The sequence below is a fragment of the Canis aureus genome, chromosome 31, assembly GCF_053574225.1.
Source record: "Canis aureus isolate CA01 chromosome 31, VMU_Caureus_v.1.0, whole genome shotgun sequence".
NCBI classification, from domain to species: Eukaryota; Metazoa; Chordata; class Mammalia; order Carnivora; family Canidae; genus Canis; species Canis aureus.
The window spans coordinates 14,183,987-14,256,075 of NC_135641.1; the positions used below are offsets into that span (position 1 = coordinate 14,183,987).

Consider the following 72,089-nt stretch of genomic DNA (forward strand, 5'->3'; position numbering starts at 1 on the left):
GGCAGAGGCAGAGGGAGAAGCAGGCTCCCTGCTGGGGAGCTAGATGTAGGACTCAATCCCGGGACCCCAGGATCGTGACCTGAGCCAGAAGCAGACACTCGACCATGGAGCCACCCCGGTGTCTCACAATTTTTCAGTCCCTTATCATCTTCACTGTGCATTCACCACCTAAGCCAGTAACTCCATTCCTGGGTCTTTATCCAAGAAATGACAATCTGTGGTCACACAAAACCCAAACACACAAATATATATGTATATAGTAGTTTTATTTCTAATAGCCAAACAATGGCAGCCAGCTGAGTGTCCTTCACCAGGTAAATGGATTAACAAGCTCCAGGAGGGCCACACCGGGGAATACTAACGACTCAGTAGTAACAAGGAATGTGCTGCTCAGACACGCAACGATTTGAGGGTCTCAAAGACATCGCACTGAGTGAGAGGAGCCAGTTTCAAGGCTATGTACTGTAGAGCCCCATTTATATTCATATGACATTCTCAGGCAGGCAAAACCATAATGATGGAGAATAGATCAGGGTTGCTAGGGGTCAGAGTGAAGAGGAAGAGCCAACTATAAAGGGAGAGGGAGCAGAGGGAGTTTCTGATGTGATGGGGCTGTTCTATATCATGATTGTGACTGTGTTGGCACAAGTCGGCACAGACGCACACCACCACACACCAAGGAAAGGCCATCTTACGGTGTGAGAACTTAAAGATCATCATCAAGGGAAAAACCCCAATGGCCTGTAATAGCGGATAACTAGGTAAGTTATGGTAATGTCACTTACTAAACTATTAAGAGGGGGATTGTAGAGATTGAAGCAATATGAAAAAGCAGATTTGGAATAATGTTAAGTGCAGCAGGTTATACTGCAAAATTGTGAATTATATTTAATCTCAAATAAAATCTTGGCATGGAGAAAATAAAAGGGAATAGACAAAGTGATGAAAAACATCTGCTTTGCAGGATTATTGGTGGTTTTTCTCTCGTGTTCTTTTTTCCAGAATTGGTAGAATGATGGTCTATCATTTTTAGCATGTTAAAAATAATTTGGCAACTTTAAATGATTCGATTTTTTAATAACTATTAGAACACTTGCTATACCTCAGAAGGAAATGAGTATATAAAGATATAAAGTGTATCCTATATTTAATTAATCATCAGCAGTATATAGGCTGGCATGAATGTCTTCATTTTTCTTTCCGGGATGTGGTTTTATAACACTTTTCACATCACAGTGATGAAATTAAGCTTTTACCAATGAAGTACCATGGTCTATAGAAACTTGAGACAAAAATGAAGAAATACATGTATGGTGAGATTGCATACAAATTAATCTACAATGGATACTTTTAACACTGTGACAATCACAGGAAGGCAACTGAAACCTTATTTTCAGAGCTAAGGATTACTCAACGTAAGTAAACTTGATTTCTTCTCATTCAAGAGGAGTGGAATAAAATTCCTACTTTATTGCATTGGATATTTATTCCTTCTGGTAAAAGACAAAGAAGCCTGGGTAGTGGAGGGTCAGGTTTCCATCATTTACTTCTCCGTTCTGCCTCTACAGCATCTCCCAACGTCGATTGTCCTAGAACGTCCTGCTCTCAGGCTCCAGGAGACGATGCAGCTCGTGGTCGCCAAGCGGCACTTGGAGACCTCAGGGGCAGACCTCTGATTGAGGTCTAAGCCACCAGACCGGGGGTGGGGGGCACGGGGCTTTATCTCTTATTAGAAGAATAAATAACCCCGGCCAGCACTGCTGCTGTTGTGCTAGGAGAGGTGTGCTGGCGCACGAGTGTGGCCTCACGTGTGCACACGCATGTGTACGCACCCATGAACCCTGTGTGTTGACGATGAACAACTGCACAGACCCTTCTGGTGCCCAGTGGTCACTGACCAAAGCTGGGGCCGAAGCTGCTGAAATAGAAATAACTTGAACCAGTGGAATCAAAGAAAGAAGAAGAAGCACCTGTTTGGGCCAGAGGCTGAGTGTCTAGAAACAAGACAAACCAACCCCACAACACAAACCATCACATACACACACACACACACACACACACACCCCAAGCCTGATGTGAGCGCCCCAGGAGCTCTGGGCAGAGCGGACACGGGGGCTGGCCATCCCCTCCCTGCTCCCGGCCCTCGTTGAGCTGCGTGTGACAGAGCCGTGTTGTGACCCATAATTGTGGCGGATCTGCAGCAGGTTTTGAGTGGCTTTTTGAGCCGCGGCGCCCAAGCCGCCTCCATCTGCTGCAGCCTCCTGGGCCTCCCACGGGGGGACCTGGCTAATTTTTCAGTCAATTAGCAGAGGGCTGCTTTTGTTCTGCTGGCGCACCCCCTGGGCTCTGCTTACACTGGGAGCTGGTGTTCAGATGGGGTGGGTTTGGAGAAGCATATTGTGTTGGTTTTTTCCATGACCTTGTGACACTGGTGGGCAAACGTTATCTCAGTAATCTCGGCGATTTGCTAAAAAGCCAGGCCAAGCTGCAGTTCCATTGTTGTTGTATCTGCGCGTGTGTGCAGGCCGGGGCCAGAAGCAGGCCCGGGAATGAGTTGTTTGAAATAAACTGCATATTTGTATTTTGTGACCCTCGCTGCTTTGCTTCAAGTGTACGTATTTATTCAGTTTTTAATCCAGTTACCTTAACGAGGACAAAGCGGGGGTTGAATGACATAGAAACGGATTTATTGGGTAGAAGTGGCTTATTTGCCGAAGGCAGCTTGGTTCCCATCCGTCTTGGAGGGAGAACTGCTCCAGCCTTGCAAAGTTCTGGGCAAGAGGTATCTCTGTCTATAAAATCCACAGACCTGAGGCAGCTCCTGACTCAGTTTCCCTGGGCAGGATGGGAGAAGCCATGATGTGGGAGAAAGCAGGGTTGCCCGAAGAAGTCCCTGGGTCCAGACCTCAGCTGACAGGGGCCCTCTCCCTCCTGCAGCCCCAAGCGGGGGACCCCAGCAAGCACCCCTTGCCTCTCCCCCTGCCTAAGGGGGGCAGGCTGCCCCACTGGTCTCTCTCCTGACACATTCTCTCCACCGTCCTTTCTCCCCGACGAGCTGGGAAAGCACACCCAGGTCCCCAGTGTGATGTGTTTAACTGAGCCAAACCACCGGATGGATAAGGGATCCACAGTTTATTGGGGGATGCTCGTGATGACCATGCATTTCAAGGTCCCTTTTGTGGCTATCATGCACAGTCGGCAGCAGGCTCTTCCTCCTAGGGTCTATGACCCTAAATTGTGCTTTGTTTCCCATTTCCCTCCAAAATAAAAACTATCTTTCCTTGCTGTTATGATGAAAGATGGTGTAAGTCCAACATATAGCATGATTTCCTACGTTTGAAAGAAAACATTTATGAAGAGAGTCTGGCCCCACAAAGCTTCTCCCTCCATCTCTGGGAGTCCTTGGCTGCTCCCCACCGGCCCCGTGTCCTGGTGATTGCTCTCAGCATCTTCCGTGGTAGGGCTGGGAGACGTGGGCCCCTCTTGGGAAGACCCTGACCCCCCTGTGCTCACCCCCTGCCTTTTTCAGCCTGGGTGTGGTGTGTGCCCACCTGCAGGGCAGCAAGCAGGCAGCTTCCCTCCCCGCTCGTCAGCTGGCCTGGAGACTGGATCTCTCTATAGTTAATAAATATACTTTTTCCTCAGTGTTACACTTGATCTTAGCCAAAAGGCTGCGAAGTGATTTTTTTCCTCAGTGTTAAGCAATAAAATATTCACTGGGTCTGAGCTGGGGTTAACAGATTTCTGAAAATTTCATTGCGTGACAGCCAGTCCTGCATAATCCCCTCCGCTGTCTCGTGTTCCGGGGCAGAAATGATCTTGTGTGTCACTATAATAGTCTAGAATTACACTTGTATCGCTGTCTCTGGCATATGGGGCTGTGTATACCCCTAGGCCCAGCCCCTCTCTTTCACGGCTTTTCAAATGATAACATTTGGCAAGACCAGCTCCGAGGAAAAGTGCACTCTCCTTCCTCAAAAGGGTGGTGACAAAAGGGCCATGAGAGGCCTGACCGATGACCAATCCTGGTGCTCTTTGCTGGTAATGAGAGGGGCTCCTTCCTAATACCGCCCAGTGCCCTGGGGGGCCGGGAGCAAGCCTCCACTTAATTATACAGTCTTCCTCTTAAGTGCCCAGTTGGCGGAGGGCTTCAGCTGTGCAGGTCTTCTCGGGGGGCTCCCTCCCTGCTGGCCAAGCATATTGATTGCTGGACAGTCGTCGCTGGACACGGGACGTGGACGGATCCCGTCTGGGAAGCAGCCTGGGCCTGGGAGGAGCGCCGAGGACAGCAGTGGGGCGCCAGGGCGGCTCTCTGGGCCACAAGCCCTTTGGACTGTAGGGGCAGTGAGAGTGTGACCATGAAAGGGAGGGCAGGGACAAGTGGCACACTCACCTAAGGACAGAGAAGGAACCAGACTCAGGCTAGATCTGACGGTGTCAGACTCTGCAAGAGATAAAGGACAGGTAAGGGCCCAGCCTCTGCTTCTTGCAAGTGCAGTGGCAATCATTTCAAGATGGGAAGCCAGCTGTTGGAAGTCATGGGGCCTTGGCAGCTGGCTCTTCCCTCCCCGGCCCTCACCTGCACCCCACTGACTCCTCTCTGGAGGGGTCGCCTCTGTGACCCGGGAAGCCTGGGTGGGCCCTGCGAAGCCCCAACTCTAGGTGTGCTCTGTGGTCCTGCGGGTCATGACTCAGAGCCCCCAAGTGGCCCAGCACCAAGGGTGTCACTCTGGGGTTAAGCCAGGCCAGCCCCTGGCAGGGACCACTCGCAGAGTCCAGAAAAGTCTCAGCAATCCCTCAGTGTCAGCGTGACCTCTCTTTTCGGGAAGGAGTCCCGTTTGGGATGTTTGCTCATCAGGCTGCTTCTGGCTGGTGACATCTTTGAAGTGGCAGGTCAGTGCATCCTTGTGGAGTCTCTGGCTCTGTCTTGTCCTGCTGGTGGTGGTTTCTGCAGGTCCACAAATAACATCCGCCTGGGTACGTGGCTGCCGTCCTCTGCTTCTCTCCACGGAGGGGGCCGTGTCCTCTAGAAGGTAGCTCTCAGGCCCACCTCACGCTGCTGGGAAGCGTAGCCCAGGCCTTTGCCGGGGCCCGTGTTGGGTGCTGTCCCAGGGATCATGTGTAGGTCGTAGCAGCCACGGACGGGCTGTGACATGTGCAGCTTCTGTGCCAGTGTTTTGTGGTAAGGGTCAGGAGCTGTCCTCTTTGCAGCGTGGGGCTTCTACACGTGAAATATGTTCCTTTTTCTCCTCAATGGAAGTAAAATGCTCTTAGAACCAACCACTTAAAAGTGCACAAACCCATGGCCTTTCCAAATTCACGATGTTGTGTAGTCACCACCTTAATCAAGTTCCATCCCTAAACAAAAGCCTTCTGTCCAAGAAACAGTTTCTCCTCATCTTCCCCTCCATCAGCTTCTGGCACCTTCTCATCTGCTCTGTTTCTATGGACATGTCTGTCCTGGGCAGCTCATAGGAATGGGGGCATTGATACATGCCCTCTGTGCCTGGCCACTTTCACGGAGCGTTATGTTCGCAATGTTCATCCTCCCTCTGGCCTGTATCAGGACCTTATTCCTTTCTATGGCTGCATGATGTTCCCCGGTATGGATAGGTCCAGATTTGTTTATCACCCTGTCATCAATGGGCATGTGGGCTGGTTCCAGATTTGGGCCACTGTGAATAATGCTGCTGTGAATATTTCTTTCTTTTTTTTTTTTTTGGTAATGTTTTATTTATTTATTCATGAGAGACACAGAGAGATGCAGAGACACAGGCAGAGGGAGAAGCAGGTGGGGAGACTGATGTGGGACTTGAACCCAGGACCCCAGGGTTACGACATGAGCCAAAGACAAACGCTCAACCACTGAGCCACCCAGATGCCCCTGCTGTGAACTTTTGTGTGCATTTATCTGACTCTGTGTGCAATCCTTGTTGGTGTATGCCCAGAAGTGGAAGTCCTAGATCACGTGGTCATTCTGTTTGTAACATTTCCAAGAACCTGGTTCAGGATAGCAAAATCTTACACTGCGTCAGCCCTCATTAACGGCAGACTTGCCATGCGATCCTCCTGATGCTCCTGGGCCAACGGAGATCCGGTCCCTTGGCATCACCCAGGCACAGCTGGACCACAGACTACCTGTCTCTAAGTGTCGGCAGTGGTATGGCTGCACAATCTCTGGTCTACCCCAGGATTAAATCCCATCTCTGTGTAGTCCTGGGAAACTAGTCACTCTTGCAGCTGCATATTTGCCACCTGCCTCGTGAGAGTGTTATTGGAGCTGTGGATGTGGGTGTGGCATGTGTGGGTTATTTATGGCCTGTATGCCATTAGGAGATTGAATGGGCAAGGCAGAGAACCCGAAGGAATAGAACCCACAGAAACAATATCTTATGTATAAGATATTTAATCTTAAATATATGATGGTTTAAATTCACCCTAGATCTGGGGCCCCCGGGTGGCTCAGTCAGTTGAGTGTCTGACTTTGGATTTGGCTCAGGTCATGATGTCAGGGTCCTGGGATCCAGTCCCATCTTGGGCTCTGCACTCAGCAGGGGGTCTACTTGAAGATTTCCCTCCCTCCCTTCCTGCCCCCCTCAAATAAATAAACCAATCTTTAAAAAAAGTAAAAAAAAAAACATATTTGAATATTCCCATGTTTCAAACATTGGCACTTAAAGGGTCATTGTTCATATCTTTGATGGAAAACTGAGATTTGTAATTAATACCTTGTATTATGTTCTAAGTTATGATGTAGCCTGGAAATCATGTTAAATTTCAAGGTTTCGGGTGATAGATGGTCAATCTGAATTCAGGGTTAAATTAGCATCCAAAATCATGTACTTTCCAGTTGAGAAGGAATAATGACTTAGCAGTTACCTGCACAGTGAAATCCCAAGTCTCCGGGATGGCTGTCTCTCTCTCCCAGGCTGACAGACGTTATTTGCACTATGATACTTATGTCATTTAAAGATTTCTCACATTCTGGAGCAGTTTAGTAGGTTATTTCACTGATTTTTCCCCTCCCTATAGATGAAATTATACCATGATTTATCATAAAAATTGCAACTCTAGTCAGTGTAATTTCTCATGCTGTGATTAGATTTTAACAGGTGTTTGTAAAATTAAAGCTTTCATACTGGAGATCCAACCATGGTGCTTAGTTGTCCTATCAAATGAGACCTTGTCCTCGCAGCCAGCAGAGTGAGTGTGGTGTTCTAGGCTGTCTTTCTGCGACCAAGGCCAGGATTTTAATGCATAAAAAGAAAGTGATGGGTAACATACGAGATATGACAATTCTGTCGAGAGGGTAATCTGTAACCAGTAAGATAAAACCCCACTTCCAAACTCATGCCGACCCCTCTAGGGCATCTCCTATGGCAGTTTCCACCTCACATCACTGCTGGGTTGCTGAGCTGAGAAGCATTTCTTCTTCTTTTTTTTTAAGATTTTATGTATGTATGTATGTATGTATGTATGTATGTATGTATGTATTTATTTATTTATTTATTTATTTATGAGAGAGAGAGAGAGAGAGAGAGAGAGAGGCAGAGACACAGGCAGAGGGAGAAGCAGGCTCCGTGCCGGGAGTCCGACCTGGGACTTGATCCAGGGTCTCCAGGATCACGCCCCGGGCTGAAGGCGGTACTAAACCGCTGGGCCACTGGGGCTGCCCCGAGAAGCATTTCCAATTATCTTCTTGGACCTGCCTTACATTCCATAGCACATCATTCGGACATTTCTGTCCTTTGAGGATATTTTTGACTGGGAACAAGAAAACTTTCTGACTTAAGATGGATAAATGGGAAGTCTGAGCAACAGGATAGAAGGGTATATGTCTCTATTTGTCTGTGTGTGTATTTCTGTGTGTGTCTGTGTTTGTATAGTTGTGTATACCTGTGTGTGTGTACGTGTGTCAGTATGTTTGCCCATGTGTCTGAGAGATGAAAGAATGATGTATGAAATCATGGTGCTTGCCCTTACATAACTTACCCATGGATAGAGTGATCCCAAACTGTTCCTAGCACATTGTCATCAGGATGTGGGTGCCAGGGTGAGTGGAAGCACCCCAGGATACTATGTCCTCAGGTCCTGTAATGGGGGGCCTGGCACAAAATGAGCAATCAACAAATGCCTGCTAAATGATTAAATGAACTCAAATTAAACATTTGAAAATAACCAAATAAGTGTTTTTAAATAACATCAGGATGCTATTTCTTTAAGATGGTCTCTATCATCAAAGCCAAATTACACACAATGATTCAAATACCATTATGTATAAAAACGGGCCAGCTCATCAGGGAAATACAAAACAAACCCACAGTGAGATACCACCTCACACCATGAGAATGGTGAAAATTAACAAGACAAGAAACAACAAATGTTGGCGAAGATGTGGAGAAAGGGGAACCCTCTTGCACTGTGGTGGGAATGTAAGCTGGTACAGCCACTCTAGAAAACAGTGTGGAGGTTCCTCAAAAAGTTGAAAATAGAGCTACCCCATTATCCAGCAACTGCACCACTAGGTATGGTATTTACCCCAAAGACACAGACATGGTGATCTGAAGGGGCACCTGCACCCCAGTGTTCAAAGGAGCAAATGTCCACAATAGTCAACCTGTGGAAAGAGCCCAGATGTCCGTAGAAAAATGAATGGATAAAGATGTAGTGTATATATACAATGGAATATTACTCAGCCATCAGAAAGGAGGAAATCTTACCATTTACTTTGATGTGGATGGAACTGGAGGGTATTATGCTGAGTGAAGTAAGTCAATCAGAGAAAGACAATTACCATCTGATCTCACTCATGTGGAATTTAAGAAACAAAACAGAAGAGCATAGGGGAAGAGAGGAAAAAATTTAAAAAAATTGAAATCAGAGAGGGAGACAAACCATGAGAGACTCTGAACTCTGGGAAACAAACTGAGAGTCACCGGAGGGGAGGTGGGTGAGGGGATGATGTCACTGGGTGACGGGCATGAAGGAAGGCATGTGACATGATGAGCACTGGGTGTTATCTGCAACTGATGAATCACTGAACTCTACCTCTGAAACTAATACTACACTATATATGAATTAATTGAATTTAAATAAAAAATAATAAATAATTTTTAAAAAACTGGCCAGCTCAGCCAACTCAATAACTACAGTAGACTCAGTGATGAGCAGAATAATGGTAGGAAGATTAATTGGTGACTTTATCCAAATTTTCAATTCAGTTTTATGAGGTAAGAAAATTAAAATGAAATATAATGTTAGCTTGCATTTTTCCTCTATTTGTAGAGAAATCAAGAGAACAAAATCTAAAGTTCCTCCTTGGAGCAGCATTCATTAACCTCTTCGTGCACATGAACACACAGAGTGAGGGTAAAGGATTGAAATGGTGTATAGAAACGAACCATCTAAAAGTGAAGACAACATGGAGGCAGGGAAATTTCCAGAATGGATGGCATCAATCTGAGTAAAACTGCCAGAATTACCATGATCTTCTGGAAAAAATATTCTTTATTTATAATTATTTACCATCAGCAACCATGGAATGATGACATGAAGGCTCCATGAAAGTGGAAAGAGGTGGAACTATACAGATATTCTCTATTTTAGCTCCTCCTTTCCCGTTGGTTTTACTAATGATGGCTTCAGTGTTTTATGGAGGTTATTTGCCTCAAAATGCTGGGCAGAGACATGGGCCTGCCTTGGGGATTTTTCTATTTCAACATCTATCATTCTTAGGTTCAGCGTTCCTGCTGCAACTGCAGAGTGGAAAACTCAAGACACCAAGGGCAGCACAGGCAAGCACTCTGTGAAAAGAGGTGTAGTACACGCATCTGTGAGTATATGTGTATGAGTGTGTGTATGCACATGAGTGTAGCACTGTGCAGTCCAAAGTAACTCCTGACCTGTAAGACTGGCAGGAAAGCAAATCCAGCATTTGCCTGCAGAGGATTACTTGGGGAGATTCATCACTTCGTTGGAATCCCAATGGAGGGCATTGCTATGGGCTGAACTGTGCTCTCCGGGAATTCAGGTTGAAGCCCTAGCCCCCCACGCAGGTGGGTCTTTAAGGAGGTGACTATGATTACATGAAGTCATTCCTGGTCCTTTAGGACTAGGACCCTTACAAAGGAGGGAGAGACACCAGAGCTTTCACTCTTCACTGGGGAGGAAGCCCTGAGAGGATGGCCACCCGCAAATCAGGAGGAGAGGCCTCACCGAAACCAAGCCCTGCCGGCCTCCTGTATGTCCAGCCTCCCAGTCTGGTGCTGTGCTACAGCAGCCCCAACAGACCAAGACTCTCAGCCTTGGGGAAGACATGATGGCCGCGGCAGCTGCTGTAGGTGGACTGTGCGTGTTCCACGTAGATTCAGCCACACTCACACTTCAGGAGCCACCAGCTTCATTCACATTTACCCGAGGACAACTAATTTTATAAATACACATTTTAGGTAGCCCTCTGGTTTCCTTGACCTCATTTGACAAGCAGATCCAATATTTTGGCCTTTGCATCTAGTGGTGTCAGCACAGGACTATGTGTTCCTGGGGTCATTCTTGTCTTTGTTGTATTTTGAGCACAGAGTTGCAGTGTATGCACCATTTATGGGAAGGCAAGGGACAGTCTCTGGTGGTTATGTGAGCAGCCATCATGGTGGTACTATTGTATGTATAAAATGACTCCATTATTTTAATGTTGAGTGAATATATTTAATCAAAATAGGAATGAAGTATCATTGCACATGTCTCCTGAGGTCAAGGAGGTGGAATTACAGACCCCAAATATTTGATTCATAATAAGTCAATGGAAAATTCCTCAGAGATTAATTCTAGCCCGGAATCTTTATTTTAATAGATGAAAAATCTTAGCATAGCTAAGTGTCTTGCCTCCTGTCCTGGTGAGTCAGTGAAGAAGACAGACTTCAGATATCCAGTGGGATCTTACCATCTTATAGGACTGTGCAAACCTAGACTCCTTCAAGCTCTACCCTACAAATAGGCAGTAGCCCTTTCTTAACTAAATATCTATTTCATGGCTCATCAACATTAGCTCTCTGAAATTGAAGGTTGTGACCTTGTAGACATTTTGTTTTTAATTCACTGAATTTATTCATATTCTGATCAGACTTATTCTTTTAGCTGCATGATGGTCAACTGATACCCAGAACTGGACGCTGATGCCTAGCAACAGCGTTGAAATATGAGGACTGGTTTAAACAACGCTATGCGGGGGAAGGCAGGATGCAAAAGTCCTGTGGGAAGCAGAAAGGGGTCTGCCGGGTGGAACATGCTTGTGTGGGGAGAAGGGGTGTGGCTGTGAGCCTGTGACCTTAGAAGTGAGGAGTATGTCCAAGCTAATAACAGGGTCCATCTGGGTCCTTGCCCAGGGCAGTGCCTAGTGACATTACTGCTCATCAAGCAGAGGCACATTGCACAATCCATTGAAGCTTTTGAGAGGAGTGAGACTGAGGACAGAAGACTAGACAGGAAAGTGTTGCTGGGTGTCCAGGTAAGCTTGAAGAATGCCTCGGGCAAAGATGTGTCCTACAGATGGGAACACAGGGAACCTTTTGAGTAAGTAACTAACAGACCCAAGAAGTCTGGATTTAGGGAACAAGATGGCACCAGTGGTAGACAGTATCCAAAATTTGCATAGACACCCCCATTGACTGAATGGAGAAGTGAGGAGGATGAGCCCCCAGAAGGTTCTGATGTCAATCTGGTTTTATTCATCTTGAGTATATGAGGATGGGGGACATTGAGTGAAAGGAAGGAAGACAGGACACTCGCCATGCTTAGATAGATGAAAGACAAGTAGGAGGTTGGATCTGCCATGTGACCACCTCACAAGGATAGCTGAAATTCTAAGAATAAATAAGAAGAAGTAGTGTTGTAGGGATAAGTTATTTCCCACCAAAAGCATAAATTTCATCTCTTTTTCCAGGACACTGAGGCGTTGCCAAGCAGGGATTTGTTAAACTCTGATTTAGTGCCCACTTTGGGACACGGCTCCTGCCCCAGCAGAATTAGTCACAAGAGAGGTAGCCCCAGCTTCAGTTGGCACATAATCACTTTGGCTAGCGTTCACAGCATCCCCTTTACATGTAACAGCCATCTGTAATTTAAAGCAAACATGCCATTTGTATAATTATTTCCATTTTACAGATGAGGAATCTGAGGCTCACAGAGGCAAAGTAACAGTTTTCAACACCAGGTAGTAAGAGAAGGAAATAATAGTTTCTAAATTAATCTTTTCCCCCAAATTTCCCCCAAACAAATCCTATAAGAATCAGACCCTGGGACAATAGGCTAATTTAAACTTCTCATGCCTGGCTTTTCATAAAGCTCCATCTGCAGGAAACCTTACATGTTTTAAGAAAAGATGAGGTGCACGGGTAACGAGGAGGTGCCTCTGAAAAGCTGCAGACCCATCATCCGGTTTGCGAGAGTAACACACATGGGAAGGATGAGGCCAGCCCAGCAGACAGCGATCTGGGGGTGAGAACATAGTGAACTGACTCTACTCAGAGTCATAGCCAACTGTTCTCTCAACACATGTACATACAAGCACACACACGATTACTAACAGTGATTCCCAGGGGTGTGACCCAATACAATGGCTGGTTATTACACATCTGATAAACAGAAAACACCCCACACATTTTTGTCCAGAAATATTAAAGACAAAAGTTGACCATCTGACTTCACACAAAACAGTATGTGTGACCATAATCAATAATCAGGAAAAGAAGTAAGAGGAGGTCGCCTCGGGCCGAGAGCACTAAGAACCAGATGTGAAATTCTGTTGGTACATTTTCTATCTGTCATACGGGAAAGTAAGTTGGAAATGCACTTTCCCAACCACAAACATTTATATTTAACTCAACTTGGGCAATAATATTTGAAAGCCAAGCGTGCGACTTGGATCTTAGGATCATAAGGACACATTGAGTACATCTCACCCTGTTATCTTGCTGATGTGAGCTTTCCGAGGAACAAGTAGAAGTCATAACAAAACAAGTTTTTGTGTGAAATAAGCAGAAGTGATGACAGCATTAGATGTTCTAAATGAAATGCCCACTTACCATTTTTATGTCTACTGCTTATTAAAAACATTTCTAAATCAAGGAAGTCATTATTAGTGGCTGTGCCTTGCTATATACTCAAACCTGAGGTCTGAAGAGGCCTCAAATGCGTGTAATGTTTTCTAGGAATCCTATCAAATTATTGTGGGTTTTAAAAACTGTATCAGTAGCCACATGAGACAAAATGTAATGAGTGCCTGTGACAACTGACATTGACTTCTCATTTTTCTTTTTTTCAAAGAGGGCATAACATTCCCAAACATGCTTATGATTAATCAATTATTGGGAATTGCTAGTTAAATTCATTGTTGATTACATGAACATTGCAGAAGAATTGCATAAAATATCTAACTGCTGGGGTTTTCACACAGTTAAGATGACAACGAAATAAGGATAAAGAAGAAAAAGGCAACCTTCTGTGGCACACACATGACGGATATAGAGATTCGTCCCAAGTGTTCAAATAAACTGCCATTTCAGATATATGCAAATAAGGGGAAAACTTCATTTGTATTATATTTCCAGGTATGTAAATCTGGATTTTCTTTGTTCAGTCGTCCTATGAAGTAAAAGGACTGATATCTACTTGTTGGGAAAAAAATGAGGATTATTAAATAATAAAATGATTTTATAGAAAGGTTTTCTAATGTCAACAAGTCTACACTCCAAAATATACTGAAAAATCTTAATAAATAGACCAGATCTAAATTTCCACCCACAGCCAACTAACAATGCCCTTTGTTCACACCTTTGCGAGACTGAGTCATGAGTTTTTGTGCCATGATGGATTGTAGGAGTGCTCTGTTTCCACTTTGATGGTGCTGGAATAAAGCACCAGGCAGGAGGAAACAATGGGAACGTGGGTGGACCTTTCAGAGAGGTGGGACGTGTCGATAGCAAGTAGAAATTAGGAGCCAACATTCAGAGTGCTTAGATTCTCAGTGAATGCTTTTTCATGGTATGTGCCCTCCAGCCACCTCGTGTGCTGTGGATACATCAGGTGTGCCATTCAGGCATTGCTGAAGGTCTGTGATGACATGCTCCCAAATCTCTGCACCCCCAGGGTCCGATGGCAACAGAAGCAGATTCAATGAATAGCAGGTTCTCAAAGACTGGAAAGAAGGTTATGGATAGATACATTGAAAGGATAGCTAGGAATCCCAAAATGGTGTTTTGTTGTCATTTTCCCCCCTCTGACTGAAAGAAAAAATAAGGCAGTTAGCTTTTGCATTTCTTTGTACCTACCATTTGAATTTAATGTTGGAAGTGGAAGGTTCCTTAAGGTACCTTCAGCTTTTGTTTTCTGGCTCTAAAATTCATCGAGGTGGGTGGATGGAGGGCGGGGACTGAGGGTGTACTGGGGTGGTGGTGTGGTGGGCTGTGGGACAACTCCAACCTGCAAGTGAGCAAAGTCTGAGATGTCCCCAAAGCTGGTGGGAGGACAGTGGGTTGTCGTTCCTAGGGCAGCGAGGAGCTGGTTTTCTGTTCCGTGGTTGGACCTCAGAGGTGAGCAGCTTCTAAAGGTCCAGGAGAGTGGAAGCCCTTGTCACTGGAATTCAAGCTCTGGCAAAAGAATTCACGCAGCACAATTTAGGTGAAGACAAACCGGGCCAGCTGTCCTCAAGGGAGAGACCACGTGGGCTGAGCAAATGCCAGCTCCCTGTGACAGCCCAAGGACCACAAACTGAGAAGGCTACCTGTTCCCTCAGGTCCTAGCTGGAGTGAAGCCCTTGAAGCTTTCCCAGGAATCTGGGAGGAAGAGGTATTCTCAAGAATGCCCGGATGGAATTTCCTGCCATGTGGATAACATAAGGTCAGAAACTGGTTCTATATTTGCGAAAGATAATGAGCTAAAAAAATTTAAGTGTATGCATATGTATATTTGTAGATGTACATATACACATATGTGTACATACCATATCTATTCACACGGACACATGCACACATATGTGTATACATGTAAACAACTGTGAGTGCAGTACAATGCACACATCTTAACTGTACAATTCAGTGGGTCTTACACAACATCCCAATCAAGAAAAACAACTTTTCTAAAAACTCAGGAGAATTTCTAATTACTAAAAATGCTGTTAACCTCATCCCCCAAGTACCCTATTTTGACTTTATCATCCTTTTGAAGGCCGTATAAATGGACTCATTCAATGAGTTCTCCTTTGTGTTTGTCTTTTGCTTGACGTCTGTTGTTCCTGGTGTACTAGTTCTTTCCTTTTGTATTTATTGTATAAATATGTCAACATTTATTTATTCTACTGTTGATGAACATCTGGGGTTTTTTCCATGTTGGGTTGCTATAAATACACTGGGGTTCCTATGAATACAGCTATATCAGACTTTGGTATACATATGTACTAACTTCTCCTGGGTACATATGTAGGAGTGGGTTCTGTGGTAGGCATATGTTTATCTTTGCTAGATGCAGCCAAAACAAGATGTTGTGCCAACTTAGATTTCAACCAAGAATTCACAAGAGTTCCAGATGCTCATCATTCCCATCAACACTTGGCCCTCTTGGTCTTAATTTTATTTTAACCACCTTGGTTGGTGTGTATCTGTTAGTATCACATTTTGGCTTAATTTGCATATCCCTGATATGTAATGACATTGACTTTTTTATGGCTTATTTGACATTTGGATGTCCTTTTTGGATATGATATTCGTATCATAAAGTTTAGGTCTTTTGCTGACTGAAAAAATTGGTAGTTTTTTTGCTGATTTGTAGATATTTTTTATATATTCTGGATAATGATTTTTGCTGTATTGTAAATACCTTATCCTGGTCTGTGTCTTGCCTTTTCATTCTCTTTAATGGAGTATACCATGAACAGAAATTCTTCATTTTAATGAAATACAAATTATTACTATTTTCTTCTGTTTGTGTGTGTGTGTGTGTGTGTCTTATTTAAGAAGTCCTGTCCTACCCCAGACTTGAAGATAATCTACTATGTGTTCATTCATTAGATTTTATAATGAGAGCCTTCATAATTAGTTTTGTGATTTTTTTAAAGATTTTATTTATTTATTCATGAGACACACACACACACAGAAAGAGAGAGAGAGAGAGAGAGAGGAGAGAGAGGCAGAGACAGGCAGAGGGAGAAGCAGTCTTCATGCAGGAAGCCAGATGTGGGACTTGATCCTGGGATCATGTCCTGAGCCGAAGGCAGACGCTCAACTACTGAGCCACCCAGGGATCCCAGTTTTGTGATTTTTTTGAAAAACATAATGTTTCTATATTGTGTGAGGGACCACACAACATTCTTTTCCATCCCATGGATATATAATGGTTCTAGTGCTATTGACTCAGAAGAGCATCTCTTTTCCCAGTGATTTGCATTGATGTCTTATTTTATTATTATCATGATCATCATCATCATCATTATTAATAATAAATTAGGCAATTTATATGTGTGTGTCTGTTTCTGGTCTTGCCTTCCTGTGCTAATAATCTATTTGTCTGTCTCTGGACAATATCTCCCTGTCTTGGTTTCTATAGCTTTAAGTGAACCTTAATCTCTGCTAGCATAAATCCATTATCATTTTTGTTCATTCAGTTGTATTGCATTCCAGATCCTTTACATTTCTACATAAACTTTAGAATCAGCTTGTCATGTGTACTTAAGAAGAATATTTCCCCTGTAGTTGTTAGGGCTTACAGTGTAGAAGGGACAAGCCCAGTTGTTTTTTTGTGATATTCAGATCTCATTTTTTGTTGTTTCCTTGTTGTATCAATTAATGTAGGAAGAGGAGGGTTACAATCCCAGTCAGGGTACTGTGTTTGTCTTTTTCTCCTTTAGTCCTGTTGCTTTTTGTGTTAAAAAAGAATTGGAAAGTATGCTTTCAGGAAAGTAGGAATTTATGATTGCCATGTCTTCCTGTTGGCCTAACTACTGTCATTTCGAAACGTGTCTATTTGTCTCCAGCAGCACAGGTTTTATGACATCTCCTCCATCCATTCTTGTGGCACTGGTCACTTTATTTTGCTCAGTGTGTGTGATATGTCTTCTTCCATCATTCAATTGTCAACCCAACTGCATTCTTATATTTAGAGTGCATTTGATATATTTGCATTTTACTTCTCTTTTTTTCTATGATTTTATCTATTTATTTGAGAGAGAGAGAGAGAGAGCGTGCACAAGTGGGGGCAGGAGCAGAGGGAGAGGGACAAGCAGACTCTGTGCTGAGCACAGAACCCAATCTGGGGCTCAATCCCATGATCTGAGATAATGACCTGAGCTGAAATCAAGAGTCGGATGCTGAACTGACTGAGCCACCCAGGCCCTCTCTCCTTTTTTTTATTTTTATTTTTTTAAGATTTTAGCATCTAGTTTCTCTTTTTTTAAGCTAACATTTTTTCCTTCTTTTTTAAAATAAAATTTAGGGGATGCCTAGGTGGCTCCCTTTGCCTGTGTCTCTGCCTCTCTAAGTGTCTCTCATGAATAAATAAATAAAATCTTTTAAAAAATATGATTTAGTTCATTTGTATTAAAAGTAATTATAATGAAACAAAAATTAAATAAAAATAATCATTGTGTAGTTTTCTCAAGAAGTTGAAAATAGAACTATTTTTAGTGATCCAGCAATTGCACTACTAGATATTTACTCAAAGGATACAAAATCACTAATTGAAAGAGATACATGCACCCTGATGGTTATAGCAGCATTATACAATAGCAAATTATGCAAACAGCCCCAATGTCCATTGACTGATGAAAGGATAAAGAAGATTTATACAGGGCAGCCCAGGTGGCTCAGTGGTTTAGCGCCGCCTTCAGCCAGGGCATGATCCTAGAGACCTGGGATCGAGTCCCACATCAGGCTCCCTGCATGGAGCCTGCTTCTCCCTCTGCCTGTGTCTCTGCCACTCTCTCTCTCTCTCTCTCTCTGTATCTCTCATGAATAAATAAATAAAATCTTTAAAAAAAAGATGTATACATATATACAATGGAATATTACTCATAAAAAATGAGATTTTGCCATTTGTAATCACATGGATGGAGCTAGACAGTATTATCCTAAGCAAAATGAGTCAGAGAAAGACAAGTTCTATATGATTTCAGTCATAGGTGGAAACAAAGTAAATGGACAAAGGGAGGGAAAAAGAGAGAGAGAGAGAGCCAAACTGAGAAACAGACTCTTAACTAGAGAACAAATTGGTGGTTTCCAGAGGAGACAGAGTGGGGGGTGGGGGGGTTAGTTAAAGAGGTGATAGTGATTAAGGAGGGCACTTGTGATGAGCACAAGTGATGTATGGAAGTGTTGAATCACCATATTGTATACCTGAAACTAACATTATGCTGTGTGTTAAATTTAAATAAAAGGTTTAAAAAATAATTGTTATAGTTGGGGATGTGTCTACCATCTCATTGTTTTCTAATTCAATAATCTATTTATCCCTTTATTGGTTTTTTAGTTATTTTGGATTAATCAAATATATTTGTTTCATTTTTTCTCCTCTATTTTCTGTAAATCACACAGTCTTACATTTCTTTTCTAAGGGGTTGCCCTAGAGATTTCAGAATGCATCCCTGAGTTATTCCAGCCTAATCAGGTTTTTGCTGCTGTAACATCTTGAACAGTATGAAGATTTTCAAGGGTTTAACATGACTTATCCATGCCTTCTTTTCTCTGCTCTTATCGTATTTTTACACATATATCAGCTACCTACAATACATGATTACTTTTGTATAAAATGTTCAGTATTATTTTACATTTATACACATATTTGTCCCTTCTAGTCCCCTGTATTCCTTCTGATGTTCTAGAATCATCTAGAATTATTTTTCTTCATCAAGAAGAACTTTTTCTTTCTTAGCAGTTATTATAATTTAGGTCTGCTTGGGATTAATTCACTCTATGTTTAACTAAAAACATATTATTTTGCCTTTTTAAAATCTATTTTATTTAAAATTTATTGAGTAATAATATAAAGTCAATGAAATTTACCAATTTTAAGGAAAATAATGATACAGAATTTTCCCATCACCCCACTGCCACTGTTGTAGCATTTTGTCAGTGGACTTCCTTTTACTCCTCCCAGCCATTGACCACTACTGATTGACTTTTTGTCAGCATAATTTTGTCTGAAATTTCATACATTCCCTCTTTTTGAGCATGAAGCATGTGAGACCTATCCATGTTGTGGTAACAATATTCTGTTTATTGCTGACTAGTATTTTGATGTATGAGCATACCACAATTGTTCATCTATTCCCCAGTTAAGTAACATTTGAGTTGTTTTCAACTTGGGGACATTATGAATAAAGTTTCTATGAATATTCATGAATAGATTTAGATTTTTTTGTGGACATTTGCTTTTGTTCCTCTTGGATAAATGCTTTGAAGTGGATGTTAATTTTACATTTTAGAAAGAGAGAGCGTTTAACAGTGCTCTGCCACTGGGTAGATGTTAATTTTACATTTTATAAAGAGAGAGAGAGAGAGAGAGAAAGAGAGAGAGAGAGAAGAGATTGTTTTCCTAAGGGATTGTACTATTTTATATCTCTACCAGAAATTTATGAGAATTATAGCAGCTTTTTATCCTTACCAACACTTGACATAGTCGTTTTTTTTTTTTTTTCCCCCAATTTACTGATTCTAAAGAATAAGAGCAGTATCCAATTGTGGTTTTAGTTGGCATTTATTTAATAACTAATGACACTGAACATTTTTTCAGGTGATAATTTTCAATTCTTTATCTTTTTTGATGTCATATCTATTCAAAATGTTTGCCTTCTTAAAAATTAGTTTATCTTATTATTTTAATGTATTTTAAGTATATTCTGAATATGTCCTTATCAGATATAAATGTTGAAAAATTATTCTAGTATGCGGCTTCCCTTTTGATTTTCTTAGAGGTGCCTTTCTGCAAACAAACAAACAAATAAAAAACAGCGTTAATTTCAATGAGTTTTTTTTCCTTTATGTCTTATGTTTGCCCAATCCAAAGTCATAAAGATTTTTTCCTATGTTTTCTTCTAAAGGTTTCATAGTTTATTTCTTATACTTAGGTACATCATTCATTTTTTATTAGTTTTGTGGATGTTTTAAGGAGATGATACTTATTTTACCCACATGTTTACTAAGTTTTTTAAAGACGATCTGTTGAAGAGAATGTCATTTCTCTGATGAATTACCTTGGCATCTTTGTCAAAGTCTGATTGACCAGATAGATGTAAATTATTTCTGGACTTTTTATTAAGTTCCATTACTTTATGTATCCCTATGTCAATATTGTATTTCCTCAATTACTAACTTTATAATAACACTTGAAATCATGTATTTTAAGTTCTCCAAATTTGTTCTTAATTTTTAATATTGATTGACTTATCTTAGATACTTTGCTTTCTACATAAATTTTAAAATCTGTGTGTTGATTTCTACAAAAAGAGTTTGCTGAGATTTGGGGGAAATTACATTAAAATATAGACTAACTTCTCAAGGATAAAAATGTTAACAGTATTGAGTCTTGCAGTTATTTTGTTAAATTCTTAAGAATTTCATGTTTTTATGTTATTGTAAATGGCACTTTCAAAACTTTAAGTTTCTAAATGTTTACTGCCTGTGTATAAAAATATAATTGATTTTTAAACACTGACCTTTATCTTAAGACTTTGATAAACTCATATATTAATTCTAATAGGTATTTTTTTGTAGTTTCCTTAGGAATATTACAGAAATCTTATAGTGCCTGTGAAGACAGGTTTATTTCTTACTTTCTGATCTGTATGCTTTTATTTCTTTTTCTTGCCTTATTGACTGACTAGCATCTCCAGTATAATACTGAATAAGATATGGTAAGAGCAAAGAGTTTTGTCTTATTCCATCAAAGGGTGAAAAATTCTCTTTCACCAACAAATATGATTTTTGTTATAGGTTTTCAAAGATTCCCTTTTTGGGAGGCTGAGGAAATTCCTATCTATTCCTAGTTTTCTGAGACTTTTTTCAGTACGAGGAAAATCTCTTCTGTTTTTGTTTTGCTGTGAGCTTCTTTAAAAAAAACACAAAATAAATGTTGAATTTTGAATTCTCTTCTGCATTTATCGAGGTGATCATTGTATACTATTTTCAAAAAATATTTTTTTAGTCTGTTAATATAATTAATTACATTAACTGATGTCCAAATGTTAAAACAGCATGGTCTTCCTGAGGTAAGCCCCACTTGGCTATAAAGTATTATCTTTTTTATAAGTTTCTGGAATCAGTCAGCTAAAAGTTTTGGTAGAATTTTAGTACATGGTTTTATTTTCTTATAAAATCTTTGCTTGATTTTGGTGTCCTGGGTCATGCTAGCTTCATAAAATCAGCTGGGAAGAATTTTTATCTATTTTATTTTCTGAAAGAATTTGTGTAGGATTGGTATTATTTTTTCCCATTAATATTTGATGTAATTCACACTACTCCAACCATCTGAACGTGGATTTTTTCCTATGGAAATATTTCAAAATATACATTCAATTTCTTTAATTATTATAGGACTATTCATGTACTCTATTATTTTTTGAGGAGATTTGTTTTCTTTTTGATAAATTTCTTCATTTCTTCTTAGTTGTCATATTAACAGACATAAATTTGTTATCAATATTCCCTAACACCCTTTTCTTTTTCTGTAACATCTATAATGATATCCTCTCTTTCATTTCTGATATTGGTGATTTGTATCCTCTCTATTGTTTTTCTTTTCAGTTGGGCCAAAGGTTTACCAAGTTTTTATTGATATTTTCAAATAATTAAATTTTATTCCAGTAAGTTGTTGCCAATTATTTGTTTTCTATTCATTGATTTATGCTGTCCTCTTTATTTTCTTTCTTCTGCTTACTTTGGGTATAACTTGCTTTTTGTTGTTGTTGTTTCCAAGAAATTTAGGGTAGAACCTGAAGTCACTAATTTTAGGCATTTCCTATTTTTTAATATAAGCATTTGAAGCTATGTGTTCCACAAATTTGATACATTGCTTTTTCTTTTTCTTTTTCTTTTTTTTTTAGAGAGAGAGAGAGAGCACATGAGAGGAGAGGAGAGGGGTAGAGGGTGAAAGAGAGAGAGAGAGAGAATCTTAAGCAGGTTCCATGCTCAACTCAGAGCCTGGGGGTCTCAAACCCATGACCCTGAGATCATGACCTCAGTAGAAATTGAGTCGGACACTCAACTGACTGAGCCATCCAGACACTTCTGCTTTTTCATTTTTATTCAATTTAAAGTGTTTTTTAATTTCTCCTGTGATCTCTCCTTTGACCCACATTCATATTGCTGTGTGCTATTTTATTTTCAATATTTATGGACTTTTCCAGATATCTTTCTCTTATTTATTTCCAGTTTGATTTCACTGTGCTCAGAGGATATACTTTGTTTCATTTCTGCCTTCTTAAATTGTGTTTTGTTTTGATTTCTGAGAATATGCTCTTAGTGAATGAAATATGAGCATTTGAAAAGAATGTATATTCCACTGTTGCTTGCTGAGGAATGCTATAAATATCAAGTTGTTCAAGTTGGTTGACCTCATAGTAGGATACTTGTATCCTCCATCCTTCATGCGGTTTTCATCCCATATTTTAATTCTACATGTGGTATAAAATCCATAAACAAAAAAGAATCCATAAACACTTTTATTTTTTATGAACACTTAATTATCTCTTAAATCTATTAAAACATAAGAGTGTCTTATATATTTGTAGATATGTTTGTCATTTCTAGTATCCCTTATTACTTTATATATATTGAAATTTCTACCTGAAATCCTTTTCCTTCTGCCTGAGTAAATTCTTTCAATACTTCTCTTGTGCATGTCTGCAGCAATTAAGATCACCCAGCTTCTCCTTATCTAATCAGTCCTTATTTCTCTTTTATTCATGAAAGATATTTTTACTGGGTAAAGAATTTTCAGTTGACAGGTATTTTTTTTTTCCTTTTGGTATAAAAAGATATTTTAATTGTGTTCTGGCATGTACTGGGTCTGGAGAAATTCTTCTGTTTCCTTTATGTTTGCCTCTCTTTATGCAATGTAATATTTTCCCTCCTGTGGCTGCTTTTACCATTTTCTCCCTACTACTCTTTCCAGAATTTTGATTATGATATTCTGTGGTGTGGTTTTCTTTAGGTTGATTTTTTTTTTTTTTTTGGATTTCTAAAGCTTGTTGGATCAGTGGGTTCATGGTTCTCATCAAATTAAGAAACTTTTCACCACCATGTTTTCAAGTACTTTTCTCTATTTGTTTCTTATTTCTGCAATTATATATATCACTATAATGTATAATTAATATATAATCATATAAAATAATATGATATATTATATTATTATGTATTATATACATACATACACCCAACCCTGGGTATTTTTCTTTCAGATATTTTTCCATCTATGACAGTTCCATGTATCTTTTATGGACATTTTATTGCTATCATATACACACATACACACAGAGAAAAAGACACACACACATATATAATTTTTAAACTTTTATGATCATATTTTTCACATCTATTTCAAAGTCCTCTGTCTTCTAGTTCTATCTAGAAGATATCTATCATTCTGATTTTTTATTGGTTAATTATTCTCCTACTTAGCAGTCATATTTTCCTATTTCTTTGTATATCTGACAATTATCTGTTGACTGTCAGATACTGTGATATCTTTTATTTTCAATTGCTGGATATTTTGTATTCCTTTAAATGGTATTGGGTTTGCTTCTGGTTCACAGTTAAGGTGTGTCCAGAGGAGCTTTTGCTCTAAAGCTAAGTTAATGCCACTCCCAAGTTGGTACTCTCTGAGTATTCTATCCAATGATCTGCCCATTTTGAGATCTGCTGGTGGGAAAATGAAGAATTCTCAGCCTTATGTAAACTCCAAAACTTGTTTCATCTATTGCTTTCCAGTGATTTCTCTTTACCCCAGCATAGTCCTTTGCAGTGGCCTGGGCTTCATTTCTCCTAGAGAAAAAGAAATAGTCTATACCAAATCATTGAGGACAGTTCCTTCACTCTCTGGGAGTAGTTCATCTCATCTTTAGTGGGCTCACAGTTCTCAAATATCTTTAAAATATGAATTTTCACATTTATCTTGTTATTTTTAATTGTCATAGTGACATATTGGTTTTTATGACTCACTACATTCTACTTAGAAAGATGGGAGATTTCTTTCAGCCCCAAGTCTATAGGAAAAAATATATATACTCAATAGAAAGATGTATCCTCACAAAATATGATAATTCTTTTTTGTTTAAAGATTTATTTTTATTTATTTATGATAGACATAGAGAGAGAGAGAGGCAGAGACACAGGCAGAGGGAGAAGTAGGCTCCATGCCAGGAGCCCGATGTGGGAGTCAATCCCGGGACTCCAGGATTGCGCCCTGGGCCAAAGGCAGGCACAAAACCGCTGAGCCACCCAGGGATCCCCTATGATAATTCTTCAACAATGTGGAATCAATCTATCAATTCTTGGAAAATATGTATCACTACATTCACTACATATTTATACCTGAAGCAGTTTTCACCCTTCCAAATCTTATAGGCTTTTGAAACATTAAGAAAAAAAGGAAGATTTTCCCACTTTGACTGTGCCTATAGAGCAGGATAACCCACTCATGTTCCACAATGTCAGAAACAAATTAAAAAATCACATGGCCAACCTTAAGAAATGGTCTCAGAAGATTTTTTTTTTTTTTTGGCTTTCTATCCTTCCTGGTCTCCATCCTATTCCTGGGCTCAGCCAACTCTGTATCTTATCGGTTATTTCCTGTTTCTGTGTCTGTGCTTCCTTTGGATTTCATGGCTGGGTGTCTATTTTAGTACTTCTGCCTCCCTTAAGCCAACTTCTATGGTTAACATCCATTCAATCAATCCTCCTGCTCCATGTCTCACCTAGCAATCATTCACCCCACCATCCTCTTCATAGGCTAGTTTTAGCTCACGAAGATGTAGAGATTGAATAAAAATGCTCCTAATGAGAGCAGAATTCGATAATCTGGAGAAATACGGATTTTATACATATTCAAACAAAAGAAAAGAGAAAACAAAGGCTTTATGGTTCAGAAAGTATTGTAGACATTTGGGCTAAATGAGTTACCTTTGTGAGGACCGGGCAGGTAAGAGAAGAACATTCTAGATGGAAGGAACAGAATGAGCAAAGTTATGGAGTCATATGGTAATGAAACAAAGTTTAAGCAGAGAAGTAGAGGGAAATTAACACTTTTGAAGAGGCAGGTTGTAAGAGCTGTTCTCTGCTGGCATATGTGAATGCTCTGAGGCAGGAAAGCTCATCCAAGTATGTGCTTTACTGAGTTCACAATGGGGTATTTGTCTCCACAGGTGACTCAGGTTCTAATTTCAGTGTGTCAAGTAAAGTTGTGCACTGCTCAGGTTATCCTTTGAAAAGCTCTTCATGCTCCAGTAAAGTACAACATACAAGAATGCCATCTCTTGGAGAGCCCAGCATGACTGGTTTTCTTCCAGTGCTCTAACAGATTTCTTGAGTACAAGATGAAGTAGTTGGCTTATGGGAAGAAGCTGTATTGTATAAAAAGTTTGTATCTACAGGAGCCAGACCAAGGCACTCTCAGCTCCAGGGAATATCACGGAACTCACACATATTACTTGCATATAAGTCCTGGACCATCAGGACTGCTTAGGATGGATTGTGATTTAACTTAGCATGATTGGTGAGATCACTGAAGAGGCTCTCTGGACTCCCAGGTGAGAAGCACTTAAATTTAACTGTGGCACAGACATTTTGGAAGACTCAACAAGTAAATTGGTTTGAATGCCAAGATTTCAACAAATGAAATGACTTACATGCCTGGAAGGATGACGAAGCGTCAGTTGGAAACATGGCTATTCTCTGGGAAGTGGAGGGAGAGGTGTTGTGTTGGAGGTGTTGATGGGCACTCAGGTAGAAACGCTTTGTGGATGAGGGTGAATGCAGCAAAAGCACTTATACCTGCAGATTGAAAGCTGCCTGCACTTGTCACATTTGAAACTTTATAGGCTTGAGGAAGACATTATGGATGTAGATAGAGATTAATCAATGAGTTTATGTTCAGAGAAGACTTGGGAGACTGGCCAGCTTTATCTTGGCCATGGTAAGCCACCTCAATTATATTACTGAGATCATGACAGGTATGAGCCAAGCCATCACTTCCTCTCATCCTATTATAGTTCTTGATATCTTGGTTCTCAGTGGGTATTCTTGTTGGGGTTGGTTGTGACCTTGCTGATTCTGCCCTAGTATGCTCTTCATTACCTCAAGCGCTCTAGTGTGTTCCTGGAATGAATATGTCAGCAGAAGGCCAAGGCCAAGGCCTCCTGATCACCTTCCAAACCTTCAGCCATGCGCTGAAGTGCAGATCTGGGAAACCAACCAGCTCTCAACTTCAGCAGGTGTTGAAGTTTGGCTGTTCTGGAGGATAAGTCATAATTCCAATTTTATTTAACTGGAATGGTAAAGAGAATAATGTAATCATGCTTTATTTACACAATAGTACTTTTAAATACCCTCTTATGTATGTATAATTCACTAAGATCCCTGCCATGCTTTACCTATTCTTTCTCCCCCCCACCCCTGGAAATTTATACAATTTATTTTTACAATGTTTAAATTTAAAACTAACCCCATATTGTGAGCAAGATTTCATAGTTTACATAATTTCCTTGGATTTATTGCTTGTGGTTTCATGTATAAATCATAGCAATATCACAAATTAGAAATTGCTTCTCTGCCTTGTCCATTATATTTATAGATAGGGCCATAATTACTAAAGTATTTATTCTCAAAGTCTCTTGGTTTGACTCCAATCTCATTTATTATGGTTGCATTATTTCTGTAATGCTGTTTATTAGTTGGTGCCAGTCAATATTATAACACATCTGCTATGCTGCAGCCAAGTCACATGATAGATACAAAGTTCTGAATCACATCCTTTACTAACCTGTCAGTTGTCTGTTAATGAAACTAACTGAAACATTTTTTTCATACGTATTTATAAGATGCACATGTTTACTAAAGCATGGGCAGAGAAGCAGCTCAGAGACTTATTAGATGTATAGACAATGTTGTTGATATATAGTGGTCCTTATTTTCCCGTTTGTAAAATAAGACTGGCCTAGGTGGGGGTAATTCACAGTTTGGAGAGCCCTGATTTTCTTTGGAGGTGATGTAGGGGAGGTATCCAACAACTTGGGACCAACCCTCTCTTCATATAATGACAATAGCAGCTGCTTTTTTATTGTGTATGTTGGGTATCCATGCATAATGATTTTGATAAACATTTCCCTATGTCTAATGGCATGTGATTTCATGAGGCAACTACTTAGATTGCTGTGGATGTGGTTAAAAAAAAAAGTAGTTAGATCAGGAGTACATGAAGTTTTTTGCCTGTGGACACTTGGATGTGTGGCAGAGCCTGACAGCGAGAGGGAAGGGAAGGGAGCTTTTAGAAAAAGAAGCAAGTGTTAGCATGATCACAAAGCCATACCTGCTGGGGAAACAGAAGGGTCATGTTCCCATCTCAATAATCTCCCACTTTTGAGGACAGATGTACAGAAACCAACACTCTGAGGTGGTTGGGTGGGAGGAAGCACAGGTGGTGAGGGAGCACAGAGGAAGGCTCCTGAGTTAGTGGGTCCTGAGTACTGGAGTACTCCCAGTCTGACCCGGGTTAGAAGTTAACCATGGACAGTCACAACTGCCACTGCCATCCGGCTCACCTTCTTGGGGACACACTGTGGTTGGCTTGCATGCACAGTGGATGCTACCCAAAGGAGCCTTAATAACATTTTTGTAGAGAAGTTTCAATCAATGCTTCTTGAAAGATATTGGAGAGAAGCCCAGGGAGACACATGAAAGGAACAGAGGAGGGTGATGGGAATGGGCTGATGGGAGCAAATGTACTGGAGAAGAATTTCCCTAAAAGGCTTGCTTGCGTTCCCATAGGTGAGCTCACCGAAGCCCTGCCAACTACCTGGGCAGGTATTGGAATGGGAAGCTCTCCTAGCTGTGAGGTCAGCGTGTGTCCTAACAGGCCAGGAATGCCCACCTCAGTCATGAGGTTAATTATGTGACTGTGTGTGTGTTCAGCTAATGTAAAGTGAAAGATGGGAATGGTAGTGCAGACAATCCTGGTGAAGACTGGAGGTTTGTAGGTGAGTCACCATACTCATCTCCATCTGTCAAGCAAAAGCGAGACGGGGGGATATTTTTGAATGTGAGTAGCTGCTTTGCACTGATTTGCAACCTCATTGAAATTGCTGGTAGAGTCTTTCCTGGGCCCTACAATGCTGAGGAAAGTCGTATCCACAGAATATATGAGCACTGGGGACTCCTGGAGCCAGGTGGTGTGGCAGCTCTGTGCTCTGCTAATATCAAGGTGCCATCGTCCAGTGGACTGCGGGCCTCTTCCCCTTACGCCTGGAGCCTGCGGCAATCCACCATCCAGACTTTCCACACCAAGCACATCTTCCCCACCTTGACCACCTGCCCCTCCTATATTCCTTCTCCTGATCACCAGGGGTTGCCATCACCTCTGTCACCTTTTTTATATTTGACTTCCTCAGCATCGAGACACAGACTTTACACCTCCAGTTGGTTAATCTTGTTGCTTGATTTTAAAGCTTCTGGTATTGGCATCCTTGACACGCAGGATCTCTGGGCTCCTCACAGTGAGAAACTCTGGGACTGCTTTCCCATACCCAGTGCACTCCCTTCCTTCAGATAGACAAGACCATCAAAGCCCACTTCTTAGAGCTCAGATTTGGTTGTGGATTTTGATTCTCTTATTTCCCAGTGTGTCCAGGAGAAAATAAAGCCTTCTCAACCTGGTAAGCAAAATATTTCATTCTAAGATCCCAAAAGACCACAAACTTACCTCCTTACCATTTCTGTCTAAGGACTCCATGTTTTAGGAGCTCAAGACCATGCCTGGTGCCCAGCATTCCTGAATGCTTATCCCTCCACAATTTTGCAATCATTTTCTGCCCCATCCTGAAATGCCCATCCTCCCATCTCTGCTAATCTAAGTCTACCATCAGTCCTACCCTCTCATCTCTTCTCATCCTACGTCCCCTCTACATATCTGCCACTCGCACAACTTGACCACCACATACAGACATATATTACCCTTACTCATTCTGAAAACACAAGAATAATCATGTTTTTCTTTTTCAGAGCTGATAACATGAACAGATGGACTTTGTCACCGTATGTCGAAAGTGAAATCCAGCCAAAGCTCTTCCAGCTTTTTCTGGAGAGTCCTGAATTACCTTTTTTGGGAAAATAGAAAAACGAAGATAAAGAATATCCACAGTTTATGGTTCCAGCAGCAGAAATGAGAAAATGCACTGTTAAGGGGCTGTGTTTATGTTGTGTCTCTTCAGGGTCTGTCTTTTGTTATAGAGCTGGAGAAGAAACTAGAAGCTTCCAAAGGTCCTCAGTTGCTAACCGCTAGAAACTTCTGCCTCAAGCATGTGATGACCACAGTGCTTGGAAAACACTTGCGTTTATTTCATACAATCTGTGTGTTTGTAAGAAATGGAATTTGTTTGCTTATGTTGTAGATGAACTCACCAGCCCTGTGTTAACTGACCCATTTCTACATACTAGATATATAGATAGAGTTCTACATTGTATAGATTGTAGATCCCTTTGTTCATCTGGAGACGTGACTATGATTTACTGTTCCTTCTGTAGGTGTGCTTTACACAAAGGTATCTTGCCAGAGGGTTCAAATCAAACTGAAGCCCGTCTTTCTTCCTAACGCTTCATCTAGACTGAAAAGCAAAACTTAATTGTTATTCTTTTTTTTCTAGCTCATTAACCATAACAATAATCCAAATCCTTTTAGGGTACATTTTCCTTTTTCTTTTCGCACCATTCATTGATTTTTTTTTTTTTTCTAATCAGTCTCTTTCTATTTGGATCATTCACAGTGAAATACTTCCTTCCTTCCTTCCTTCCTTCCTTCCTTCCTTCCTTCCTTCCTTCCTTCCTTCCTTCCTTCCTTCCTTCCTTTTTTCTTTTTCTTTTCAGGACCACCCTCTCCACCTCATGGTCTTTGTTCTGAAGAGCAGTTTGGTGATAATCTTTTGTCATCGCTGCATGCATATGTTGGAACTTCCAGCCTTCTGTTCTCTAATTGGGTTCCCCGTCTCCCCTCTATTTTTAATTTGGAACTTCCTATGGATATTCTTCAGGCTATGACCTCCATTCTCCTCTCTGGAGATCATCCATGATATATCTACTACGTTAAATGTTGTTGAGTGTACTTGTCTTAACCTACTCCTCTCAGGGTCATGTCTCACGAAGGGACACTGCGTACTCACCATTTTTATGAATAAATTGGGAAATACGGTATGTAGTATGCAGACACTTGGCATTTATCATGTATTCCAAAATTACATGTATTAACTAGAAACTGTAAGTTGTAGCAGATGCAACATTTTGGTAAGCTGTTTGATGAACTGTCCTTATCAACTAAAGCGGAACTTCTCATCCTGGCCCTCTGGACATTTGGAGCTGGATGATTCATTGTTTTAGCTGACTGGCTTGTGCATTGTAGGATGTGGGGCAGCATCTTTAGCTTCTATCCTCTACTTGCCAGTAGCACGTCCTGCTCAAGGAATGAACCAAAATGTCTCCAGACATTGCCGCATGTCCCCATGGTGGAGGTGGTTGGCAAAGTCAGCCCTGGTAGAGAACCACAGATCTGAGGTTAGGTACTAATTAAAGACAGGAGTCCAAAGCCAATATATAGGAAGAACAACACATAGAAATGAAAGGAATGTGCAGTCCAGCATGTTGATGACTGTCAGAGTACATTAAATACATCACATTATTCCCATGCAAAATACTCCTTTTGAGTGATTTTGGTATGTGTCTGCATAACAGCAGTTTCAAAGGAAAATAGCTTTGCTTGAAGTGGGAATTTATCCAAAAGGTGAAATAAGAGGATCACATCCAACATTTGCCCTGGAAAGATTCAGAATTATTTTTCTCTTGACAGTAGAGGGAGAGTTTTTTCTTTATTTCTTTTTAATTTTTTTTCACTTTTGGTCCACCAGGGATATCTCAGATTCAGAATAAAGTATTGATATTCCACAAAAGACGAGTAAAAAGGACTAATGCTCAAGCTCTTGGTTGCAAATGTTGTGCGGAAAGATTTCCCAGAGTGCCAAGAAGAGGAATTTTTTTTTCTTTTCAGCAAAAAGTGCAGAAACCTTGGTTAACTTGCACTTTTTGCCTGTCACTCAAAAAGAATTGCAGAGAAATCAGGGATCTATCACCAAGAATGGTTTTAAATAACTCACCGTGCTCCATTTTGCTTGGACACATTCACCTGAAAGTAGAAGCCACAGCACGTCTTTTGTGAAAGTCAGACAAGGATCGCGCTCTGCTCAGCCCTGTTGAGGCATCCGAAGGTCCTGGCACAGAGCCAGGGATGGCAAATGTCGTGGGGACATTGCCGAAATGCACTCAGGCCCCAGTAGCACCTTCAATCTTCCTGCTCGTTGAAGTCCGCCTTTCTTTTAATCTGATACGAGTGGCAGAAGCCACTGCTGTTCTCAGAGCCACACTTGTTCAGATCCTGGGGTGAGAGGAAGATCATTGCCTATGTTAAGGCTGAGTGAAGTGGGATGAAATTATCTGGATTTTGAAAGCTGGCAGAGCTTCATCCTCAGCGAGGGCCCTAGAGCAGCCGCCGGATCCTTCCATCTGTGAATGGCAATTCCCAGCAGCTCCGTCCCCAAACCACTGCTTTTGGCTGCCCTCCTAATTGATAACGTGAAGCTTCCCCTGCTTAAAGAAATCTGTGTTCATCGCTTGGAAAGGAGAACAAGGCAGAGCTAGGGGAACATCTCTCAGTGTAATCGAATGCTTTGGATTTCATGTCCCCACTTTAGAACTCGGATTACAGGGTCCTAGGCATAGAGAGGATTTCTGATTCATGGCTCCTCGCTTGATTATAAACCCCAGCGTAAAGCCTCACCTACCTGAGATGGGACCTGTGCACAAGCCCCAGCTGTGCCGTTTATTCTAGAACCTCCCCTGATAGAGGCATGTTGACTTTCTTCTTGATATTCTAAGACCCTGACCATGGAGGAGCTGCCTGAAGCTGCCCTCTCAGGGAACACATCTGCTTCTCCCCAGTACCTCACACTGGGCGCACAGCAGGGGACCCAGCTTTCTCCCCAGTTTGCTACTGTCCCCGAGGTCGAGGAGCCTGGAGCAAGACGGCCCGCTCTTCCTTTGCCACATGTGGTGTGTGGAAGATGGTGGCTCTCTTCACACCACTGGGCCTTACTAATGACCAAGTTGAGGAGCGGGGGTGATGCCAACTATCCTTCATAATAATTTTTTTAACTGAGCAATGTCTAGTATAAGGCATTAAAGGTGGACGTGAGGCACAGTAGCCCGTACAAAAATAGCCATCAATATTAAGATATTGATATTCAATTTCAGAAAAGGAGATCTAGAAAGCCGAATTCAAGTTGGCCATGCAGCAATTGAAGAAAAGCAGGGAGGTTCTGGAGCTGGGCCTGGCTCGTCTTTATTCAAATATCCAGCAGGTATTCACTGGACACCACTATGTGTACTGTGAGAAGCTGGAGACATAAAGGTTAAAAAGACATAAAGATTGAAGAAGCCCATGAACAAGATGCTCAGAGATTGCTAAGTGACTCGTACGTATGTAGACTGGTACATTTTAGTAGGGCCATGTGGGGCAAAGCCAGCTGGGGTGGGGGTGGGGGTGGGGGGTGTTGGATCTAAGGAGAGCACTGAGCCATCATGGCAGAGAAGCCCAGGGTGGTGGAGTTGAGGAAGGTGGGTGGGGGAGCTAAAGCCAAAACTGTACCCCATTTGCTGACTAAGCATGTTCGTGAAGGTCTTAAACCCACAGGCTTCAATATTTGAGTCAGCGTCCTGCACAGGGCTTTGCCGAGCAGGGGATGGGGATGCCAATGGCTTCCTGGTACAGGATTTTTCAGGGGCCCTCAGCCACGGCAGGTGCACTCACTTCCTTCATCTGCTCTTGACTCAGCACCTGGACTGACTGGCCTTATTCTCCTTGTGTTGGACCAGGGTGCTGCTCCTGGCAGATGCCTTCTGGAATCTCACCTGTGAATTAGACCCCGATTCCTATTTAGACAATAGCCTTACTTATATACCTAAAACACAATAATATCCCCCATTATATGGTCCACTTACCAGGAAGTCATATTTTTTTCTTTCAAGGTGGCCTGTCAACTCACGCATGCCTCCATCAGACTCAGTTGGCCTGGTGAGTCTCCCCTTTTGGGCTGGGCTGCCCAGAGGTTGGTGATGAGTCTCCTGTGCTGGAATGCTATTGGTGCTGCTTTCTGGTTGTGTGGCATAACATCTGGGTCATCTAGTTGAAACCCCACATTCTTCCCACTTTATATGACACCCTAGGTTTTCCAGAGCCTTTAAGGCTTGTTCTCAAAGGCCCTAGCACGATCACTTCCTTGAGATTCCATGGAGTACTCTGGACACCCACCTGTGTGTTCCTCCTTTTGTCCTTGGGGCTGGCAGGTGACCCACCATATCTGGGTTCTGATAGCACCCAGGCATTGAACCTGCCCTTCTTCCACCTGACCACAATGCTTTATGCTTTCAGCCTCAACTTTTCTTTGCCATGGAGCCTCCTAGAAGCTTGCTGTCATTCACTCTCAAAATATCTGGGGGCCCAGATCACTAACTGCCCAAGGTTACAGAGGGACCTGTCGAGGTAATGGGAGGCAAAGTGACTTGTGCGATCGCTGCATGCATGGGTGGGTGCTAGAGCAGGACTGGTGCCCCCAGCCAGCTCACAAGTCAGTATTTTTGTTGGGTTTGTCTGCCATCCTTGTGCTCACCTGGAGCTCCCTTCTAGCCTGCCAGGCTCCTTCCATCTGACCTCCTTTTAAATCCTTCCTTAATAAGAAAAAGAATGAAACAGGAAGACTGGGCCTCCACTTTGTTTTATAATTGTTTGTCGTCTTATTTTTAAAGATCTTTGCTCTGGGCACTGCTACTGGAGCTGCACTTACTACATTTATAGTATTTATAACTATTTATACTATTATCTATTATTTATAGTATTTATAACTATTTATACTATTATCCATTTATAACTATTATTACTTTAAAATCTACATGCAACGTATGAGTGAGGAAGAGCCCAGATCATTATCAATATTCTAACCCATAGAAAAATTAGTCAGGCACCGACCAGTTATAAATCCTCTACTCTAGGAAATATTTGTTGCTGGCAAAGATGATCCTGATGTAATGGAAGCATTTAATGTAGAAAATGTTGTTCTATTTCTCTTCTTGATAGCACCAGACAACCAGGGCTCCAAGTGGGAGGAGGAGCTGCAGGGGAGGCTGCCCAAGGAAAGCAATATGTTTGCGAGGCTGATCAATAAGAAGATTAACTTAACCTAGTAGAAGACTTATCAATCTTCTTATTGATCAGTTTAGCAAACATATTAGTGTGCTGGTGTAGCGTTGCAGGCCCGTCCAGACTGCGCTTCATCAGGTCCACAGTAGATGAGCTATCCCTGGCGTTGGCCATGGGACCTCTCGCTTATGGTCTGTACAGCGATAGAAAAGGTCACCTCTCTTCTTGTCCTGTGCAACGTTGTCCCCAGAGAAAGAGATGGATGGAGAAGCTGAAGTGGGAGATGGAGGTGGCTGTTATGAGCTGGAATCAAAGTCAATCAACAAGCTCTTGTTTAGAAAGGAATCCTGTGACTTTTAGTGAAGAGAAAAAAAAAATAAAAGTGTAATGGGAGCTTTTATTTGTGAAACATTTAGTAAAAGCTCAGAGAAAATTATTTTAATTATCCACATTTCTGAAAGACCCCATTGTGATAATTTAATGTTCCTCCTACTTGAGTGCAGAAACATAGAAATAGTTCATCTTCAGAATCAGTGTAAGCACTTTCATATTTTATTCTTAAAAAAAAAAAACTATGCTTTGAAATTTTTTGGACAAATGTCAAATACTTCAATTTGAGTCATTGGTATGAAATAATGAAGAAGTTTTGAAGTGATATTTATGTGGGTTTAAAATGTTTTATTTATTCACTCGATAAATATTTCCTGTACATAAAGTCTAAATCTTTCAGCTTCTGACGTAAGCCCAATCTATTCCATGCTGCTCATGGTAAGCTCTTGAAGGGGAACAGAATGGTAGAGAATTAGGTGACATCATTTCCATGAGCTAGAGGGTAGCTTTCCTCTACACTCATTCACGACACTAAGGAAATGGCAAATCCTGAGCTTAATTATTCACAATTAATATTATCTGCAACTTGAGTAATTTTATTATAAATCTGAATCCCCTTCCTAGCTAATTCCATAATTGTTTGCCTCATTTCACCTCATTTCATAAAGGATAAATACTTGGCCCAAGATCAGTTGCCTCTTATTCCCTTCAAAACCTCTGGAGCTAAAGTTCCATTCCAGAGGGACTCAGACACCATTACATCTTAACGTATTAGAGACGGGATCAACATACAATGCTTCTTGCAGCGGAGAAAAGTGCTTAGCTGAAAGGAAAAAAGAAACGTTTATTTCTCTGAGGAACTGTTGGTTCCTCTGGGGAATTCCTGAGAAAATCCTGGAGAGAAGAGTCAAACGCTGGAGGATGTCCGCGGCGATGTTACGGAGGAAGCACTGAATGAGTGGGCACCACAACCTGTGATAATTACCTTTTCATCTCATGTAATTTCAAGGCTTAAGCAGAGAAAATGAGGGAATCATATATTGGTTAATTCATTCAACAGTATCTACGGAAAGCTTCGTATTTTGCCAAGAATCGGCCCTGAAAGATGAAAATACATGTTCTTTGACTTCAACAATTTCTGAGTGTAGAGGGCGAGTAGGCCTGTGCTGCCATGACCATCTGGGGGAGCATCTTGAAGGCATGCCACCTCTCTGTCTATGTGGAGGGGCCATAACACACTCACCTGCTAGCGAGTTTCCTTATGGGGAATGGGGCTTTGGGGGCCTCCACTGGTTGTGGAAAACCAAGGTGGAAACCTTTTTTTTTTTTTCTAGAGAAAGGGAAAATCAGAATTTTAACTTGTGTCTATCTCCATGTGTGAGGTTCTACAGGAAGAGTGTGGCTTGTTGAATGGGCTCAGGTGTGTGCGGACAGGTAAGCAGGAAGGACATGGCTAGGGAGTTTGGTGGCCCTTCAGGACCAGCCTGGGGCTCTGGTCCTTCTCAAGTCTGCTTTAGTGAGAGCACAGAATACTCCATTTAACAAAATAGAAAAGCAAAATGAACGATCCTTGACCACATACCTCTTCCGGATGGGACCTGGCCTGGTCTCGTTTCAAGTGGTTCTGGGGTCTGTAGCTACATGGAGGGTGCTGCCTCATCCTTGAGCATCCAACATACAGAACATGCACGGCTCTTTCTTTGGATGAATCCACTCTAATTCAAGCCTACAGTTTGTGATCGATCCTTAGCACACACGTGTGTGGCTAACTTCTGTCCCCTAGATGTAGCAGACAGTTTTCAGGGCACACAAGGCAAGGAGATGAGAATATTATTTTCTTCTTTAGTTTTTTTTTTTTTAATTCAGGAATTATGAGTTAGTGTATATCTTGATGTTTGGAATTTGGAGATATTTAGAGGAAATGATAATTGTAGGGTTTCTTGATCCAGTTTAATAATTTTTTTAAAGCTGATTATGGTGCAAAATTTTTAGGAAATAAAATCATGAACCTGACTCAGAACACTGTTTACCGGAGGTAGTTGGCAAGATAACTAGTATCAGATTCAAATAATGAGCCTGTTACAAATTCTGATTCCCGGGCTCCTCCTCAGACCTAGGGAAGTGAAACCTCTGGTGCCACAGGCCCAGAATAACGAATGTTAACAAACGTTCCTATGATTCTTATGCCTCTAAAGTCTTAGAGGCCATTTGTTTAACAGGCTTGCTCTGAGTTTATTGAATGTTACCAATGTTTAGATGCTCAAAAGTTTACATGTAGCTGGTATCTATAGTTATACAATATATACACATATGCATATGGTTATAAATCTGTTGGGTTAGAGCTTACAACCTTCCTGTGAACGGCAGCTTGACTTAACACAACACCGACGTGCAGTAATCATGGAGTGAAACCCCCAGACCATTGTTCTGGGGGTTGGCTGGTGCTTGCAGACGCATAGTCCCGTGGCTACAGTTTGGCATCACCACCATGTCTCGGGCCCGGTGTGGTGTGTAGTAATTACAAACTCAGACAGAAGAAAGTTAAGTATCTTGGAGACTCTAGCATCACTTCGGGTCCACCTGCACTTGCAGACCTCAGGTAGAACTCGCCGCACGTGGTGGCATCAAGGCTGAGATGTCTTCTGGGTTGGGTGTTTTCCTGGAAATGGATGGGCATGGGGTTTAGGAAAACATGCTCCTGGGAAAAGGAGTGATTTAGAGTCATACCGTGGAAGCTTTTGCGGCACAAAGACTTTGTGTCCTTGTGTAGATTTGGATTTTTACATGAAAAGTAACCCAGAGAAGATGCCCACACAGAGAAGATCCTGAGACCGGTGGAGCTGTCTCACTGTCGGGGTTTCCCTGAGATGAGAGACCCCGTCTGTCTAATCCTGGAGGCCATGCAGAAGAGATTGGGCACCTGCTTGTCTGTGGGCTAGCAAGCCTTGGATGGTTCACCAAAGGGAGTGACTTTTATGGTTCCTTATAAACCTAGGAGATTATGATTCTGCTAAATTATTTGTGGCAAAAAGTACAGTTGTATCCAAAAGTCTGTTTATGTTGTAGGTAGCCAACAACGCAGGGAAATCAGTGCCTCAACAAAGCCAAAGGTTTAGAAACATGATCTCCAAAGCTGCTTCTTACTGAGATACCAGACTTAGCAAAATGAAATGTTTGTCTCCAGTTCAGGAGATTTATTTCTGTCATTCCTCAGCAGAGAACGTCCCCCAAAGTGCAGACAAGCACGTTGGTGCTGCTGGCTGGCTCTCTGAGCTGGGATGGGGTTGTGCGCCCCCGCCCCTCCTCCCCCACTTGCTCCCCTTCGGGGTCAACGTCACACATTTATGGAATAGCTAACTGCGCTGAAGAGGGTAGCTTTTGACCAAGGAACGGATTTTTTCTCTTTGCTCAGAGTTAATTGGCCATAAGGGGCCCAGGTCTCTACGCTGGTCTCATTAGCGCCAAGTTTTAACTAAATGACCTAACTGACCCAGGTCCACAGCCACCTTCCTCATCAAATGGTGAGATGAAAGTCGCGTGCATGCTTATTGTTCATTAACATTTACATCACAATGCCTGGAATTCCAGAGGCCACTGTTCTGGGAGGTGGCTGCAGGAAAGCTTCTGAGGTTCCTTCCAATCTGGCACCTGCATTTGTGAGACAGGCCAGCGGAGCTCAGCGAGGAAATTGTAGGGCAAGTAACAACAAACAATTGCACACCATTTGACTGACACAATGCTGTGGGTGAGAGATGCGGCAGGTCCAGAAATACTAACTGAGGCTGACCTCACAGAGCCAGCCCACTTAGACGCAGGACGATTCATTTCTCGTAAATGCGGGTGACCTGAGCAGCGTGAGATCCATGAGGTGAGGAGCACAGTTTGGCTGAAATGCCTGTAGGGGAGTGGCCACGGGACAGGAGCTCATTCATTCATTCATTCATTCATTCCCTCCTCACCATCTGCAAACCACACACAATGTGCTGGAGACCAACCTGAGCGGGGATGTGGAGCCAGAGAACCCAGGTCTCTGGGGGAGCCTGAGCCGGGGGGCTACGTACCGAGCTGGGGTACTCTGTGGCCACCGCTGTCTCTGCTGCATGGCAGGGTGACCCTCAAGGTGACCCTCAGAGCCACCCCGGGGGCTGCCAGTGACCTTCCCTCACCCTTAACATGCTGCGCCCCTGGGGACCAGCTATGACCTTGGGTAAGGTGATTCTCTGGGCTCTTGGCAGGTGACAGTCCCAGCAGCTGGGGGGGGGTGGGTCCTTCAGCCCCTAAGAGGGGATGTGGTAGGAGGGATCCCAGGGTCACTGCAGAGATCTGTGTTCCACCCGTGGCAGTGCTCCTGCTCTGAGCCGCCGACCCCCGGTCACTCAGCTCCTGCTGGGAGGCCTAGTCCCCTTGGCACATCATTGTGCTATGTCTGAGCCTGGTCGTGGAGCTGGCAGATGTGGCTTCCTTTTGTGAACTAAATATGCCCTTTATAATTTTCACCTGATACTGAGACAGGTGCAGGGCAGGGGGGAAGCAGTTAGAAAGTCCCCTGTCTGTCCTGCCTCTGCCGTAGAATAGGCCTCCTCCTTTGCATTCAGAGCTCCGTTCAGTGGAGTTACCCTGTCCCTTTATTGACTGACCTTTCTTCTCCTGGCCAAGTTGATAGCTCTGATAGGTATCGTCAGAGCATAGTCACAGGAGTGATTAAAGATTAAGGAAGAAAAGATCTTCAGACAAATCTTAAAAATCATTCAGTCCAGGAAAATAAAAGGCCAGGGACTTCAGGGAAGAATGAGAACGTGATGGTCAGCGTTGCACGGGGTCATGGGAGGGGATCCTTTCATTGTGCCCCGTCAGGCGTCTTATCCTGAATGATGAGCGAGCGCTCTGCTGTGACAGTGGGTCACGATTCCCACCCTACGTGATATTACATGTGCCTTGCAGGTGTTTTCCAGAAGCAGTTTCCAGGAAAATTCAATCCTGCCTGCATTGACCAAGGCCACCTCCTCTCTAAGCTTGGCCTGGCATTCATTGCTTTACACGATGTGCAAACTCAATAAAACATACTACTATTTCTGGCTGGAGACGTTCTGTGACGCTGCATTACAGAGTAGACATTCTGGTCAGAGGCACGGTACCTTCCTCCATGCACCTGGAAAATCCAAAGAAGGGGAAAAATGAACAAAGTCTACCTCACAAGCCCAAGATCTGTACATGTCTCCCCATTCACAATTGAAGGGACCCAGCATGAACAAACCCACCCAAAGGAGGGTCTCATGCATCCCCTGCAGTCCCTGGGCAGGCAGATCGTGTGCACAGAGCTGTGGTTCATGCACTAGGAAACAACCTTGAAATATCAGTCATGGAAGGTGTTATTTTCATGGAAATCAAGAAATGTAAATAGCTTACTTAACCTCGCATTCTTGGTCCACACAATGGTTTTTAGATGCCTCTCACTTTAAGATGCATATAGAAAAAATATAAGCATATTTAAAAATGCATCACTCCTATTCAGCAGAAAAACAAAACTTGGACCGGTTATATCTAAACCCCAAATAGGTTACAATTAACCAAATGATTTCTGGCTGTTAAATAATAGTGTTATTTTTGAGATGTGTGCTTTTAAAATTTATTTTTTAAAATTTTATTTCTAAAATTTTCTTTTTCTACCCATCCATCATCTATCTATCTATCTATCTATCTATCTATCTATCCATCCATCATTGGTCACCTATTTTTTTCCATTGGGAGACATGGTCCCCACCTTGTCCCTTATGCTGGCTATCATCTTCTCCATGGCTGGTGGAAACCCACTCTCATTTCTACTTTACAGATCCTGAAGGAAAGGTTCTCACCCACCATCTTGGGTCAAGTGTGCAACCAGGGCCAGCGAAGGCATGAGTCATCCTGGGGCAGATTATCAACCTGAGCCTGTCAGTGATGCAAGGGTGGGGGTAATTGCACTAAAGGTGGGTGCAGGTAGGTGCTGGCCAGCACAAACTGACACACCTGTGAGGGTGGGTAAGCTGTTGAAGCACTTCTGTGCTAGTTGGTAGATAGCAGGTGCCACGGGGACTGCAGCTACATCCCAGCCAAGGGTCTCTAATGCCCCTGGGCCTCCCACCACCTAATCACCATAGGGGGCACAATTGGTGCCGAAGGGGCCTCCAGGACATGGTCTAGTGTCCAAGTAGCATGCTTCTACTTAGTCAGTGGTGAAGGTGGATAACTGTCCAATACTGTGTCTCCTGCTGTCCCAGACATAGGGCATGGAGGAGAGTGGGGCTGAATGGGCAGGATGGCTGGGGTAAGGCTGCAGAGAAACAGAGTTCCCAGCACATCCAGCTGATGTGACCCTACCAAGCTTTGTGCCTCTCTACACTCTGCTTCATTCTCTATTCACTGAGGCTAACTCCACTGGACCCTGTGGTATATAAAGCACTTGGCACAGAACAGGCCAAGATAAGTGATCATTACAGGAATGTGGTTTTAACAACCATAAAGTCCCTTAAAAGAGAAGTGCATGGACACTCTGCCTCTCCACTGCCCCATGGTTTTTGGAGACTATATAGCTAATTTCCTCAGAAACTTGAAGTGATTGAGAATGTCATTGGGAACCCAGAACCATGGCTCTGATGCAGACTCATTACTCTGTGTCTAGAGACACAAGCTCCACATGGCTCCCTGGAGCTGCTCTCATGGTCGGAGTCCCACAGCCAGCATGGCACTCCGGCCTCGTCCTCCTCAGGGTTCACTACCGGCGAGCATGTGTCTAGTGCATGTTCTCTGCCTTTTCATCAGAATCTGAATTGCTCGTGTGCAGAGTTTGCCTGTTTTAGCAAAGACCTGCAATCAATTACTTGCACAGTTACTGGAACTGGAATTAAGAACTCTTTACTGAAAGAAAGATTTAAAACTCCAAATGCAAAATAAGCACATAATTACAACTATTACAAGTGCAGTGAAGAAAAAGTGCCTGACATGATAAGGAGGAGTATCAGATACTTGCTGATCCAAAGCTTAAAGTCTAGCTGCTTTCTTACATATGATGGAAAACTACATCTTCTAACATGTTAACACTATCTCTCGAGTAACCGATATTTTTCTGGCATCATTAAAGATCCACAAGATGTAATGGCAGGTGGATTCACGTAAAACAAAGGTAGGTCACCAACGCCCGTTCTGGTTGTACTCTCCAGAGACACATGACCCCTTCCCCTTTAAATGAGTCCATTACAGGGAACTGTCTTTAAATTCTTGCATATTGCGGCAATTTTTTGGTTTAGAGGTGATCAGACCTAAACAGTGAGAGACTCCAGTAATGTTCTAGACACACAGAGAAATAACACTAAGGAGAAGTCACACTAATATTAATTTGCTAGAGTATAACACAGTCATAAAGAGACTCTTCATGGCCATATCCCTCAACTTTATTACTCCAAATGTAGGCTTGCAGGTAATATTGTCCCAGATGCTAACCAGCCATGCTGTCTGCACTAAGTTGGCTCATAACACTCTACTCGTTGTAGAATAATGAGGATTCTAAAGATTAAGGCCACCTATTAGGGAGGTGTTATAAATAAACTAATATTTTAAAAACACACCAAGCAATTTTAATGCACATCTATGCATTAGGAATAGAAAACAAAGGAATACACATTTGAAAAGTATTTTACTTTTCTTTTGTACATAATATATCATTTCAGGGATAATATCCATTGCTTATATAGAAAATTCCAGAAGGGAAGGCAAAATTAGGCAAAGATTATTTTTTTACCAAGCAGATAATAAAGTCTCAGATTTGTAAAAGGTAAAACCAGCTTTCTCTTTGAAAAATTGGTTATTTGCAAAGTAGACATTAATTATATTTTACAAGAACAAAGATAAATGAGAGGAATTATTTAATTGTAGACAAATGCAGGTATTTTAACAACACACAATGTTGTTTGTTACACAAGGGTTTATGGATTATCCACAACATGTTAGCTATTGGCCTAGATGCTGGGGCAGCATATGCTATGTCACATGGCACAGGGGATTAAGGTTGCAGATGGAACTGGGGTTCTTATCATCTGACCCCAAGATGGGGAGATTATCCTGGGTCTCACGGGGGTCCTTATCAGTGAAGGAAGGAGACAGGAGAGTCAGAATCTGAGGAGGAGATGCACCACAGAAGCAGCCCTCTGAGCGGTGGGTTTGCTGGCTTTGTAGGTGGAAGGGGCCATGAGCCAAGGAATATGGGTCCTGGAATCTGAATATTTGTCTCCTTACAAATGTGTATGTTGAAGCCATAACCACCCACAATGATGGTGTTAGGAGGCGGGGCCTTGGGGAGGTGCTCAGGTCATGACAGGGCAGTTCATGATGGGCTCAGCATCATTTTTTTATTTTTTAAAAATTTTATTTATTTATTCATGAGAGAGAGAGAGAGAGAGGCAGATCCCTCACAGGCAGAGGGAGGCAGGCTCCATGCAGGGAGCCTGATATGGAACTTGATCCCGGATCCTAAGATCACACCCTGAGCCAAAGGCAGATGCTCAACCCCTGACCCACCCATGTGTGCCGAGATCAGCGTCCTTATGAAAGAATCACACAGAGCTCTCTCAGTCCTCCTGCTCTGTGAGATGTGAGAAGTCTGTGATCCGACCCCACCCTGCTGGCTCCCTAACCTTGGATATCCAGCCTCTCGAACTGAGAGCAATAAGCTGCTCTTGATAAACTACTCGGTCTATGGTGGTATCTTGCTCTAGCAGCCTGAACTGACTGAGATGGTGCACAGCAGCCTCCAGAGAGGAACACAACCCTGCTAGCATGTTGATTTTAGCTCTGCGAGACCCATTTCAGGTTCTGATGTCCAGAACCATAAGGTAGTTTTAGGCCACTGTGTTATATTCATCTGTTAGAGCAGAAACAGAAAACTAGTGCAGTCAGGCAGGCGGCTTCCATCCAAGACCACAGCAACAGTATTTACCTCATTTCCTAGAAACTCTTAATGATTCACCACCTCCCCCTTGCACACTTTCTTTCTGTATTTTTTGGCCATATTTTTTTTCCTTTTTTAAGAGTTTAAGGTAAACTCGTTACTGTTCTCACCTCCCATGCCCACCCCCCAGCACTACTCTAAATAAGTTCTTAGATTCAGACTTTATAAGAAGAGTTACCACCTTTACAGTTCAATTCAACTTGCAAACAATTGTTAGCATAGCCAGTTTAAAGAAATCTTGGAAACGTTCTATGTGCTAGCAGATCATGGCAAGTTTATGACTCTTAGATACCCTCCTTGGGTTGTTTCTCCCTCAATAGAGTCTCTAGAGATAAAATGTCCCTGGGTATATAGATAAGACCAGGTGGGACAGGCCCCTGGAGAGAGTGATCCCACACTGTGCGGGACCCACAACCGAGGTAGGCACCAAAAATCTGCCTTTCATTTTAGCTAAGACAACACACCAATTTAAACTCTTCAGCTCAAGGATTTAGTTAGGAGTCATACTACAGTCTGGAATCTTCTTTCAGCCAGCCCATGGGTAATACAAGTCCTTGCTACCACTTCGTGCTGTGTGCAGATGAACTTCGTAATGCCCCCCTCATTTTAATACCTGTAGCATCTTAATACCTGGTGAATATTTCTGTACACCTTACTGCTCTATCAGATGATTCAACAAATCAAAGATCAAAACAGGATGAAAGCATGTTGATAAGTATGTAAATGGAAACTCTGATATTTTTAAGAGAAATATCATCTTGAAGGAAAATCAGCACCTGTGGTGGAGGTTGGGACAATGGTCGGTGGTCTCCCCAGCAGAGAGAGCCCAAGCAGAGTCCCAGCCCTGTAGGGCACAACTGTGCTTCTGAGATTAGGGCCGCCTTCCCAGGCTCACAGTTCCCCTGACGCCCCCCAGATTCTGTTCAGACGCCTGTGATCAAGCAGTGATGCACTTGCACCCGTACACATACTTGTGGAAGTCAAACCACCACTAGCAACTTCTTACTTCTGAAAGTCAGCTGTTGGAGATGAGCTTTACTCCAACAAACTCGTCTCTGAGCACGAGGCTAGCAGACCGGACCCCCTTCCTGTAGCCTCTGCCAATCTGCCAAGCCCCCTGCCCCACCCTATGAAGATATTTGTTTAAGAGTAAACAGATTGGGTCTGCTTGGGTCTGAGTAAACAGATTGGATTTGCTTGGGTCTGAAGGTACACAGCTCTTTGCTTCGGTAAGTAATACATTCAGCTTTCTGTTCCTTGACAGCTAGAACCCAGGGAAGGTCTGCTGACTCTTCCTCACAGACAGGAACTGGTATACATCTGTCAACAAAGGAGGTCAGAAGAGAACAGAAGTCAGAAGAGAGGACAATTAAAATAAGCCTCCTATGCTGAAGTGTGCCCTATGTCGAGTCCTGGCAAGAAACTGAGCAAGTACTTCTAGTGACTCTATTTAGGGAAATGAAATTCTTTGAACATGTATTTATAGCAGCTTTAGTTATGAAGTCCTGAAAAAAAGTGCACAAGATTTCTTATTTTCCATACGAAACATAAAATCTAATAGATTGCTACACCAAATTTCAATTTGGCTCTGGGTAAATTTTGGCTATTTATTCATTCATTACAGAATAAAGATTGAATTTACAATTTGCTTTTCAATGACCAGGTACAGCCTTGGTTAGTTCCCTGAGATCGCAGAACAAGCTGAAAAGGGTGGGAACATGGGGCTGGGGCTGGCACGCTGACCTGATCACTATATAGTCAGTAGGAAGATATTTTAAACACTGTTCAGGTTGTATGTGTGCTGTGTATCTAATGGAAACATCAGAAAATCTCCAATCGGGGCACCTGGTTGGCTCAGTCATTTAAGCCTCCGACTCTTGGTTTCAGCTCAGATTATGATCTCCGGGTTCTGGGATTGAGCGCCACCTGCAACGGCTCTACAGGGTGTCTGCTTGAGATTCTCTCTCCCTCTCTTCTATTCCTCCCCCTGCTAATGCTCCCTCCCCCCCTAAATAAATAAATAAATAAATAAATAAATAAATAAATAAAATCTTGAAAAGAAAATGTCAAATTATGTCGCCTTCATCTTCTGCTGTGTTCTTTTTTCCATAAATTTATTTTTTATTGGTGTTCAATTTGCCAAGATATAGAATAACACCCAGTGCTCATCCCATCAAGTGCCCCCCTCAGTGCCCATCACCCAGTCACTCCCACCCCCTTCCACCCACCACCACCCCTTCCACCACCCCTAGTTCATTTCCCAGAGTTAGGAGGCTTTCATGTTCTGTCTCCCTGATATTTCCCACTCATTTTTTCTCCTTTCCTCTTTATTCCCTTTCACTATTTTTTATATTCCCCAAATGAATGAGACCATATAATGTTTGTCCTTCTCCGATTGACATACTTCACTCAGCATAATACCCTCCAGTTCCATCCACGTTGAAGCAAATGGTGGGTATTTGTCATTTCTAATGGCTGAGTAATATTCCATTGTGTACATAGACCACATCTTCTTTATCCACTCATCTTTCGATGGACACCGAGGCTCCTTCCACAGTTTGGCTGTTGTGGACATTGCTGCTACAAACATCGGGGTGCAAGTGTCCCCGCCTTTCACTGCATCTGTATCTTTGGGCTAAATCCCCAGCAGTGCAATTGCTGGGTCATAGGGCAGCTCTATTTTTAACTCTTTGAGGAACCTCCACACAGTTTTCTAGAGTGGCTGCACCGGTTCACATTCCCACCAACAGTGTAAGAGGGTTCCCCTTTCTCCACCATCCTCTCCAACATTTGTGGTTTCCTGCTTGCTTAATTTTCTCCATTCTCACTGGTGTGAGGTGGGATCTCATTGTGGTTTTGATTTGTATTTCCCTGATGGCCAGTGATGCAGAGCATTTTCTCATGTGCTTGTTGGCCATGTGTGTGTCTTCTTTGGTGAAATTTCTGTTCATGTCTTTTGCCCATTTCATGATTGGATTGTTTGTTTCTTTGCTGTTGAGTTTAATAAATTCTTTATAGATCACTGGGAGACTTTCCCCTAAGATCAGGAACAAGACAGGGATGTCCACTCTCACCACTGCTGTTCAACATAGTACTAGAAGTCCTAGCCTCAGCAGACAACAAAAAGAAAGAAAAGGCATTTAAATTGGCAAAGAAGAAGTCAAACTCTCCCTCTTCGCTGATGACATGATACTCTACATAGAAAACCCAAAAGACTCCGCCCCAAGATTGCTAGAACTCATACAGCAATTTGGTAGTGTGGCAGGATACAAAATCAATGCCCAGAAGTCAGTGGCATTTCTATACACTAACAATGAGACTGAAGAAAGAGAAATTAAGGAGTCAGTCCCATTTACAATTGCACCCAAAAGCATAAGATACCTAGGAATAAACCTAACCAAAGAGGTAAAGGATCTATACCCTAAAAACTATAGAACACTTCTGAAAGAAATTGAGGAAGACACAAAGAGATGGAAAAATATGTCATGATCATGGATTGGAAGAATTAATATTGTGAAAATGTCAATGCTACCCAAGGCAATTTACACGTTTAATGCAATCCCTACCAAAACACCATGGACTTTCTTCAGAGAGTTAGAACAAATTATTTTAAGATTTGTGTGGAATCAGAAAAGACCCCGAATAGCCAGGGGAATTGTAAAAAAGAAAACCATACCTGTGGGCATCACAATGCCAGATTTCAGGTTGTACTACGAAGCTGCGGTCATCAAGACAGTGTGGTACTGGCACAAAAGCAGACACAGAGATCAATGGAATAGAATAGAGAATCCAGAAGTGGATCCACAACTTTATGGTCAACTAATATTCGATAAAGGAGGAAAGACTATCCACTGGAAGAAAGTCTCTTCAATAAATGGTGCTGGGAAAATTGGACATCCACATGCAGAAGAATGAAACTAGACCACTCTCTTGCACCATACACAAAGGTAAACTCAAAATGGATGAAAGATCTAAATGTAAGACAAGATTCCACCAAAATCCTAGAGGAGAACACAGGCAACACCCTCTTTGAACTTGGCCACAGTAACTTCTTACAAGATTCATGCATGAAGGCAAGAGAAACAAAAGCATAAATGAACTATTGGGACTTCATCAAGATAAGAAGCTTTTGCACAGCAAAAGAAACAGTCAACAAAACTCAAAGACAACCTACAGAATGGGAGAAGATATTTGCAAATGACGTATCAGTTAAAGGGCTAGTTTCCAAGATCTATAAAGAACGTATTAAATTCTGCTGTGTGGAGGTTCCTCAAAGAGTTAAAAATAGATCTGTCCTACGACCCAGCACTTGCACTGTTGGGGATTTACCCCAAAGATACAGATGCAATGAAACGCCGGGACACCTGTACCCCGATGTTTATAGCAACAATGTCCACAATAGCCAAACTGTGGAAGGAGCCTCAGTGTCCATCGAAAGATGAATGGATAAAGAAGATGTGGTCTATGTATACAATGGAATATTACTCAGCCATTAGAAACGACAAATACCCACCATTTGCTTCAACGTGGATGGAACTGGAGAGCATTATGCTGAGTGAAATAAGTCAATTGGAGAAGGACAAACATTATATGTTCTCATTCATTTGGGGAATATAAATAATAGTGAAAGGGAATATAAGGGAAGGGAGAAGAAATGTGTGGGAAATATCAGAAAGGGAGACAGAACATAAAGACTCCTAACTCTGGGAAACAAACTAGGGGTGGTGGAAGGGGAGGAGGAGGGAGGTGGGGGTGACTGGGTGATGGGCACTGAGGGGGGCACTTGATGGGATGAGCACTGGGTGTTATTCTGTATGTTGGCAAATTGAACACCAATAAAAAATAAATTTATTTAAAAAAATAAATAATTTCTGCTGTGTTCTAACCATAGTTTTGATATGCTAGCTTCTTTGCTCATGGAAGCCATAGCAATCTACATCACAGAGACGCATTGGCACACCCCAGCTACTATTAAAAAATTAAAAGATTAAATACTATATTAAAAGTATGGGCAATGTTGCAACTATACATGATTTAAAAATGTAGAGCAATTTTACATGGAGTGACTTTTCGCTTCCATAAAGCAATACAACAGATCGAGCATTTGTTTGAGTTAATGGCAGTAACAATTAAGTATTTGGTTGTTTAAGTGCAGAGAAAAACAAAAAAGAATTACGGAAAACCAGTGATCTTCTAAATCAATCTGACTCTCCCAAGGATTAGATTTTTCTGTATTATTCCCTTCTGATTGATCGTTAGCCTTAGCCATGAATCATACTGTGTTGCACAGATGATTCTGTAGTGCCAGACTATCCAGAATGGCTATTAATGTGGAACAGAGGAGAAAACAAAGTAGGAAGGAGCGGTAAACATCACTCAGTGTCAGGAAGACAGAAACTCATTTTTCAAATTTTTAAATCAAATAGGATACCAAGTAGTCAACTGTAATATTGGGAGTCTTATGAAAACATCATTACCTATAAGTTAAGTTTATCATGGGGAGGTCAGAGTCCCTGAGTCTGTGGCACATCTCGGGCCGGGCTGGATGGGTACCAACAGTGAGGTGTGGAGGAATGGTGAGGTGGTTAAGTGGCCCTCACTGAGTGCCAGCTGTGTGCAAACCTGCACGTTCCACTTGGGACCTTTGCTTTGTTACCAGGAGCTGGTGCACATGCATTCGCAAGAGCGGGGTAGCAGGCCGCAGCTGGCTAAGACAGGGAAGTGGTGGCGACTGTCCCCTGATTCTTGGAGCCAGGTACATGGGGGGTCCATGAAACACACACGGGGTGTCAGGAGGAAACCAAAGCGAGGAAGTGTCGGGCTGAGGTGTGAGCCCACCATGGGGACAGCCATGGGGGGCAGGCTTGGAATCATCTAACCTCTCCCTCATCATAGAGGTTAGGGAATAGAGTACATTCACTGGCTCCAGAATTTGTGTGGCTCAGCTCCTGGGGCCCAGTGCATGGAGAGTTGCCTCAGTGTCCCCTGTTCCATCTTCTGCAACCTCACTGAGTGGGGAAGTTCCAAATCAGATGTCGAGGGAAAGCAGAGCCTTCATCTCAGAAGGTGCCTGATGCCTGGCACCTGCTGCACCAGTGCCCATGTGCCCAGGAGCCCTTGATGCTCTCCTCTCAGCTCACCCCGCTGCATCTTTGCAGACAGACTCTTCTCCAGATGCACCACCCACCGAGACAACGTGCTGGCATGGCAAATCTTTATGCTAAAATGTGTTCAGATGGATCAAAGGTTCACACATAGGACTGAAACTGGGATACTCCTAGAAGATACTGAAGGGGAGAAAACCCTTGACATTGGTCTTGGCAGTTTCTTTGATAGGGCACCAAAAGCATCGGTGACAAAAGCTGAAACAAGCCAATGAGACCACAGTAAACTAAAGAGCTTCTGCACAGCAAAGGAAACAATCAATAGTTTGAAAAGGCAGCTTACACAAGGGGAGACAATATTCCCAAACCATATATCTGATAAACGATTGATACACAAAACATTTGAAAACTCATAACAATAGCAAAAACACAATAATCCAGTTAAAAAGTACACACAGAACCTGTCTAGATGTTTTCTCAAAGATATCATACAAATGGCCAATAGGCATATGAGAGGATGCTCCACATCACTCGTCATCAGGAAGTACAAACCCAAACCACAATGAGCTCTCACCTCACACCTGTTAGGATGGCTAGTATGAAGAAGACAGGAGATAAGAAATGTTGGTGAGGGTTAGAGAAGAGGGAGCCCTTTGCACTGTTGGTGAGAATGTAACCTGGTGTAGCCACTTGGACAACAGTATGGTGGATACTCATAAAATTAAAAGTTGAATTGCTGTATGATCCAACCATCCTTTCTGGAAATTGAAATCAGGATCTTGAAGAGATACTGTCATTGACACCTGCCATGTTCATTGCACCATTTTTCGTGATAGTCAAGATATGAAAGCAACCTCAGTGTCAGTCAACAGAGGAGTACACACACACACACACACACACACACACACACACACTGGAGTATTATTCAACCATGAGAAAGAAGAAAATCCTGCCATTTGCAACAGCATGGATGGACCACAAACGCGTTATTCCAAGTGAAATAAGTTAGAGAGACATACTGTGTGACCTCACTATGGATGGATTCTAAAAAGCCAAACTCCTAGGAATAAAGAATAGATTAGTGGCTGGCAGGGCCTGGGCTGGGGTGAAGGATTGGAGAGGTATCCTTTCCTGGTCCAGATTTTCAATTAGTAGAGAAATAAGTTTTGGAAATCTAAAGCATAGCATAGTGAATTTAGTCAACAATATTGTATTATAAAATTCAAAGTTGCTAAGAGACTAGATTGTAATTGTTCTCACCACAAAAATAAATGATGATTATGTGATGTGATAGAGGCGTTAGCAAACACTAAGGTGGCTATCAAATTGCAATATGTCCGTGTATCAAACCAACACGTTGTATCTAACCTTAAATTTATACAGGGTTATATGTTAATTCTATTTCAACTAAAAAAATAAAAAATAAAATGCACTCAGATATAGCTCATACATGAGATGTGGAGGAAAACACGTATGTTCAATTTTCAAGCCCTAGGAAAATGCTCTTACAGACACATGCATCCAGAGGCCAGGCTTGAAGGATGCTCAGGAACTGGCTAATCCTTTCTCTGCTCAATAAAGATCCCTGACTTCATCCATTTCCCACAGATCTTGGGAGATGGGAAGTTTGCTTATTAACTGGAAGAAAAGAGCATTCTCTCAAGTATTTAAGTACTACTGGAGTGAAAGGGTGTACATGGTGCTGATTACTTGTCACAAATGGGTCCTCTTAATTCAAAGACTTACATTTTGCAAGCTCCCGACACTGATAGCTAACAGTATCTGGATTCTGGTTTCAATGGTAGCAGATATCTATGTAGATGGAAATATATATATACATATTTGTGCAGCTCTAAAGGTGACTGGGCATCCATACTGATGCGCACTCCCTGGAAGGAAGAAGTAATAAAAAGCCGAATAGAAAGAAGAATGGATACAGAGACAATGCGATGTCAAGGAGGACTTTGGTATAAGACAGAGCCACGTCTGCCTCGTGGGGAAACCACCAGACTGAGCCCAGGAGGGCCAGACACAGAGGCTTATCCATGAACCAGGCAGTTAATAAAAGTAGCTGGTGCACATATGGATTTCATAAAGGTTTATGCAATTCTAAGGTGGCCTGCATTTATAATAGGTTTGTAGATGCCTCTTAAATCGCTTAACAGGGAAGAGATGCAAAGTGGGGATGTGCAAAGAATAGATGGAAAGCAGTAAACTGCATGGCCCCCGTGTGCCCCACCGAGACTGCATCCCAGCCTGGACCCCGAGTCTACCTCTCTTCTGCCAGAGGCCATGCTGTCCTCTTGGAAACTGAGTCTGGAGAGGTCCTCACTGGTCACGTCCCATTTTGCAGCCATGGCTGGTGCATTCTGACCCTGCTTTCTGTGCATCAAAATACTCCAAAATTAGAGCACTATTTCTATCTTCGCATTGATTTCTTTCCCAGGCATGTTTAAAAATCATGTTGCCTGTTAACTTGTTTGTACAAACAGGCAAAGAAAATCCCCCCAAATCACTCCACGTGGTTGAGGATTTATGAAACACGTGGCCCGGATAAATACTTCCTGTTCAAAAGAAAAAAAAAAAAAAGGCAACTTATAAATTGCCATTACAACACACTAAGGCAGTTTAACTCAATTTAGCAACTAAGTCAATGTTTAGCCAAGCCGTCACGCGAGTGCCTTATTAAAATCCCCGTGGCTCTGGAGTGTCTGAGGTGGAAAGAAGGTTAAACTGCATATCAACCACGGAAGAAAGCTGAAAGGATGTGCAGCCCAATTAAACCTTCAGCCCTGCTTTCGCTCGTAAGCACTTGCTCCCGGATTCCCCCCGGAACGCACCGCGAGGCAGCTCCAGAGTGGACCGGCAAGCACCTTTCATGCGGCGCCGCCGGCCCGGGGTCTGGCCGAGCCCTTCTGGGTGAGAGGCGGCCGCTCCCTCTCTATTAATCATCGCTCGGCTCTCAGCACCTGGGACTGACTCCGACTCCCCCGGCTGCTATATTGACAATATTCCCTGTTGATTTCCTCATTTTCTCAGCCAAGGCTAGACTGACCTCTTTAAAATTCTTTATAAACGTCAGTAATTGCTGCATCCAACTTCAATTCATTACTTTCCCAGGCCTCATGTATTTTGATGATATGAAAGTTGACCACATTTACATGCAAATTGAAGTTTTATATTAATAAGGGCCAGTGAAAGGAGATCGCATGGTAATGCTCCATTATGACTTTTAAATACATTTGCCCATGTCTCGGCTGGCATTAGCATGGTCAGACCATGAGGAAATCATGTTGGTCTGATTGCAATTTTGTTTTCCAATTGAAAGTACAATTTCATCAGGTTTCCCTGTCATTTCTAATAATGACTTAAGTTTGCTTGCTAAATTGGAGAATTTCTCTGGCCTTCGGATGGGCTGGGAAACAGGTGAGGTGACAGCTGCTTCTGCATGAAGTGCTTCATCATGGCGAGGCCACCCTCGGTCCCACGGGGCTCCTTTGGTGGCAGGAGCAAGATCACCGAAGACTCCACGCAGCACAGACTGATAATCCTAAGCACATAAACTTTTATCCTGGAGCTTTGAGAGCCCAACAATGCTGCATTGGCTCATACACCTTTTACTATAATCCTGGGTGGATGCTTATTTTATTTTTCCCAAGTGCAGGTTGGGATCTCTGTCACCCTCCATATATTTGTATTTTGTAGCATTGAGGAGCTGATTCATTTTCTTCCCTCCAAGTGGATTATCTGTATAAATCAGGAACAATGTTACGCGTTCGTGTTGTAAGGCTTATAAGATCCAGAGCCCCATCAGAAACAGATCCTCACTAAGAGCATTCTTCTAACTTACTCCCCATTAAACTGAGCATGGATTGTGTGTCTACAAAAAACCCCAATCAGTCAAGATGCTGGAAGAGGTGATAAAATCCTCACCCAGTGGAGCAGAAGATGCTAAATAAGAAGGGAATCTCATTACAGAAACTCCTCGTGACCCTGGAACAATCAGTGAGCTTTTCCATGACTCGGTTTACACAGTTGCATATTTCATTCGCCTCTAAACGTCCTCTGGGCCTCACTAACCTACAAGGCTATGATGGCGCCAACATCTGTTTCTTGTGAATGATGATTTTGACGCAGGATGATATTTTGGGAAAAAACCGACACTTGCCAATGCTGTCTATTAAGTAGACTTGGGGCATGTCGCTTGATTCAAATGATACAATAACATTTTAGTCAACAAATTCTTAGTGTTCAACCTTTATCTGATTTGTTTTATCACTGCATAGATAAGATGCTGATGGCAGACTGAAGATGAGAAAGGCCACAGGGTGGACAATAGGATTCTATTGTCTCTGACCAGTAAAGTATGTAGCCAGAGAATTGTCAACATCAACACCTTCCATTCTCAATCACTCCCTTTGGCAGTCTAAAGATAAGCATGGTGCGTTTTATAAATAAGGCCAGGATTCGCAGAGAGCCAATGACACACACATACAATGACTATTTATGTAAAAACAGAGAGAGGATTGCTTGTCAGTTGACTGGTTTCTGGTTTCAAAGTCAGGTTAAACCCAATATGTATGGTACTGTTTATTTTTTTTAATCTTAGTAATTTCAAAAGCATTCCAAAGAAAATATGAGATAGGTTGTACTTAGCGATGATACTCGATCTGGAAAAAGATGGAGCGTGGCCTGTGGCACTTGGAGAGGGAGAGGAGAGCTCAAACACTGATTTGCTTTGACAATTGATGTTTGGCTAATGATAAATGCTTGATGATTAATACAAAAAGTGGTTGGTGCCGTAACTAGAGGCCCACCTGCTGCTGTGTGGACAGGTGGTTTTTATGTGATTGCTCAAACAGAGGTTCTAAACTTTACTTTGGGCCACTAACTGAAAATTCAATGAAAGCTACGGATTACCTCTCCAAGAAAAAAACCTGCATGCTCACATACCTAGCACATTTTGTGTGGAATTCCAAGATGTGGATGCAGAATAATGGCCCACCAGGAAAAGTCTCCATCCTAATCTCGACACCTGTGAATGTATTTGGTACATGGCAAAGGGCAGTAAAGGTGGCAGATGGAACTAAGGTTGTTAATAAACCGACCTTGAGATGAGGAGATTAGCCTGGATTATCCAGGTGTATCCAGTGTAATCATAACAGTACTTAAAAGTAGAAGAAAAGGCAGAGAGTCAGCGAAAGGGAGGTGAGATCAGAAGCAAGTGGGTGTGACAGTGTGAGAAGGACTCTCTGACTACAAAGGAAGGGGCAGTCATCCAAGGAATGTCCTGGCCTCTAGAGGCTGGGAAAGGCAAGATAATTGATTTTCTCCTAGATTCTCCAATAGAAGAGCACAGCCCTGCTGACACTGTGATTTTAATCCATTGAGAGCTGTGTTAGTTTTTCTAACATATGGAACTGTAAGATTTTAAATTTGTGTTGTCAGTTTAAGGCACAAGATTTATAGTAATTTGTTGTAGCATCAATAGAAAACTAATACAACAACTCTTTGTGGCCCGTCCAACGCATGCTTTCTTGAGGCTTCTACAAAGTGTTGATGCAATGACTTGCTACAAACATACGGCAGAGCAAAAGCAGGCATGCCCACGGGCACCAAGGATGCTGGGTGGAAGCCAGCATGGTGGGGACCAAATCCACATGGGAGAAGCGAGTGTCCTGTGTGGGGAAGACCACACCTGGGAGGCAAGGGTGAGTCATTCTGTAACGCACCACAATCTGCTGTGGGCACAGGAAATGCAAAGGAAGGGAGCAAAAACCAGTTTTGCAATGACCTGAGTGAGAATGGCGGAGCTGCAATGGTGCCTACATTGTGCCCAGCTGGGTCCTAAGTGTTTGCACTCGACACCCCTCCCATTGCTCAGAACATCTTAGTGTTTTCAGTTGGGTTGAAAGAATTGGAAAAAACCTCACCTGGGGCCACGTGATCAGTGACTGGGTGAGCAGGAGTCAAGGCCAGGTACTTTCTTCCCTCCTATGCCACTTAGCACACAGGCTCCTGGTTCATCCCACAGCTCCAGCTGCTCCTTTGTGGTTTTTCTAAGCCACCTTCTTCTTCTTGGAAGAACCAAAGCTTGATGTCAAGTCTTCTCTGACAAGTATTTCTGCCGGTGGGATTGGACCCACCCCCTGGTTTCACGGCCATCTGTGTATTGAGCTGCAGAGTCAAAGCCGACTCACCTGGAGGGTCTATACTTGGGCACTGATAGGACTTGAGTCCCATCCCTTCCCCAAACCTGTTTCCCCCTGGGAACTCCTGCTTCAGGGGGGTCCACTGCCTCTCACCCGTTCCTTACCTCAAGGATCTTAAAGATGTGTTTGCTTTTCCCTGTTTCTTTCCCTTATTCTATGTTGTCACGAACCCTTCCAACTCTGCTGTCAGAGGTGATTCTGGTTCCTGGGCTTTCTTCGTCCACACTCTTGTCCAGACCACAGTGCTTCCTCACCTGAACCTAGAATGATGCATGGTCCCATTCTGGCTCCTACCCTGTCCATTCTCCACTCAGCAGGTACAGCCATCATCTGAAAAGCAATCCAATTATGTCACTCATCTGCCTAAAACCACCCCAACACTAAAGCAGAAGTCAAGCTTCTGCTCTATGTGTAGCCCCTCCCATGACATCTCAACATCCTCTTGGTTCGTGTTTACTGCCATCAGCTCCCAGCCACCCTCACCTCCAGCACATCTCCTCACTCTCACTCAATATCTTGGCACAGGGGGGGTCCCTCTGCCGAAAATACCCAGCCCTCTGGTCTTCCTGGTCTTTCTCCTCTCTCAGGGCCCTCTTTAGATGTCATCTCTCAGAGAAGCATCCATGGTTCCTATAACCCTGCCCACCTCCTCACCCTCCCTGCTATAAGTTGGCTTGTTTTCCTCCATTACACACATGAGACCACACCACCTCTTATCTTCATCTGCCTCCTTGTGAGTTTCCAGTGGCTCTGCCCCACTGCCGGCTCCAGGAGGGAACACTTGTCTAACCTCTTCTGCTGCATCTCCAAAGCCCGGCCTACACAGAGGACTCCATCAATATTGTGCCGTGTTGCTGGGGCATCGATAACACACACACACACACACCTACAGATGGCCTCTGATGGCACCGCAGCCCCTCCAAAGATTATATGTGTGCCCTCAGGCATCCAGCAGAAGTGGTTCTATAAAAGCCTGTGGAAGGGGTTGGGAGGTGATTAGTAATCGAACTGATGAAAGATCAGTCATTGACTCTGCACCTTTGTCCAGTGCTTCCTTCATTCAGACACCCCCTCCACATCTGTCTACAAATGCTCCAGTCTTAGCCATTCTTCACCCAGTGTCCATGTGATATTCTCTGCTTCTCCTAGTGACAATTTCTCCTCCTGTCCAGCTCACAGATGGGTCCTTTGGGGTCTTACTCACTCTCCACCTGGATTTGTAGTTAGTTATTCTAGACAGCAGATCCTCTGTGTGAAATCCATATCAAGCTACCCCAGGGCTGATTAAGTGCCTGAGAGTCACTCACTGAATATTTTGGGAAGAAATTCATCAATTAATTGATAAATCATTTAAGATGACATGAGCCGCAAGACACAAAGTGTGACCAATGGGCCTAGCTTGCCCGGGACTGTTCAGTTTTAGCAACGATTATGCTGCCTTCCCAGCAATCCCCTCAGTCTGGGGCAAAACCGGAACCACTGGTCACCCTAAAGACACATGACCTTAATAATACCGACTATTCACTGTGTCCGCCCAGAAGGTTGCGGTGACTGCCCTATCGTGTGGAAGATTCAGAAATGGGATGTTCTGCATATTTGAAATAATTTGCCGACTGATGATCCATTTTCCCAGGAATGGAAATGGTGTTCCTCCCTGGAAAAATAGTATTTCACCCCTTCCGGGTCTGAATAAGCCACCAACAGTGAATGGTACTTTGTAGTAAGTCAGATAACAGAAAAGTCACTCTGAGAATGGTTCAGCTTATTTTATTTATTTAAGTTTGTGCTAGAGATGAGAAGAGAGGCCTAGCCGCACAGGAAGAGAATTTCGGTTCCTGTTTGGCTTATTTCAGGGGCTTTAATTCTCCTCTTTTTGTCATGGTCAGGTGCTCAGAAGACGGTTTTCCTGGGGAGCAAACGATAGACATGAGCAGAGCAATTACCCCCTCCATCTCTCTCTCCGCCGTCTTTCCCCTAAAGCAGTGTAAACGCTTTCTTAAAAAAAAAAAAAAAATGTCTTAATCAGAAGCACAATATATAAAAACAAAACCAGCAGCTCCGACTGAAGCGGGGCAGCAGGGTGGCTAGCCCCCCAGCCCCTGGCCCTTCCCCAGCAGTGCTGGGGGTCTGGAAGGGAGGGCTCCACCCCGCCTGCGGCCCCCAGCCCAGCCCACACCCTCCCACAGACAGCAGGGACCAGGAGGTCTTTTTTTTTTTTTTTTTTTAATTTATTTATTCATGAGAGACACACAGAGAGAGAAAGAGGCAGAGACACAGGCGGAGGGAGAAGCAGGCTCCCTGCAGGAGCCCGACGTGGGACTCAATTCCGGGACCCCAGGATCACGCCCTGGGCTGAAGGCGGCACTAAACCGCTGGGCCACCCGGGCTGCCCGGTCTTTTCTGGCTTCTACGTCATCTGCCCTTTTGATGGCAGAATCAGAGGGCCTTCCAAGCAGAAGCATGCACAGGGTGGAGAAATATTTTGACGAGGTTTTCGCGTGTCTCTTCTCTTACCATTAACTCACCTGCCCCCACAGGACAATCTAAAACTTACATCATGGGTTAAAGCACGAGGGAGAATGGTGGGTCTCTAAGAGAACACAGGCAGCCCCATCCCCGGAACCAGGTGATGTTTCCTTTATTGGGATAATTTAGGAGACAGTAAACACCCCGAACAACCGTCTTCTTGACCAGATATATCATTTAGTAGTAAAATTAATAACCCATCGTGCATTGGTTTTAGACTGAAGTGTTTTCATGTCCATTACCTCATTCAGTTTTTGTGATGCCCTGGTGAGATGTGCAGTGTTGCCTTCCTGGGGTTCCCGTTCTTCCCCTGCCCCCAATCCTTCCTCCGCTCCCTCTGGCCATCCCTCCACCGTGAGACACTGAAGAACAGCAACAAGCAGCAGAGGATGGAGAGCTCAGACTTTGGGTTCATGGTTAGTCTCACGCCAGTGCAAAGTGAGCCCCTGTAGGACAGGAGTTCTTGCATTATTGGCTCTGCTATCAAGACATTGCTGAGGAAGCCTGGGTGGTTCAGTGGTTGAGCATCTGCCTTCAGCTCAGGTCGTGATCCCAGGATCCTGGGATCGAGTCCCACATCGGGCTCCCTGCTCAGCGAGGAGCCTGCTTCTCCCTCTGCCTCTCTCTGTATGTCTCTCACTAATAAATAAATAAAATCATTAAAAAAAAAAGACATTTCTGTATCTCCTCAATTGACTTGCCATCCTACAGACCACAGGAGAAAGCCAAACTTTGGTTTTTGGGTTTCCGTTTACTCTATCTCCTCGTTGACATTGGCTGTGGCGGCTGGAGAGTCTGGTTAACTGCACCTTCCCTGGGTGGAAGAAGCAGCTGATTGACATATTTTCTTCGAGTCAGATGATTCAACCTATTCGAAATCATTCAGTTCTATAAGAAAGTAAAACAAAATGTTCGAACCAGTTGCTAAAAAAGTAACTCAGTAACTTGTTTCCTGCCAGATTCCACATGACTGGGCCCAGCCGCCTCCTACAGACTACACGTCTCCATGTACTCAGTCTGCATAGGAGCCATCATCCACGAGCCAAAAGGAGTCAGTCGGCCCCCAAGAACAGGGTACTACAGAACACTGGACAGCTACCTGCCATGGCTGGCTCTTAGCCACATCCATCCAGCTCTGGACACCCCCCCCAGAGACAGAGATCTGTGGTGGTGGGGACTTCCAGAATGATGCTGTCCTCCCCTACCCCACCCTGGATATATGCTACTTTTGAACCATGAGCTGTGACCATATGGCCTCAGGAAAGCTGAAGGATCAGCCTGGGAACTTGTCTCTTCATTTAGTCCCTAATAAGACAATAAATGTTTTTAAAGGCTTTCCCAAAAAAAAAAAAAAAAAAAAAGTCCAATTTCTTTGTTTTTGGTTTGTAGGCAGGAGTGGAATTGCTGTGTCATAGTGTCATTGTGTGTTTAGTGTCTTTTGAGGAACCAGGAAACCAGGATGCGGTTTTCCACCACAGCTTCACTGTTCTTTATTCTTGCCAGAGGTACGGCGAAGATCTTTCTCCGCCTCCTCGCCAACACTTTATTTATTTATTTATTTATTTATTTATTTATTTATTTATTTATTTAATACCAGCCATTCTAACAGGTACACACTGGGTTCTCACTGTGGTTTTGATCTGCATGTCATTAATGATAAGTGGTGTCGAGCATCGTCTCGTGTTATTGGCTACTTGTATGTCTTCTTTGAAGAGATGTTAATTTAAGTCTTTTTTAATTGGGTTGCTTTGTTATTGACTTGTAGGAGTTCTTTATATATTTGGATAATAAATCTTCACCAAATACTTGGTATGCAAATATTTTCTCCCAATCTGTGAGTGGACTTTTCATTCTGTTGATTGGATCCTTTTATGTATACGTTTTATTTTATTTTATTTTAATCTTTAATGGCTGAGGTCCTGATGTCCAATGTGTCTGTCTTTTCATTTGTTACATGTACTTTTGGTGGAGTATCCAAGAAATCATTTCCAAGTTCAGTCATGAAGTATTTTCGCTGTCTTTTCATCTAAAATTTTTATTTTTTAAAAGAATTTTATTTATTTATTCATGAGACACACACACACACACAGAGAGAGAGAGAGAGACAGAGACAGAGACAGAGACACAGGCAGAAGGAGAAGAAGACTCCATGCATTGAGCCTGATGTGGGACTCGATCCCGGGACTCCAGGATCACTCCCTGGGCCGAAGGCAAGACGCTCAGTCATTGAGCCACCCAGGGATTCCCCTCATCTAAAAATGTTAAAGTTTTATTCTTATGTTTAGAGTCCTAACCCTTTATGAGTTAATTTTTGTATATGATGCGAGATTAAGGTCTAATTTCATTTTTTTTTTCTGCATGTGGAAATCTAGTTTCCCCCAACACCATTTGCTGAAAATAGTGTTATTTACCCCCATTGAATGGTTTGGCACCCTTCTTAAAAACCATTTGACCATATGCATGAGGATTTTCCTGGGCACTGTGTTTCACTCCCTTGCTCTATACGTCTGCCTTTATGCCAGTACCACGTGGTCCTGATGGCTGCAGCTTTGTAGGAAATTTTGAAATCAGGACATATGAGACTTCCAACTTTGTTCACTTTTTCAAGATTGCTTTGGTGGTTCAGAGTCTTTTGAGATTCCGTATGAGTTTTAGGATGGATTTTTGTAATTCTGCAAGAAGCATTGTTGGGATTTTGATTGGAACTTCACTGAATCTTGCATTGCTTTGGGTAGTGCTGACATCTCAATATTAAGTGATCCAGTTCTTGAAAATGGGCTGTCTGTCCACGTTTGTCTTTAATTTCTTTTTTAATTTCTTTCAGCAGCGTTTTGTAGTTTTTAATGTACAAAGATTTCATCTCCTTGGTTAGGTCTATTCCTAAGTATTTTATTCCTTTCAGTGCTATTGCAAATGGAGTTCTTTTCTTTTTTTTTTTTTTTTAAGATTTTATTTATTTATTTATGAGAGACAGAGAGAGAGAGAGAGGCAGAGACACAGGCAGAGGGAGAAGCAGGCTCCATGCAAGGAGCCCGATGTGGGACTCGATCTGGGTCCCCAGGATCAGGCCCTGGGCTGAAGGCGGTGCTAAACCGCTGAGCCACCCCGGCTGCCCGCGTTATTTTCTTAATTCATTTTTTGGGTTGTTCATTGTTAGTGCAAAGAAATGCAGTTGATTTTTTGCATTGGTTTGATATTCTGCGACTTTGTTGAATTCATTCATTCTGGTAGTTCTTGTTTCTGCTCTGTGGAATCTTTTGGGTTTTCTTTATATAAGATCATGTCATCTGTGAGCAATATCTTCACTATCACAGAGGCCTCCCTTCATATTTATAGTGACTGGGGTTATTTTCACACATTTTTAAAGTAATTATATGGTATTAATTTAATTGATAGATTCATTTCATTCATGGTTTGTATTTACATGTTTGCTTTTATAACAGAAAGATGACACTATGTATCCACTATACATAAATGCCCTTTTAAGCCATTACAAATAAGCCGAATGATCTGCTATGGCTCTATTTTTCAGAGCCAGGGGCCATGCAGCTTCGTGCACTCTTGGCCCCCACTTTGCTTACCCAATAGGAATTATTTTTATTGACTCTGTCTGCCCGCTCCCTTCCCTCTTGGAAATGATGAGGAACTTTGCACGGCTGACAATGGCTTCTGTATTCAGAGCTCCCCTCTGAGACATGGACTGTTACCATAAAGGTCTGCAGTGTGCTGCCCTCCCTATAATATTTCAATTTAAACACTGCCTCACTGCAGTGGTGTCACATCTCATTTACACTGTGGCCTTTGTAGGAGACAGGGATCATTACGGAGTGAACACTGAGAAAAAACATATTACAGCCAGCCAGGTAGCGGAAGGGAAGGAGACGCAGCAGAGGAGCGGCGTGGGGAAAGGAGGGTCTCCCCGGGAATGGAAGGGGCCGCGGGCAGAGTGGAGCCCGCTGCTCAGAGTTGTCAGACTCATCCAATGGTCTCGCTGCTGATGCCTCTGGCTGCTCCACGTGGCTCTCAGAGGCTGCTCCTCCACTTTTCTCCGGTTGTTGCAGTAAAGACAATTCCCCTGTGTACCCAGGGTGGAGATTATCCTCTTTTATATAGATTTCCCCCTTTCCTCTTTCTCCCCGTCTTCAGTGCACTCGTGGGATGGGTTACACGGCAGGCTAGACTCTTTCCCAGGCCCTGCCTTTAAGTCATACTCATCGGTTTGGACAGACTGTCCAGCAAGGAAATAGGAATAATCTTTTGTTTGTTTGTCTTATTTGTTCTCCAGTCTCTGTAATTCACACTCTAGTAATTTCATTTTCAAAGGAACAACAGTCATGAAACTTTGCTCCACTTACTATGAAAATGAGAACAAAGAGGTGGATTAAATCTCCAGCTGGAGCAGCCTCCTCCCCCTCCTCCTATCCTTCCTTCTTCCTTCCATTGATCCCTTCTTCCCACTGATCTGAATCAGATGCAGAAATGTCACCAGGATATGGAAATCCCTTTAGGGAAAGTCTAAAAATGTGTTCCACAGGATCAGGTGCCAGTGTTACTGGGGACAATGTAGTGATATCTAGACACAGGTATATGGCCGGGGTTATCTGTGGGATGGATTGAAGCATATGTGGATATATAGTTTATTTATGAAAAACAGCACATTGTGAAGGCAAAAGAAAGCCCCTGTGGTCCACACCTTCCAGCAGAGGTACGTATTTGAACTCTCTAGGAGCGAACAATGTCTCACACCACACAGTGTGTTTGTCAATTACAATTGTCACCTGTCCCTGCAGGTGCATTCTCAGGTCCCCAGATGCTGTGGGGGCCACAGTGCCGGTGTCCGCAGAGTCCCCTCCACAGGGCGGGTCAGCTCCCCACCACCAGACCCGGGGTCTGCAGTCCATCCCCACCTAACAGCTCTGCAAGCCTGAAACACTCACACAGGCATCTGCATCTGAGGTTCTGGGGCCCAGCTGTGTTCTCTCCTTGCTCTCACCATAAGTCCAGGAGTGGTTGTTTTGAATTACTTGTGTAGACTCTAAAGGGTCTAGAGAAGTTTTCCTGTGGCTTATGGTAGCTTTGACTGATGGGGTTGCCAGAGTGAAGCTGAGGATTTTACCTCCTTCTGCTGCAGCACAGGTGCCGGCTCCTGGTGCTGGGGTCTGGGACATGGTCCCCCAGGCTGCCACCCCACACCTCATCCCAATTCCCATCCTGAGAAGCTCCCGGCATCCAGAAGAGGAGGCTGACTGCAGTCACCCCTTCCTATCCAGCCTTCCTCCAGAGGATGGTGATCTGCTTTGCATTTCTTTTGGAAGTTGGAGGAGATTGGCATGTTCTATGTTCAGAACACATGCCAAGGGGACCTTGCAGTTTTCTTCACCGAAATCCCCTCTGCCCCCACCAGAACCCTCTGACCTGAGTCTTGGCTGGACTGTGTATGGAGTGAGGTCCATGGGGCTGTGTGAGGGCTCCTTGTTGCAGCCTTATAGAGAACTTGGTGTTAGATCCATCCAGATGCTCCAGGAGGACATCTTCTGCAGACCGATGCAGAGAACCCCCTTAGTCTGCATAGCTGGGACTTGTGGCCACATGTCCCTTAGCAAACAGATATGGAGGATGGCGCATGTCTTCAGATTATCTGTGCCAGACGTCCCTGCTCATCACTGCAAAGTTGTGGGATTCTTCTTTACCTGCATTATGTTCTGTGCGCCCTCCTGAAGGCACAGAGCTGATTCCGTGACCATTTGCTCTGCAGTGTGTGGTTCAAAGACAAAAACCAAGCTCCACCCATGGATTCTCACGACACCCCTTTGTTCCAGAAGTTTCCTCTTCCTGGGGCTAAGGAGGCAGCCCCTCCTCCCACCCTGCCCAGTCCACCACACCTGTCCTTGTCCTTCAAGGCACGAAGTCTTGGCAGTGAATGTGCCCACCCCCCATCTTAGGAAATATGAAGAGTGGATCCTGTTGGCATCATTTGTCCTCCCTGAAGCCCATCCAGAAAGTCCCAGCACCACACCAGCCTCCGTCTCCTTCTGAAGTGCAGAAAAGTGGGTCCAGTTACACCCAGGGCTGGCTGTGCACCAGGGATTCCTGCCCACACGGGCGCCGGGATGAGGAGGCCCGCCGGGGTTGCACCAGACGCAGGTGGACCATGTGTGCCTCACCCTTGGGGCTGTGGCCCGACGACAGACTCCAGAGCAGGTCCCAGCACCGGGAAGTCAGGTGGTCAAGGATGCTTTCCATGAGCCCAGAATCCACACTTCAAGGAAAGAATCTGGAGCTGGTGAGAACACTGACCCTGGCTGTGGGAGGCGGGGTTCCAGGCTGGCGACCATTTTAGTTGTCATTTCCTCAAAAGTTACTGAATGTCTTGGAGCCTCATTTATCGGTTTGTGTTCAAGGGTTGAATGGAATGGTCTCTGTTGTGCTAACCAGGTCTGCAGTCTGTGACTCTAACTTCAGTTATGAGGAGGGCCTCTGTCCCTCCGTGGGGGACAGTGCGGGTCGCCTAGGGGTGCTGCGGCAGTGTCACAGCAGGAGAGACCGTCTGGGGCTGCGGGGAGTGTGCCAGGCCCTGGAGAGGCTCTTGCTCCAGGCTTCCTCTGGCGTCTCGTGGGTCCTTGGCTGTGGCCATGGCCGTGGCCTCCCATCTTCTCATGGCATCTCCCTCCCTAAACATCTGCCTGTAAACAGTCCCGTTTATAAGGACACCAGCCACCCCAGACGGGGGTGAACCTTACTCCTGTATGACCGCTTCTTAACTAGTTATGTCTGCAACAACCCAATTTCCAAATGAGGTCACAGCCCGAGGTCCTAGGTGCTGGAAATTCAGCATCTGAATCTTGAGGGACACAATTCAACTGGGACCCTGGAACGGGGAATGGCCTGGGGGCATAAACACGCTCCTTCAGTGAGCTCCGTGGGTTGGGCTGAGCGTGGGAGGCACTGAAGGAGCAGCCTCTGTGACACGGGGCAAGGTGGCAAGGGTGGCATCCAGTCTCCCCCAACACGTAACTCCTGGCCACCTGTGTCCAGGGGCAAGTCACCCAAATGGAAGGCAGCCTGGTGGCTAGGATACCGGGGAAGGCCTCCCTCCTGTGATGAAGCAGGGGGTAGAGGGAGAGCCTGGGTGGAGACACATCCTGCTGAGGCTCGGAGTGCCAGGTGTCTGGGCTGAAGACGAGCACCAGGAGGGGGTGCGGTATGGGCAGGTGCGGTCTAGGCTCGAAGCAGGGCAGGGGCTCGCCAGGGGCAGCCCGCCACCCCCAGCTGTCCTGGGTGCCACCTTCCCAAGGGCCATCTGACTGGCCTGTCCAGACTGGGCTCTGCCCTCATTCTCTGGGTTCGGGATGGGGGCATTTCATGAGGAAGGAGACAAAGTGACATTTAGGACATTTCTGCTGTTTCAAAAGTTAATATCTACTAAACAAGATTCCTAAATTCCATCTAAAATGACAAAATTTTTTCATAAAATGCAGTCGTGTTCTGTGTCCCTGGGAGGACGCCCAGCTCTGCACTGCAGAGAGCATTTTGACATCTTACTGTTTCCACAGGTTGGCTGCTCTAAAAAGATTTGCTAGATGTTCGGAAAACGTGAAGACTTCCCCACATCAGTGTTTATAGTAATTTCTTCCCACTTACACAGCCTCCATGTACGAGCAGCCCTCCCGAAGTGGAGAGAGCAGTGGGTGCGAGGCGATGTCGCATGGGTTTTCAAGGGGCTCAGGAGGATGCACGAGGACATGCAGGGAAATGTGAGTGGCCTGAGGGCCCCTTGCATCCACGTGAGAGACATGTCCTCCAGGTTGTGCATAGATATTGATTGTGAGTTTGCCACATGCTGCCTGCTGTCCTGGGGTGACTCAATGAGCAGGAGGGGCAGAAACATGTGCTCCTGGGGGGTCATGAGGGAGCATGGGCAAGGGGGCCCCCACATGACACCATTCAGGAAACCCTGAGTCCCTGCAGGCTGCACCTCTGTGGATGGACCTTGCCCGAAGCCCCCAAGGCCTCAGGGACAACGGAGGGTTAGAGGACTGGGAACCAAGCATGAGGAGGGTGCAGAGGGACTTGGGGTAGGGAGTGGGTTTGGCCATTTGTAACTAGCATGGTGACGAGGCCAAAGCTGACTTTGGGTGGAGGCCAAAAGATTAGGAGGAAGAGAACACAGGTATCTGAGAAGGAAGATTCCAGATTTAGGGAAGAGCAGTACAGAGGGCCCCAGGCAAGCTGAGTTGAGTGGAGTGAACCAGTATGGTAGCCAAAGATCAGTGAGGGTCACCTGGGGACAGTTTCTTCTCTCTGGATAAAATCAGGGCCCCAGGGTATGGGCTGAATGGCAGATCTGCTTTCTGTTCTCAGAGGATTGGGGCGAGACTAGCCGGCATGGGCAAAGACAGCCATGAGGGTGTCCTGGGAGGACAGAGTCATAGCCAAGAGGACAGGGTATCTTGCTGCAGAGGTCCAGACAGGGCAGGGGGATGCAGGAGGTGCCAATGGCCCTCTTTTGAAGGTCAACAGCTCTGGGCACGTGTCTGCCCTGGGGTGTCCGACTAGGTCCATGGCAGCAACTGTACTGTGAAAATTTAGGGCCAGACTCCTGAGAATGATGTCCCACCAGGACACCACTTCATGGGCTTCCAGTTGTTTCCTGGCAGAGAGACCAAGGTGATAATGTGAAATAGTGTATTAGTCATACACTGATACATCATTAGCCTTCATGGATGAGCTCAGGTCAAAGGCATTAACATGCTAAGATATTAGAATGCATTCTGGGTTCAGTATAGAGTACACAAACCATCATTCTGAACATTTTAAAGCTTTCCTTCCTTTTCTTTCTGTTAAAATCCACCATCTTCAAGAATGTAGATCCCATGAATCACCTTCAAAGGCAGATTTAAATTTCCTATGTGCAGCCCTCATCATATGCAAACTGAAACACGCATGTTCTTGATTGAGTTCTAAGACCTTGGTGATTGTCTTTACTGAGAATCAGACTCAAATCCCTGCACATGAAATGTGTCGACTTTCATCTTCAATTATTCATGAAATGTGCAGAAACATGGTCCAATGCACATTTGAGCAAAATTTGCTAATGCCCCTGAACAAATCATAAACACCTCACCAGGGGGCCTGGGAGGCAAGCATTCCCTCTGATAGGTGTGTTATTATAATCTGCTGTTGCTAAACAGACATCGAGCCCAAGGTGACAGGTGCCCGGCACCCAGACTCAGGGCGAGCCCAGCTGTGATGTCTCTCCTTGCTCCATCCAAGGAGAGTTGCCTCCAGCAGTCTTCAGAGACTCAACACTGATGTCGGTTCTTCTGTGCTAAAGAGTAACATAGCAGAGTGGCATATTTCAGGGCTGGCACATAAAACTTTGCCTCTATATGACCCCATATATGACCCGCTGGTCAGTCTGCCCAGAAGCAGAGGTAACTGCCAGAGACCTAACTCTTATGGAATGGGATGGAGAGAGCATACTCACAGGATAGTCTGAGGCATCTCTCTAGAGGGTCATTAGATTGTGTGAGACCCTGGGAGAGATGAAAAAGAAAACTATGACAGGAGAAGGACTTCAACATGAACAGGTCATCCACACAAGAGTAAAATGGAAAGTGTTCAGATGTATTAACTAACAGGCATAAATTACAACAGTGTCTTTGGAAGTTACCTTTGGAAGATGTTCATTATCATTAATTAGCACATTCTTCCAGGTTCTGAGGATATGAAATAAATCCAGCCAGTAGATAAATAAATCTATTCCAGTAGAGGAGGTGGGAAAACAAATCCACAATACATTAGAGAATGATCACAGTGATGGGAAAGCACAGAATAAGGTGGGGAAAGCAAGGTTTCTTCAGAACATGGCATTTGTGTAGAGTCTTGGAGTATTGAGGGGGTGGTCTAGACTACATTCAGCTGCAAGAGGGAGAGCAGGTGCTCTAGGCAGGGTCTTGGCAAGTTTGAGGATGGAGAAGAAGTGTGGGAGCCGAGTGAGAGAAGGGATGGTAACAAGTGATATGGGCCAGAAAGGAAGTGGGGGGCCAGGTCTCCACGTGAACAGAAGACAGGAAGTCCTGTCAGTGGGATTACAGGTGTGTGTTATTTACTGTCTGGCTTTTTCATTCAAAATTATGTCTCTGGGATTTGTCCCTGTGGTTGTGCATGGGTGTATTCCATCATTTTTTATTTCTATATTGTGTTCCCTTGTGTGACGATACCACAATTCACCTATTCTGCTGCTGGTAGATGTTTGACTCATTTCCACTTTGCCTGTTAGGAATAATGCTGCTGTGAATGTTCCATACATCTTCCGTTGTGAGCATATTTTCGTGTGTTCAGTATCGATGTGGAGGCCAATAGGCTTTATCATAGAAAATGCATATTCAGCTCCAGGAGATGCTGACACCCCTGCCAGCGGCACGTGGTTTCTTTTTATTTGTTCTACATTCTCAAAAACCTATGGTAGTGTCAATCTTTTTAAATCTGAGCATTCAGGGGATGCCTCGGTGGCTCAGAGGTTGAGTGTCTGCCTTTGGCTCAGGTCATGATCCCAGGATCCTAGAATCAAGTCCTGCATCAGGCTCCCCACAGGGAGCCTACTTCTCCCTCTGCCTGTGTCTCTGCCTCTCTCTCTGTGTCTCTCATGACTAAATAAATAAAATCTTTAAAAATAAATAAATCTGAGCATTCGGATGGAAGTAGTGTCAACACAGTAGGTTTTATTTCTCACTTTCCAGAAGACATAGAAACTGAAGCACTCTAGGAAACATTCCAATGGCCATTTTGTCATCCTATTTTATCTAGTATCTTTTGAAGTCTCTTGATTAATTTACTATTTTATTGCCTCTCCTTTTATAATCTGTAGAGTTTTTTTTTAATTTTTATTCTGGATATAATGGCTGGTATTTTTGTTGCAAATATCTTCTCTCTCTTCCCTTCACTCTTTCTGGCTCTCTTCTTCTTCTTCTTCTTCTTCTTCTTCTTCTTCTTTTTCTTTTTCTTCTTCTTCTTCTTCTTCTTCTTCTTCTTCTTCTTCTTCTTCTTCTTCTTCTCTCTTTCACTAGTTTTTAATTTTTTTGATAAACAACAATATTAAATTTCAAGGTGACGCAACTTATCAGTGTTTTCTTTTACAGGTACTATGTGTATGTGTGTGTATGTCCTGCTTAAAAGTCTTTTCTTCCCCACTTCACAAATTTATATTTCAATGTCAGCTCCTAGAAATTATTCTTGCCTTATACTTTTTAAATCATAATCCAGTAAAAATGAATTTATGAATAGAATAAGAAGTTAGTCTAACTTGCCAACTTATACACAGCACAACACACACACACACACTCTGCTGGAATTTTTATTAGAAATGTAATAAGTCTATAGATTAATCTGTGAGGAACAGACATATTAACAGTATTGAGACTTTCAGTCTATGAACATGGTATACTTTTCAGTTTAGGTAGTTTTCTTGAATTTTTTAATGAAAGCCATAAAACTATAGCTTTTTTAGGAGAAGAGTTAAGTAATTTTTAGTTATATTTCTGGGTCATGATGTGTTTGATGCTATTATACATACTTTTTAAATAAAATTCTGTTTTCTAACAATCATTGATCATTTTTGAAATATCACATTGATTATTTTTTTTAAGATTTTATTTATTTGAGAGAGAGAGGGCACACAAGCAAGGGGAGAGGAAGAGGAGGAGGAAGAAGCAGACTCCACTGAGCAGGGAGCCTGACTCAGGGCTCAATTATAGGACACAGAGATCATGACTGAGTCCAAGGCAGACACTTAACCGACTGAGCCACCTAGGTGCCCCTCATCTTGATTATTCCAACAGCACACTGTGAGACAAAATGGCCAGCTTGGATACTATTTCAGGAATCTCAAGAAGACACGAAAGGAAGGAGAAGTTGAAGTCTGGATATATTTTGCATATAGAAGCATCAGAATTTTTTCTTGAGTTACCTATGGGGGGGGTGGTTCAGTTATGATTCTAAGATATTAGTTCAATATATTAAAGAACATAGTTATAATTTACTAAGATGGGGAAAATGTGGGAGAAGAATGTTTAAGATAAATATTGAGTTAGTTTTAAGACAAAATGGAGATATTTCTTAGATAGCTAGTGGAAATATTGAGAATGCAGTGAATTTATAGGACTGTAGTTCAGGAGAAGAGTCTGGATTAGAGGCGTAATTTGTGAATCATCAATACATAGATGGCATTTTAAAATAATCAGCTGAGTATTACCATCCAGAGAATGAAAGTAAGAGGAATATTGAGGGAGGTAGAAGAACTGAGAGTAATTTTCCAAAGCCCAGTAAAGAAAGTGGTTTTAAGATAGGCAATTGATCAAAAGTGTTGACTATTATTAACAGTTCAGATAAAGTGAGATTAGTGAATTGTCCGCTGGTTTGTGGTAAACATTGCTCATTAATGACTCACCATCTATTCCTTTCTTTTGTACTGAAACTGATTCTGTTTGGGTACCATGTACCTGATTTTGAAGAATGATGCATAATTGACTTATTCCCTTTGCCATTGATTAGTCCAAAAGACCAAGTTCTGGTAAGACATATAAGAGGACATATGTTAAGGCATCTGAGAAAGAGCTTCCTTCTTGTAAAAAAGAAATGTATGAGGACTCAGCTCTGATTCTACCACCAGCCCTTCTTCCTCCTTTGGGTGTTGACAGCCAATGCAATAATGTTACAACTTAACTAAATAACCGCTCCATCTTGATCTACTCAAAATCAAACAACTCATATCTAATTTCCAGGCTGCAGGAGAAATAACAATGGAGCCATGAATATGCATGCAAACAATGTACATTAAGAAACTAGTAAATCATGATGAAAAGCACAGCACTGGGAATATAGCCAATAATATTGTAATATCTTTGTATGGTGACAGGTAATAACCACACTGATTGTGGTAAGCATTGCATAATGTACAGAATTGTTGACTATAATGTTATACACCTGAGACTAATATAACCTAATAAATAAAAATAAGAGATAATAATAATAAATAGTAACTAGCTTACTTTCAACAATTTCAATACTAAAAAAGTGGATCAAACTTATCAGAAAGTGTCAAAGCAAAATTAAATAATCTTTAGAGAAATATAACATAAACCAGAGTCTCTACAATATGTGATGCACAAACTCCCAATGCATTTAAAACATCACACACACACACACACACAGCATTAAAAAAGTGACAAATAAAGAGATAAAATAATCCATAGAAGAAGTTCAAGAGATAAGTCAAAAATAATTATTAATGGATAAGGATGCCAAAATAAGTATGAATAAATATATGAAATAGAGTAGAGAATAATACAGAAAAATGGAAAAACAAGAGTGAGCAAAATGAAATAGGCATTCTAGAATTACAAACTACACTATTTTTTTAAATGTTGAAATAATTTAAAAATTAAAGCAGAAGTT

General features: G+C 43.1%; 3 long non-coding RNA genes across 3 annotated transcripts; all 3 read left to right on the forward strand.

Moving 5' to 3' along the window:
• The first annotated feature begins 31,325 nt into the window (after nucleotides 1-31,325).
• Nucleotides 31,326-33,990, forward strand: LOC144302372 (uncharacterized). The gene is made up of 3 exons (XR_013369226.1): nucleotides 31,326-32,761; nucleotides 33,315-33,360; nucleotides 33,718-33,990. It is a non-coding gene; the product is annotated as an uncharacterized LOC144302372 (long non-coding RNA).
• Nucleotides 33,991-38,393: 4,403 nt separating this feature from the next.
• LOC144302373 (uncharacterized) lies at nucleotides 38,394-39,883 on the forward strand. The gene is made up of 2 exons (XR_013369227.1): nucleotides 38,394-38,680; nucleotides 39,754-39,883. It is a non-coding gene; the product is annotated as an uncharacterized LOC144302373 (long non-coding RNA).
• A 930-nt stretch (nucleotides 39,884-40,813) lies between these two features.
• On the forward strand, nucleotides 40,814-45,800 carry LOC144302374 (uncharacterized). Its single transcript, XR_013369228.1, has 3 exons — nucleotides 40,814-41,971; nucleotides 45,057-45,219; nucleotides 45,680-45,800. It is a non-coding gene; the product is annotated as an uncharacterized LOC144302374 (long non-coding RNA).
• Nucleotides 45,801-72,089: the final 26,289 nt, after the last annotated feature.